At 44.4% G+C, this 59,549-nt stretch overlaps 4 protein-coding genes across 8 annotated transcripts; all 4 read left to right on the forward strand.

The window, feature by feature from the left end:
- The first annotated feature begins 1,691 nt into the window (after positions 1–1,691).
- LOC120815967 (angiopoietin-related protein 3) lies at positions 1,692–6,897 on the forward strand. Its single transcript, XM_040171107.2, has 7 exons — positions 1,692–3,712; positions 4,004–4,114; positions 4,901–5,012; positions 5,105–5,218; positions 5,334–5,429; positions 5,575–5,847; positions 5,969–6,897. Exons 1-7 carry the CDS (start codon positions 3,074–3,076, stop codon positions 6,187–6,189), a joined length of 1,566 nt encoding a protein of 521 aa, XP_040027041.2. The 5' UTR covers positions 1,692–3,073; the 3' UTR covers positions 6,190–6,897.
- A 904-nt stretch (positions 6,898–7,801) lies between these two features.
- Positions 7,802–13,153, forward strand: LOC120815966 (phosphoglucomutase-1). The gene is made up of 11 exons (XM_040171106.2): positions 7,802–8,150; positions 8,965–9,127; positions 9,270–9,416; positions 9,615–9,740; positions 10,395–10,585; positions 10,673–10,827; positions 10,972–11,087; positions 11,229–11,364; positions 11,941–12,124; positions 12,264–12,392; positions 12,916–13,153. The coding sequence occupies exons 1-11, from the start codon at positions 7,893–7,895 to the stop codon at positions 13,003–13,005; spliced, it is 1,695 nt and encodes a 564-aa protein (XP_040027040.2). The 5' UTR covers positions 7,802–7,892; the 3' UTR covers positions 13,006–13,153.
- Positions 13,154–14,065: 912 nt separating this feature from the next.
- LOC120815968 (leptin receptor gene-related protein) lies at positions 14,066–16,820 on the forward strand. The gene is made up of 4 exons (XM_040171109.2): positions 14,066–14,220; positions 14,555–14,630; positions 15,026–15,212; positions 15,328–16,820. Exons 1-4 carry the CDS (start codon positions 14,205–14,207, stop codon positions 15,442–15,444), a joined length of 396 nt encoding a protein of 131 aa, XP_040027043.1. The 5' UTR covers positions 14,066–14,204; the 3' UTR covers positions 15,445–16,820.
- A 2,303-nt stretch (positions 16,821–19,123) lies between these two features.
- On the forward strand, positions 19,124–58,207 carry LOC120815869 (3',5'-cyclic-AMP phosphodiesterase 4B). 5 transcript variants are annotated; one of them, XM_040170912.2, is made up of 18 exons: positions 19,124–19,262; positions 21,347–21,430; positions 28,776–28,961; positions 32,642–32,880; positions 37,704–37,898; positions 38,101–38,137; positions 39,380–39,450; positions 40,151–40,200; positions 46,140–46,252; positions 52,210–52,303; positions 53,501–53,718; positions 53,809–53,907; positions 54,275–54,439; positions 54,830–54,929; positions 55,141–55,295; positions 55,418–55,540; positions 55,644–55,826; positions 55,924–58,207. In XM_040170912.2, the coding sequence occupies exons 3-18, from the start codon at positions 28,920–28,922 to the stop codon at positions 56,290–56,292; spliced, it is 2,253 nt and encodes a 750-aa protein (XP_040026846.1). In that variant the 5' UTR covers positions 19,124–19,262; positions 21,347–21,430; positions 28,776–28,919; the 3' UTR covers positions 56,293–58,207. The 5 variants fall into 5 exon arrangements, with proteins under 5 accessions (XP_040026846.1, XP_040026847.1, XP_040026849.1 ...); XM_040170913.2 differs by lacking the exon at positions 19,124–19,262 and adding an exon at positions 19,514–19,775; XM_040170915.2 differs by lacking the exons at positions 19,124–19,262; positions 21,347–21,430 and adding an exon at positions 23,549–23,681.
- The last annotated feature ends 1,342 nt before the right edge of the window (positions 58,208–59,549 follow it).

A 59,549-nucleotide genomic window follows, 5' to 3' on the forward strand; every position in this document is an offset into this window, starting at 1 on the left:
AACTAGTGATTGAGACCATAAACTCATGTTTACAATGTTAACTGAGGGAATGAATCAAGGGAGCCTCTTTTTGTTTTGCAAGCAGAAGAGTTTCCCCCTGTGAACCATTAGAGAAAATGCTGATTGTGGGATTGGCACAAATACGTTGCTCAGATGTGCCACCACGCGGTTCACATGTGAGGTTGTATGTGTCCCAACAACTAGTAGATGGATTGCCGTGAAATTTGGTAAAATCATTAAGGATCGATTTAGCTTTTCCTTATGCCTTTTTGGATGCGTTAGTTAGCAACGACCGACACAGTGCCCCGCCATGGATGGAAAAGGATTTGGCGAGAATTAGCAAGAAATACTCCTTTTCCATAACCCAAGCAGACAACTGACTCCGAGAGGGCTTGTGGTTCGACTCGAGGGAGGGAGAGAGAAAAAAAAAGGTCTTTAGTGAACCAAAGGACCAACCACATACTGCAGAAAACTTTGCCTGCAAATCTCTTGGTCTGCTCAAGGTCTGTTTCCGAGAAAGATTTAGAGTTGCATCATATTTGATGGGGAAATATGAGGTGCAAATGTAAATGCTTTTTATATTGGCTTGAAAATAATCTTTCATTATTAACATACAAATAGACATTTAGGGCCCACAAAGCGATGAGGCACAACGCTTGCAATGAATTCATTTTCCTCTTATTACTTGTAATCGCTGCCTCACAGCAGAAGGAACAGCTGAAGTTTAGATAACACTGCCGATAGCCGCTTACTTGTTTTACTTTGAACCGTGAGACCTTTTTGAATGCTTTAAAAGTTTTCTGTTGAAGAAATGATCCTGAACGTTTTCTGATCTTGTTGGTCATTCTAAGTAATCCAACATCCACATAGATGCTGTTTTTATTTTTGTTGCTCAATGATTTCTTGAAGTCGGGCGTGTAAAGGACAGCTGATATAACAAAACATGAGACAGATGGAAAAGTTTAAAGTAAAGTTGAGTCCACCTAAAGGCCCATCAGCCTACTTCTCCCCCCTTGGGATGTGTGTTATGTAACTGTGGCTTGTGGTCAGGGGAGTTACTGGTTTTGCTGTAGCTGCATTGGCCAATTGAAACAGTAGTCATGTAACAGCAAACTATGAATCAGGAACGTCCTTTTGGCAACAGGGCCACAGACGCTTGACTGAGGGAAAAACAGAGGATTGTTTAGTCCTATAGTAAGTGAAGCAGCCGGAATTCATATGAATGTGGATGTCAGCCGCAGGCTGCAGTTCTCTCACATTATTGTTAAGGCTGTACACTTTCTTAAGAAGGAATATTGCATTGATTTTTATTCTCCGAAATTAGACGCAAATTACTTATATCTTAGTCCAAAGTGTGCTGTGTGAACAAAACACATTTGCAGTTTGCTTTTGAATGTTGCAGGAGACTTGAGGAGCCTCCAGCAGGCAGTAAGCAGTGTACAGCCTGATGGACGTTGGCAGAAAAACAGCCCCTAAGGTCGTTGTATGCAGGACCCCGAGGAGGAGGAGGAGGAGGGCGAGTGCTTTGAAGATTCTCTGTAGCAGCAACCACACGTTTTGGCTGATGATATCCAGCATCACTTGTGTTATAGTAAGACCACCGAACGGAGACTTCAGTGTACTGGCACCAATACAAGAACCATTGCAGGCCAACACCGAGCGAAAAACAAGACCAGTGCTGCGTGTTGGGTAGCCACATTTTATTACCAAAGATTGGTCTCAAACAGCTCTTTCTTCTGTTGTTTTTGGGGTAAATGTGAAAGTTGTGAGATGCTCGACAGCCGTTTGTAGTGTTGCTTGCATCCAACACAGGAGGTATTACAGTATTGCAAGTATTAATTTAATGATATTCCCACAACGGTGGTCTTTTCCGTCTTGTAATAAAATCCTGAATCCGCTTTGTCCAAGACCAAGTAAAAATGTGGTTGACTCCTTCAAAACGTTGCCATGATCCAGCCGGATCCTGAGTACCATCACCCTGATTTTAGAAAAATGAAAATAGGGTGAGATTTTGTGTGTATTCCATTTGGAGCACCTTGCATAACCCACGCTGAACATAGTGGATCTTACATAATACACATGGCAACTTGACAACTGTTCTTGTTCTCATTTTGGTCTCATTTTGGAACCCCAAAAAGTACATATTAAAATACTCAGTCGCAGTACAACATGGGCTGTGAATAAGTAGTTGGTTCTGACGATTAGTGTACAAATGGGTTTGAATGGGTTATAATATACAAGGACTAGTGAAATTAGTGTACAAATGGGTTTGAATGGGTTATAATATACAAGGACTAAACAATGATACTCAATATTCCACCTCAGACCCTTCCTTTGTTCATCCCAGAAGCCCCCTTTAGCCTCCACAAGGCCCCTTGACCGTGCACCTTTACTCTTTGAAGCTGGCCTGCGGCTTCTGTTTTTAGAAGTTTCATAAATGTGAGCCACTGTGCACTCGTGCATTTTACCATCAAGAGAACCGGACCCGTGCTGAAGTCAGGGTTGTGAAGTGTTTGCTGTGTACACACTGCCGGGGCCGGTGCAAACCTGCGCTCAAATTGATAGTTAATATTTAACAGAGGAGAATATGGGTCATCCCTCTTGAGTAGATTGGTGGTTATGTCTCACCTCATACACCCACTTTTTGCAATAGAGCCTGCGCAAAAAAAACCCTGTGTTTGTACAGGTTCACTCCAGGGAGATAAAGCTGATATTATCCCGAAGAGGTGCAGCATGCTGAATCAGGAAGCATTTTCTCTATCAATTTAATTACAAGCAATTCACGTTGCTTGTTTTCATTGTGTGCAACAGCCGTTTTTTATCCCTAGTGCCATTGCATGCATACTTTCAGTGCACTTCCATTCCATTGCTAGATATATCAGTTAAAAGATTCCAATAACATGAACTTAAAGTCATATTTTACAGAGCGCAAATATAGAGCGCAAATAAAAGCAGATCTAAAAAGAAGGGAATGCAACCTGAATTTCTTTTTTCAGATGATCAAGTTTGATTATTGACTCAACATTCAATAGTCCACTCAGGAAGAGGAAGCTGCATCATCCATGCTGATCAGATGAACAGCTTAATCATTGACCTGATTCAAGACAAAGTACATAAAGCCCAAGATCATCACCTGTCACACAGGAGAGCTGCCGGTTGTCCCCATAACATCACTAACACACAGCTGGAGAATCTGCATGAGAACATGAGAATCCCACTAATTCCCGTATTGTTGGTCGCGGCTGCCGCCTGTGTCCCTTCCTTGTCTGGCGAAGGGGGGCCGCCAGTCCTCGGGCCGGAGGCCCCCGCTGAGACCCGCTCCCGCTTTGCTGCCCTCGACGATGTGCGTCTCCTGGGGAACGGCCTCCTCCAGCTGGGCCAGAGCCTGAGGGAGTTTGTGCAGAAGACGAGGGGACAAATAAACGACATCTTCCAGAAGCTCAACATCTTTGACAACTCATTTTACCAGCTGTCAGTGCTTGCCAGCGAAATCAAAGAGGAGGAAGAGGAGCTGAAGAAGACCACGGTGGTGCTGAAGGCCAACAACGAAGAGATCAAAAACATGTCGGTTAAGATCGGCTCCAAAGTGGACAGCATCCTGCAGGAGAAGACCCAGTTGAAGAACAAGGTGGAAGGGCTGGAGGAGAAGCTGAGCAGCATGTCACACGGCCTGGTGACCAGCGAACAAGTGGCAGAGATCAACGGCCTCAGGGTGAGTCCCCTGCTGTACAAAAGGGATGTTCTTCTTAAAGATTTGTTTAATCCTGAAGGGAAGTTGACTCTGAAAGATCATTTACGTACAAAACTATAAAGCGCAACGTTTTCTTGGTGGGATGGCGACTTTCAGCCTTTGAGGACTGGAAAAAACTGGAAAGGGCCGACACTTCGGGGTGTGATTGTTCTCTCAATCTAAATACAGACTCCAAGTATTGTCTGTAACATTAACAATGAAACAAGAGCACTCCTTAACAGTTCCCATGATTCTTTCGCGGTCGCCCGTCAGGAAGTCATCCACAGCCAGGAGCGGAGCATCTCAGAGCTGCTGGAGGCTGTGAGGGAGCAGAGCGACCAGCTCAACCACCAGAGAGCGAAGATCAGGATTCTAGAGGAAAAGGTAGATAAAGAAGAGGATGGATGATGTCATTTTTCTTTCTGCTTAGGGTTAGTGGATTCTAACACAAACGTTTTTTACCCATTTTCTCCCCCATTAATTCCATGCGAGTTTTATTGTTGCAATCCAATCAGTTGCATCACATTCTAAGCTGCGTCCTTAAGAAGTTCACCAGCACTGCAGGTCTGTGGTCATGTGGCACAAGCTGCCTTACATATCAGCCTATAGCATTATCGGATCTAATTACTATCTTTCACTATCTTAGCAGCCACGTTTCCCTTTACAAAGTCATCGGTCTGTGGCCCTCGGCTTCCATCTACTTTGCTCTACGCAAACCCTCCCTGTCCGTCCTGTCGGTTGCATAATGTCTTTTCAAAATGAACTTGATTCACAGGAAGTCGGGCTCGGGGCAACAAAACTATTTATGGAGGTGAAAACAACGTGGTTGACTCTTGGTTTCAGCACTCCTTCACATCATCATTTATATGGTCCCTTATTCGGTCAGAATGCACAAGCTTTTCCACTCGGTTTGTTACTTTACTATCTAAATTAGTTTTTAAATCTTTGGAAGAGGCTGCAGACATAATAACACCGTTTTCCATAATTTTAATAATCTTAGCCTCAGTGCTATAATAAGCTTGCATTTTCATTGGTCCTTGAAGCCCAATATTATTATTGTTATATCAAAGACTTTTGCGGATTGATGATCCAAAGTTGGTTACGTGTGGAATTTCTATTTAATCTGCAGTGAGTCTGAGTATTATGTCTTTCCCTGACTATTTTTCTTAGTTTACACTAAACACATTGACACAAGAGACCATCGAGAAGATGCCTGACAGCTTCAGAAGTGAAGCACCAACACTCACCCCTTACCTGACCTCGAGCTCCACCAGCCCCACCAGTAAGACTGATAATAAAGCGTGATGAACTTTACAGTGTTATATTAGGATTTTCCACTGCTGCTGATTTGAATGTGTTGACCGTTTTAAATAGATCTGCCATCAGACTGCAGTGACCTGTTCAACAGAGGGGAGCGAGTCAGTGGCGTCTACGCCATCAGACCCAACGGAACGGAGCCCTTCATGGCCTTTTGTGACATGAGCAAAGGTAGACATCAAAGATCAGAATCGTTTATCCTCATGAAGTTCAACTGTCTATTGAATGAAATACATTTTGAGGATTATAACCTTTTTGTATTTGTTTTTTTATTCTTCTGTTTTAGATCACGGAGCAACAGTGATCCAGCGAAGGACGGATGGTTCGGTGAATTTTGATCAAAGCTGGGAGAAGTATGAAAATGGGTTTGGAGACTTTCAAGGTGAAAGACATTACTGTCTTCTTTTTCTAAAACTAAACTATTACAAATTCTAAAATCACTTAGGCTATATCATTGTTATGAAATGTCTAAATGGCGCTTGCCAAATCCTGTCGGCTGCGACGGCTCACTGGTGTCTCTCTCTCAGGGGACTTTTGGCTGGGTCTCAGGAGCCTCCACTCTCTAGTCACTCAGGGCAGCTCTGTCCTTCACATCCAGCTGGAAGATTGGAAGCAGAACAGGCGCTTCATTGAATACAGATTTAACCTTAATGGTCCTGAAAGCAACTACACCATTCACCTCACGCATCTGTCTGGAGATTTGCCGGACCCCATGATCAACCACACGGGCATGATGTTCTCCACCAAGGACAGGGACAATGACAAGCACCAGGAGTCTAACTGTGCCCACGACTACACAGGTACAGCAGCTGCACATGTGGGAGACATGATTATCCTCATGTGACGCTAAACGGGGGGGGATTAATGAATACTTGTCATCCAGTATCAGCTGAACAACGTGTCATTTCTGTCATCCGCCAGGTGGATGGTGGTACAACGCCTGCGGAGACACCAACCTGAACGGGAGGTATTTCCACGTGAGAGCCAAGGGGCGCTCAGATCGTAGGAGAGGGATTCAGTGGAAGCCGGGCCAAAAGGCGTATTACTCCCTGAAGTTTACCCAGATCTCTGTGCACCCCGCGGCTTCCCCCAGTACCAACCCCTCCTCGACTGCCTCCACTGAAACAGGTGTCTTTCTGTGATCCGGTGCCAGTGTTCTCAGTGAAAATGCTGTATTTAGCCTTGACAATGCTTCATATGGACAGCCATGGCTTAAGGCGGCTTGGGCTGAGGCGAAGACGTTTCTTCCCGAGTGCCAAGTTCAAGTAGATTGAGTCACAGAGGAAACTAAACAAGCGTTACATTTTGTGAGAGAGACGAACAAAGGGCCGCCTGTAGTGTGACATCTGGAAAATACCAAAACACAGTTAGCATACATGACCACATGTCCACGCTCTGTATCTTAAAGGTCAAAGGTTATGGAGGAGGAATTCAAACGTACAGTCGTGGGTGAGCAGTTTTGTATCGGGTCACGTTGACTCAACAACATACATCAGCGGTTTCCGACATGGCGGAGGCCAATGAGGAGGTCGCAAGATACATCTGCATCTACGTTTAGAGGGAATTAAAAGGATACAAAACTCTACTCTGTCATCTTTAAATGATTCAAATGAAGGGTTGCATCTGATGGGGATTTTTAATTACTGGATAAAAAAATGAAAATAGAAAAATGCTTCTGATCCAAAGATCTATTTATTATTAGAAAATACCAGAAATGAGTCGTCTGTGACGGCGATGTTGCAACTATTGGCATTATTAATTAGGAAAATGATTATCAGCACAATTACTTATCGTTAGATTGATTCATTTTTCTACTGCTTCAATTAAAATAAAAATGTAAATCATCTGCGCATCTGATTACACTGACGTCTTTACTGAGTGACGAGGCCATTTTAAGGTTGGAAACCCCAGCTAGATAACATTTATTTTGACTTCGGATAACATTTTTTGATCGTCACAAAAATCTATAATGTTCTGTTTGTTTGGTGATTCTAGCACAGAATGGTCTTTTTATGTTGACACACATTTGGTACAGATTCATTTCATCCTTGAACTCAAAAAAACAACTTCATTTTGAGGCCAAAGTCTTTTAAATGGATGACTCATGCGGGTTTGTGCTATGGGGTCAAAATGCTCCGGGTGGTCTGGGAACGCTTTTGTATTGTGCTGTTGGAGACAGTAACAAACACTAGAAGGCGGTGTTGCTCTGTAACTATTCAGATCCCCACGCTCTCATTTAAGTGCTGCACGTAAAATTAGATTGGACAAACTACTGTTTTTTACACGGATACTTCCTTAAAACCCCATCTATATACAGTATATGCCTCTAAAGACTTGCTCCTCTTATACTCTTCGTTCACACCCTCAGCATTCAAAAAGGGGAAATATCCCCTTCTAAAATAGTGCTGAGTGCCCTTTCCAATGAGAAATGTCACCTCTCATTGGTTCCCCGAGCAGAGCTGCAACCGTTTACAGATGGACGAATAGCTCCCATAACACCTCTGTACTTTCTTCATCCAGACACACACACACACACACACACACACACACACTTCTTTGTGACTGGGTCTGCAGCCCTGACAGTGATCTCCCTGCACATGTGTGAAGGAGCGTCTTCAGTTACTCCCCCTGCCTCTGAACACACATTGGTTCGAAAAGTTATTTTAGGCTTCAGAAGTTCCACTGTAACCCAGTACTTCCAGTGCAATGACGGGAGGAGTCCAGATTACGCCCCTGCTATTCCCCCCCCCGCCAACGGTTCCCCTCGTCCGGGGGGATCTCCCTCCAAACACCAGTCGTGGCCATCGCCGCTGTTGCAGGAGGTTGGATTCTCATTTTGAAAACAATGGCCGACGGTCTCCTGCAGGTGTTGACTGTGCCTACAGCGCCGTACCCGGACCAGAGACCCGGCACCGGCGGCCTGAGGAAAAAGGTCCACGTGTTCCAATCCAGGAGGAACTATCTACACAACTTCATCCAGAGTATCTTCTCCTCCATCGACCTACGGGACCGACAGGGATCAACGGTAGTGGTGGGGGGAGACGGACGCTTCTTCAACAGAACAGCTATTGGGGTCATTGTGCAGATGGCAGCTGCCAACGGGGTCAGTGTGTGCGTGTCTGTGTGTGTTTGTTTGTTTGTGTGTGTAAGGGCGGGTGTAAGCATCTAAGTCAGACCTTTATCATCCCTTTGTTGTCATTAGTTGGACCATCATGTTGTCTTCTAAGAATTCAGTTTCGGCGTTGGTTGGTGACATGGCTGTGTTCAGGGAAATAGTAATTAATTGAATAATAATACTAATAACAATAATAAAATTAATCTTAGATTAACATGTTATGGTGTAATATATTTAGCTATTAAAGTCATCCAAACGTAAACAAATTGTTCAAAGCGTTTAGTTTTCAGTTGTTTAATTAAACTAGCTACTACTACTAATCTTTATTTAAAAAAAAAGTATATTTCTAAATTTGGGTCATAATATTCCTAAAGGGTTTAATGCAACATAACAGCAGAATAATGTAACACTGAGAAATCAAGGGACAAATGTCGTCGTTCAATCTGTTATTTGCTGATTTCTTCAAAAAGGCCTACAACCTGTTTGGTTATCTACTCTCTTGCCAGCAGCAGTAATCAGCTCTCTGTGCTGCCAGGTCTAAAGTTACATAACCTTTGAGCTCCAGATGCTTTATTAAGATGGTTAGAGGGATTTAAATTACTCTTACACACAATATAACTTGCTCTTGATGTGCAATGACTGTGGTTGATGAAATGAAAGTAGCACTTACTTTGGCAAGAAGCATGAAGCACCAAACCTGATATCCAGCACTATTCTGTCCCCTCGCCTCCCCAGATAAATTAAGATATACCCTCATTCCCACCAACTCACACACACACAACCCTGCGTGACATTTCCTCAGGTGGGTCGTATGATCATTGGACACCACGGGATGATGTCCACACCCGCCATTTCCTGCGTAATCAGGAAATACAAAGCCATCGGTGGCATCATCCTCACTGCCAGCCACAACCGCGGTGGACCTGATGGAGACTTTGGCATTAAGTTCAATACTGCAAACGGAGGTATGATAACTGGAGAGGAGGAGGCACGCAGGGGCATCAGCCAAGTGAATAAATAGTGTTACCAGTGAGGTTAACAAGGCTTGGCCTGCCTCATTCAGACATATATTAAATGTAACATCGTGGGGTTTTCTACTGCATCCAGGCCCCTCCAAGGAGGCTGTCACAAACAAGATCTTTCAGATCAGCAGGACCATTGAGGAGTTCGCCATCTGTCCAGGACTGCATGTGGATTTGACCACGCAGGGAAAACAGATGTTTGATCTGGAAAACAAGTTCAAACCGTTCACAGGTGAACCACAGAGGATGGTGGATGAGTGAAAACGTTCCCCTGCATGATACAGAGGAGAATGTACGATCTGAGTCACTATGTGAATTGGTCACATGACACATGTCTGCCGTTCTCCAGCGATAGTTAATTGTAATGTTAATGATGGCTTGTGCGTTAATGTATTTAAATACAACTGTGTTTCTCATTTGTGGTGTCCAGTGGAAATTGTGGACTCTGTGGAATCCTACGCTAACATGTTGAGGAACATCTTCGACTTTGCTGCTCTGAAGGAGCTTCTGTCGGGTGAAAAGCACATCAACATAAGAATAGATGCCATGCATGGAGGTGAGACAAATAAGATAATAAGACAATAAGACAATCCTTTAGTAGTGCCGCTCTGAGGAAATTATCAGGATTTACAGCAGCAAAGATTAAAGCGAAATAAATGTTTGCTCAGGATGAAACGTGATAACCAGGTCAACATCTACACAGCTATTGCATTTTTCCATGTTTCACAAACTCATGAATTGTATAACAAATAATTTGGAAAAGTTTTAGAAGTATAAGTTTGTCAATATATAATTTAAAAACGGGAATAAACTATTTCCGTTGGAGGCTTTTAAACAATGCTGGAATTGGGTAGTATGAACTACTAATGATCAGTTTCAGCTTTAGTCCCCAAGTACTGAAACTGAAACTAATGGGTGAACACTTCATCACCCCTTCACAGAAAAGTCATTTCAAAACATTAAAATGTAATAACTCATTTAGGATTACAGTCCAATTTTGTTGTTGTCTGACAGCCTCGCTGTTTCAATCATCAATCTTCTCATTTTTCTGTAAATAAGTGTATTTCCCCCACGTTTAAAACACTGCTGTTATGTTCCTTGTTCTATTGTGTATTCAGAATACCATTACTGCAACACAATGTTTGAATTCAGCGGTTCATTGTCACTGAAGCGGTCTCCTGTCCTCGCCTCACCTCCGTTTGCCCCCCAGTGGTAGGACCATATGTACGGAGAATACTCTGTGAGGAGCTGGGCTGCCCCGTCAATTCTGCCGTCAATTGTGTTCCATTGGAGGATTTTGGGGGTCAACACCCAGATCCTAACCTCACCTACGCTGCAGATCTGGTTGACAGCATGAGAGACGGACAGTATGATTTCGGCGCAGCATTTGACGGCGACGGGGTCCGTGTCCTATGGCTCGCCTCTTCATCCCATTTTCTGAACAAGAATAAAATATCATCCTCATCCCCCGTTCGTCTGGCCTTCTAGGACCGTAACATGATCCTGGGCAAGCACGGCTTCTTCGTCACTCCACCTGACTCTGTGGCTGTGATTGCTGACAACATCTTCTGCATCCCATACTTCCAGCACACAGGGGTGAGAGGCTTCGCCCGCAGCATGCCCACAAGTGCAGCCTTAGACAGGTAAAAAATACGGCCCAGCCCAAACCAATGGCACAAATACTGTAGATAGGATCAAATCCTTGCATTTCACATTCAATGTACACTAGTAATAATAACGTTAATTTTGTTAAGGGTCAATGTACCTTTTGATTGTATTTCCTGCAGAGTAGCCAAAGCAAACAAAATAGAGTTATATGAAACGCCCACTGGTTGGAAATTCTTTGGGAACCTAATGGACGCAGGAAGACTGTCTTTGTGTGGGGAAGAAAGCTTCGGTACAGGTACTGTATGTCTTCAACAAGTTATACGGTCAAAATATTGTAACTTACTCATTAGGTTTGTGGTGGGGGGAGGGCTCTATTTTAATGATCATGCTTTTCTTTTTCTGCGCATGGTGAACCAAATGACGTATGCCCTTTCAGGTGGAGACCATATTCGTGAGAAGGACGGGCTCTGGGCCGTGCTGGCATGGCTTTCCATCCTGGCCACTAAAAAGCAGAATGTGGAGGATATCCTCAAGGATCATTGGCTAAAATACGGAAGAAACTACTTTACCAGGTGAGGAATCAACATTTCTGCATGTTTTTTGTTTGTGTGTATTTGGAGTACTCAACCATCAAATCCCCGAAACACGCGGAATCAGTGGTTATGTCTAAGTGGACATGATGTGCATTCTTGATTTGTTATAGATGGAGAGCGGACTGATTCTACAGATACAAGTTGAGAGTTTACAGACACAACATGACTGACATCTAGTGGACTATATGTGCCATTACATGTTCTCACAAGCCCTGAACTCTCAAGGCAACGTGGCGCTGATGTTACTATGTCATATTGTTATTTTGAATATATGAATATTTACTGTAACCAGACACATCATAAGCTTAAGCCTTATGATGTCTTCCAGTTGTACTAAAAATACAAATTCAACCATTATAGAATCTTAAAAGACATTTAGCATTACAAGGAAGGCATTTATACTGACAGTACTTACAAATTATTGGAAAACATCTGCATTCACCGATATTAAATGTATTTACTTAAAATAGAAACATTAGAACAATATTACAATATAAAAATGAAACATTCGTAATGCTTCACTCTTTTAATAATATATATGCTTTGTTTGTCCAGATACGACTATGACAACGTAGACATTGATACGGCCTGTGAGATGATGGAGGATTTGGAGATGATGATCGTCGACAAATCCTTTGTGAAGCAGAGATTTGCTGTGGAAGACAAAATCTACAAAGTGGAAAAAGCGGACAACTTTGAGTACACAGACCCGGTAGACAGCACCATCTCCAGGAACCAGGTACATGACACACTGAGTTACACAAAGGCAACGCTTTTGTGTAAACTGGATGTAACTAGTGCTCAGTGGGCACTGGGTGCTGGAGTGACTGATATCCAAAACATCTCTAATATACCGTGCTGGGCTGTTCTCCCTGCAGGGTCTGCGGATAATCTTCTCTGATGGTTCTCGAATCATCTACAGACTCAGTGGGACGGGTTGCGATGTGGCGACAGTTAGAATCTACATAGACAGCTATGAGAAGGAGCAAATCTTAGAAGACACACAGGTAAAAAAAAAATCTAATTAAAAAACAAAAGTTATATGATTGGAATACAACATGTTATATAAACAGAAAGCTCAACTCTACCACATCCGCTTCTAAATGACAGTCAAGTAATTGTGCACAACCATGATTTAGCCATTCTAATACGACTTAAAAGAGAACACATGACCGTAGTTGGAAAAGAAATATTTCTATGTAATATTACTGTAATTGAACACCCTTTCTTTTAATGCATTTGTCAAAAGATGAGAGAAGTTTGCCTTCAAGGCCTTTTGCCTCTCCGGCAGGATGCTTTAAAGGCAGTATAATAAAGGAGCATTTCTTTGCTATAAAAATATATTATTATAATTCTGTCTTTTCCTGTTGCTCTTCTAGTGTGAAGTATAATTGATATCTTTCAAAGCTATATGCTTTCACAGTAGCATCGGTCCTGCTTATCGTTAAATATTAACGTGGTAATGCATCAGTCAGCATATGACAGCCAGGCCCATGTGTCTCTAATCATGTAATTCATGTTTGGTAACAGGTGATGCTGGCGCCCCTGGCAACCATCGCCGTGAAGATTTCCCAGCTCCATCACAGGACGGGTCGAAGTGGCCCATCAGTAATCACATGATTCCATTTGTTACTCCATCTTTGCTGAACCAATGCCCTCTTTGTTTGTCTTTAGAGATTTTTGTATTCTGTAGCAGCAATTTGCATTTCAGGCTAAAATATATTCTGTGTATTTCTCTGTTCTACATTAAACTGCTTTTTATTTTTTAGGCCAACTGTGATCTTTGTGTACACATACGTTTTAATTTCACTTGGGTTATCAGTAAATTGTTTTAAACTTAATAATTAAATTAAATATGTCACTGGCAAAAAAGCAGCATGGTTTCAAAACTAGCCGTAGTGATAAAAAGAAGTACGCATGACATAATAGTGTCCTATTAAACACAGAATGTGGACGTCACTGCAGTTTCACATCCTTTGTGAAACTTAGTTAGATCATTGCATTTTCTGGTTTTGCATAACAGAGGAAATGAATACTACTGAAGACTATTCATTTTGAAAAAAATAAGAAAGTACACTTCCTCACAAGAATAACATTTCTACATGCTCCCATTGACATCGACACATTGACTGTTCTGATAATTACAAATAACACCAGAAAAGCAACAATAGAATATTGTGGTATTAAATGCAAACGGGGTTACCGTTGAAATCCTTGTGGTGTGTAGCTCATAGTTACTTTTACTGTCTCTTGAACTTCTTTTCTGCAGAAGACGTTTGATCTGTCATGGGAGACATTTTAAAAGAGAAGCATCCAGCTCGCCTGGCCACGTGACATCCATCTGGAGAGCATCAGCATCAGTCCGCTAACATCTGGTCCAACTCTGTGATCTCGAATGCCCTTTGAAGCACTGCACCTTTTTCTAGGTTTCATCTCCATTATAGACAAGAGATAGAGAGAGAGAGAGAGATGCTGAGTACTGATTCATCTCAGGTCTCTTTTTTTAATGCACCACTTCCCTAAAAATCAAGTCCTCAAAATTTCTCAACCTTTTTTTCAGTCAAATGTTGCATTTATTGACCTTAAAATACCACAATACGTATGCAAACATCGGACAGTGAATATCATCCACGATGCGATGTCAATGATGAGGAGTCTTTGATAAACCTACTGTCCCTTTAAGAAAGTCACCTGACCAAGTGGGAAAAGCCGTTGGAGGAAGCCGGAAGTTGGTCTACCGAGGAAGAGGAGAGGAGCACATAAACAAGACGACAAGAAGACGATCGAAAAAGACAGAAAGTTTGAACTAATTGATCGCCATGGCAGGAATTAAAGGTATTAACTTCTAGGCGTAATGTGTCAGTCGACGGCTGAGATTTGACGTTACGTCAGTTTAGTCACGCGGGCGTTAATGCCTCGCACACTCCAGCACGTCATTCTTGTGTTTCTTCGGAACAAGAAAAAGCTTTCAACACAACACACGCCGAAGGACATTCGGCGTTAACTTAGTTCAGGCATTAAACCCTCGACCTGTTTTTAAGTTCAACGCTTTTAAACGTGTCTTTTAAAACGTTATAACTTCACATTCAAGCGCATTCCGTGGCGAGCGTTACCGAGCCTGAAAGGACTGTTTGTAATTCGTGTTATTTGTGTAACTTCTGTGTTGCAGCGCTGGTCGGTTTGTCCTTCAGTGGTGCCATCGGACTGACGTTTCTCCTCCTCGGCTGCGCGTTGGAGCAGTACGGGTATGTGCTCTGCTGTCGTCAACATGCAACATCCGGACTTGTGTTGCTTTTTGTGAAAAGGCCGTTAAGATGAGGGATGTGAAGAAAACAAACAAAAAAACAGCCGTTAACAAAAACTAGACAAAAGTGCTTACGGTTTGTCTCAGAGAGCCACGGTGACCTCCGAATGCACACTCCTTTTAAAACTCCTTACTCTCAGTTCCAATGAAGGATTTAGGATTTTAAACCAAAGCTGAGATCACTTTAATGTCCTTAGAGCTATTTTGGGACATAGTCCCATTAGACAACCGTTTTTAAAGGCAGAGTAAACTGGGCTTTGTTTTCTCAATGCACATTTCTCAGTGATTGGCTTTGGCACAAGGTACCGTTTCACTGTTCCTCGTGTCTTTCTGTAGGGTCTACTGGCCGCTGTTTGTCCTGATTTTCTACATATTGAGCCCCGTCCCGACCTTCATATCCAGACGCCTCAGCGATGACACTGACTCCTCCAGCAACGCGTGCAGAGAGCTGGCCTATTTCTTAACAACAGGCATTGTGGTATCCTGTTTCGGACTTCCCATCATTCTAGCCCGCACCAGCACGGTGAGTTCTCTCTCTACGGCCGCCGAGTGCACAGGTGTACGCTTCATGCCAGCAGAGCATTGTGGAAACCAAATTTATTTTGGACTGATTCCTGATGAATTTCTTCCTCCCACAGATCCAGTGGGGTGCCTGTGGCCTGGTGATGACAGGAAACGCTGTCATCTTCCTCACCATCTTTGGCTTTTTTGTTGTGTTTGGTGGCGGGGACGACTTTAGCTGGGAGCAGTGGTAGGGAGCTTTCAGACCTTGGACGGACAGAAGGACGGATGGATGGGTAGATGGATAGCTGAGTGAATAGCCAGCAGACTGAGGGGTGTATGTGTCCTGCACCTAATAGTGGATGATGCTCCTGTACATTGTATGCTGCAAGAATGTCACATTTACCGGGCTTGTTTTCAGGCCACTTTATACATGAAAGGGTTTTGTAAACACCAATACGTACATTGATGTGCCTTACGTCTACGACCAGAAAGACACTAGTGCCTATTCACCTTAACCGGTTTATTTTAGCTTGTCTCACCTTTTATTTTAACAGCTTAAATCCCCTTGCTTATTGCAGCTGCCCGCTATTTCATTACGCTTCAGTTAATCAATATCCTATTCGGATCCTAAAAAGTGACATGTAATGTACACTTCAATGCTCACTGCATTATCTGTCCTCATTGTTCAATGCAGGATTGGCTACACTGACTTACGGTTTGCTTATTACGAGCACTGTCTGCTGTTTGAAGTGTAAAGCCAGGGAACGTTCTCTTAATCCACGCTACCCAGTTGTAGGGCTCCGTATCAGGTAAAGATATATTTGTACGGAAATTATGTGTGTGTGTGTGTGTGTGTGTGTGTTTATTTGCTGTTTTCATTTTGCTACAGAGCTGTAAAATCTTCCTTGTTGTTCTTGTGCAATTGTTTACAATCTCACCAAAGATCCTTTAGAGTGCAGAAATGTTCACTTTTGGAGTGTGGGTTTTGGTCTGGAAGCGGCGTACAGTGAATATCATACATCAAGTATTGCTTGAAGAAGCATCAATATTCATTTTATACTCCTGCAGATGAAAACGAAATTCATACAATTATGCCAATTCTTAGCATGATATTCATTTGTGAATTGATTTTTAATCATTCACAAAGTGTAGACGTTATAGACTGTGTATGTTTTGGGGGCAGTTGTTCTGAGGGAATCTGCTAGCTCATTTGTGAGTGCCTGCCATCAAGTTTATAAATAGATTTTTAGAGAAAAAAAATGTGATTTTGTTTGGAGTTAGACTTGGTTTCGTCATCAGGGGCCTTTTTGAAAATTTTAAATGTAAAATCAATAAAACATTCTCATGTTCCATGTGGTTGTTGCCAGTACCTGACTTTAAATTAGGTTCTGAAGTTTGTATGATTTGCCCACTGAAAATTTGAATTGGCGTCCTGTATAATTTCTGATTTGCTAATTCCTTAACTGCTTTCGGGGGAAATATTATGCTGTATGTCTCTGAACTGACATGTAAGAAAGCTTTCTATTGTCACTAACGAGTTCTGAAGAGCTCTTGAGTTTATTTTATAGCCTCTTGGTTACGTTTTGTTTTCTAACATTGAATAAAGCTTCCTGTATAATGAAACAAACTCTGTCTTGTTGTGTACTGCTGGTGGATTGAGCTCTTACATACATGCAAAGCTCGCCTGGGTAGTCGTGATGGATACATGTGCACTGTATTCCCCTTGCAGCAATGTTGAATGTAGCCAACCACGAGACACAGACTGAAAGATGGGGGCGAGTTGTGAGTTATTCTGTCAGCGTAGTCTCATCTACGAGCCTGGAATTCATGTGTAAGGATCTGCTAAATCATTGAGATCGTTTTGCAATATTCAACAAGAGGTGTGCAAAAAAGCTCATGTTTTTCCCGAGCAGCAACACTGTTTTCACTGAAAAACATCCGTCTGTTTTGATCTTTCCCAACTATAAAACATAGATATTGAATACATCATCCACAGCGGTGCAGTTGGGAGTAACCTGCGAAACAAAAGACTAATGGAAGCCATGATTCTCTATTCAGGGTTGAATGGCGTTTGATAGAAAACCACCGTGCAGCTGCATGCTACCTGAGCCGTTGGCTCTTTGTTGGCGTGCGTCCCTCACGAATTTGCACGTCAAGCAGAGTGCATTTCCTCTCTGTAACAAAGCAACGCTCTCTGTAAACGAATGATAATTTCTATAGAAAACCATCTGTTGTTGCTCCTAGTGATTAGAGCGAGCATGTTCGTACGAACCTCCCACCGAGAGGTTTGCTGCTGTATCGGTGCTGCGGGTTAAAAAGCACTTAAGAAGATTAAAAAAAAAAGTGTGTGTGTGTGCAGTACGTGTACTCCACACTGCGTAGAAATGCTTGGCTGTGTCAAGTTTAAGAAATGAGTTGACATACGGACGATTAGAGGATAACAGTTGGTCTGGAGGTAAATAAAAGAGTCACAGAAGAATATTTTCAACATGAAAATAACAGTAAAAAAAAAAAAAAAAAATCAGTAACCAACAAGAAAATGAAGTCTCGCTGGAAATATAGAAATGCTAATAGCATAGCCACAAGCTAGTCCAGAGGGGTTGCATTGCGCACATCTGGACTTGAAATCCCCCCATCGCTTCAAGGTGTGAACATGTGGCGTGCACTGAACAGCCTGGCAGAGTTGAAAATGGCTGCATGTTGGGAAAACTTAGTGACAGTATTTCAAGCAGTGTTACGCCAGAGTCTGCAACACCGACCCTCCTCCCCCCAGCAGGGACGCCTTGATGTGCCGCTGGAGGGTATTTATCTGAACTAGACAGAGATGCAGACCTTGGAGGACACTTGATGCACGTCTTGTCTATTTTTCATGATTTCGGAGACTAAGACCTTTTGACCTTGATGCATAACTTGTGTTTGTGTCATCTACACTAATTTGGCCTTTGACCTCCGAGCAGCAACTTCATTTTACAGATGATTATTTCATTTTAGAGTAAAGGTTACTCATAAATTATTGCCAGTTATCTACTATGAATTTGATGTTAAATCAGGTCGAGCGGAGTAAGGGAGAGACCTCATGTTGGTTCAAGATGAGCCTGTACATTTTTTTAAAGGAAAAGAATGTATTTGATCAACTGTGGCTGAGTTACTTATAAGAAATCCTTGTGCATAGTATATCCCAAAACCCATAACATGGCAAATTAATAACACACCTCTACCGACTATAACTGGCGTAGGTATAGCACTTTATTAGCACTTTATTATTATAGTAGTTTGGTTTTCTTTAAGAAATTGTTTGTTGTTGTTCTGGGTCTGTACCCATGGTTGAATGCACTTTTTATAAGATGCTTTGGATGAATGAATGAAAATGGAAAAATGTAAATTTATGTTGATATTGACTTTGATTATTGATATTGATTAAGAGTCAAACTTCTTATTTAATGTGAGATAGAGCGAGACATTGAGAAGAACCAAGGATGAATGTAAGAATGAAGAAAGCCCAGGGACACCTATTCATCACTATTTCAAGACAGCTGTTGCTTGGCAACAGCAAAGACATCAAAGACTACTCATTCTGGTCTTGAACCCTCACACATTGCGGCTCAGTTTAGAGGACCACAACCACATGCAACACATCACGTTGTGAAGCTGTGTAATACTGTGATGCTACAGATGGATACGTGCTATGTATGTAATATGCTACCACATCAAAACTTCTGACCATTCTTGGTTTAAAAGCTCGGACGCTGAGGCGGACACATCACCGCTTCCCTGCGCCTGGCCTTGGACGCAGGGCGGCCGGGGGGCGGGGCCGAGGGACGGACATGGGGGCGGGGCAGGGGGCGGGGCGGACCGGCAGCCATTGGTAAACGGAGGTATCTGCGTCGTCGGGGTCGAAGCCAATCGATGCGCTCTCGGGGGTCGGGAATGGGAACGAGCGCCAATAGCACAAAGGCAGCCGGAGAGAAGCGGGGGACCACGGTTCAATCTCCGCGAACGCATCAGCGCATGGGACAGCGGACACACACACACGCACACACACACACACACGCACACACCCTCTCCTCCGGTAAGTCTGCACGAAACCATCCTGCTGTGACGAAATCATGTTGCCACGAGCGAAACAGGGAGGTGTTAAATGTCAATTGTGCAAATATATATTTTTTTATCGTTCGGCATCGGGCAATAGTTGTTTGAATTTCAAAGTTGTGTCACATTTGCACCTTTTCCACCGAATGATGCCGGGGGACGCGTGGCGATGTTCGGGCGGCATGTTTCCGTCAGTTGGAGCCATTCTCATCTTAATTCCCTCTATATTTCCAACGCGGAGGCACTCAGACGTCTCGGGTTGCACACTGAAAGCTCTTGATTCAGTCCTTGTCACGCAGGCTCCGCGCGCGTGCACGCGCTGCCCGTCTCTCTCTCTCTCTGTCTCTCCCGCTCTCTCGCGTGCGGGCGTCTCTCCTCCGCCCCGCCGGCCGGTTCGTTCACTTTGACTCGGCGCGTCCTGTTTGAAACTCGCCTCGGGACGCTACTCTGGGAAACGGGCTGCACACGAACCGCTGGCCGGAGGTCAGACGAGGTAAAGGCGCGTCCCCGCTCCGTGTTTCCGCGCACTGTTTTTTTTTTTTTGATTGGCTTTGAAACTCACTTGAATTTGGGAAAATGAAGTTTTGGGGAGCGGGCGAGGACAAGTGAAGGCTTGTGTAAATATAGACATTGGAGAGGTTGCTGGAGTGGTCTGTTAAGTGCGTTGAATGCAATTATGCACCAATCAGGGTCCATTTAGCAATGACGTCAAGGTGAAGAGAGGTCCACTATTGACATGCACACAATGAATGGCTCTGGATGGGCCCTTTATTTCACCCAGGAGTGGAACTTGGCATTATATTTCTGTTGCAACTTAATGAGTCTGACTTGTTTCAATACAGAGAATCAATAGTGGCCTTTAGTGTGTGTTAAAGGGGAGACTGTGGCTGTAATTATGATTGTTTTTTATTCCCCATCTCCATGTTCCGAACAACAGACTAAAGGCGACCACAGGTGGTCATTTGGCGTCTGCTATCGCTATTAAGTGAGATAATGTTACGATAAAACCAAAATGTGCCCCACTGCTCAAATGCAAAAAAAGGTATTGGCAGTGCAGTCGAAACGGAATACATTTAAAAATGGCCGTGAAAATGTGTTAAAGAACATAAAAACTTTGATGTTTTTTCACACAGTTTAACTCGAGGAGCTGCGTGTAAATTGTGTGCAGCATAATGTCGTACAGCAGAACCATGAAGCTTTTCCCCCCGAAGGACGGAAGGAAGAAAGAAGCAATTATGAGTGTTGGTCACAGCACAGCAGTCGATCTCACGAACATCGACATCCGAATGTCTCCGCTGACCACAATGATATTCTAACCCTTCCTGAACATCGACTAAAATCCACTGGGATCTGAAAGCGCTGACCGTTTATCTTTCACAAATATTTTAGTTTTTACAGCTGTGAATCATCAGTTGTGTATCTCTTCCATTATGCCACCGTAGTAACCGTCCTGTGACACACGCGTGTTTCCTTCCTTCCTTTTAAACCCCAATTGGCAGCACTTCAGTACGTGCATGTGTCGCGTGACCTCACCGGGACGTCCTTTTATTCTCAGTCAGGGCAGAAACAACAGAGTACGTACTGAACATCCAGCTTCTTGTCCAAAGGGCTCCGGCTACCAGACTGGTGACTCACTTACGGGCAGGTTTGTGGCTTCACTGGTGTTACTGGAGCAGAACGCTGATGCTCCAGATGACAAATGGACGCGGTTCGGGCCTGCGGACTGCTCGAGAGTTTGTCATTGCAGGAACTGAGATTATTTCACTTCATTTTATTGTAAATACAGAAAGCAGTGTGTGATGGTTCAGTGCCCGTCAACACCCGGGATGCTAATCTGAACTGCGATAACACTCGTGCATTTACTGGAACAGGAGGAGCTCAACGGCATTTACAAGTCTCGGGGCTTTCACGGTTGTGGCTCCACGCTGTCAAGTGATTATATTCTTCTACCGTTCGTGAACACGTCCGTGTCTATTGCTTCTCACGGGGGAATATGGGGCCGTTTTTTGTTGTTGTTGTTGCTGTGATGTGAAATTGGTTATCCATACGTTGTTTGTCTTTCAGGTTGGACAGTCTGCTGACTTGAATACCCGCCGGTCCTCCCTGCTCTGGCTCGAGGAGAAGAAGAGGCACCGATAAGCCTCAGAAGTAAGCGATTTATTCATTGGTTTTCAAGCAGAATAAGTTAGATGGCTATGCATTATGGAGCTATTGGTTGCGTCAGTCTGCAGCACATCACGTTGCTCCGTATTAAATATCAACCTTTCCAGCATTTGTAAGATGAGCACCAGAATCCATAGAAATGTTTTTTTGAAGTTGGCTACTTCTGTGTCCACCCGACACGCTTCCATTCCATTATGTGTCAATCCGCCGACCCGTTAGGAGACCATTTCAGAAGATGGGGGCCAGGCTAGGGCCATATGGGATTTTAGGGGCACCAAATATATAACTGATTCCATTTTAGTGTGCTTCTTTTATCACTGTCCAGGACGAATTACAATTTCCTTTCTCGTGGTATCTAGTAGATATGGGGGAAATTGCTCCGTCAGGGGGGGGTGCAGGATTAATATTGAGGAACAGCCCAGCTCGGCTTACAACCAGCATTACTCTCACGGAGACGCCTCGGGTCTTTTTCACACTTCTGTTTTTGTCAGGTTTAGTGCGGTGCAATGACCGCTGCGTAAATCTCAATTGAATATCCTGCTTTATATGTCTATTGAACTCATTGACAGTATCACAGACTGCCTGCAAGCGCGTCTGTTTCACATCAGACAGATTCCACTAATTTGGCAGCACGTAGAAAGCTCCCGTCTAGCTCTCCTCTCGCCTTCGATGTAGTGGCGCATCAGGGGAAAATGACTGTGGGGCGCCATTTCTTTCTGATTTGTTGATTGAGTTTTTTGATGGCTTTTACTGGCAGGAACGCCTGCAGGCTGCAGCACATTAAAAATAAACCCGCTCGACATTATTATTCATGAATTTCCAATCCAATTTATTGGCTTTGTTTGTTACGGGCGCGCTTTAACCGTTGCATATTCGAATGAACGTTAATTGGAAGACTGTTCCTGCATCCCTGATTGATACAGATTGCCTGATTGATTTACTTCAACCTCAGCAATCTCTCAAAGCGCACTGGTTCATGTCTGTGTCAGCTACCATCAAAGGGGTTTGCTGCCATGTTGACATGGAGGTTGCCAACTGGTGACACTCACCAGAGTCCCCCTCTGCGGCCCGAATCCTGCAGACTCTGCCAAGCCTTCTGTTACCTCCTTACTCCCCCCAAAAGCTTGAATCCCTGCGGCGGCCAATGGCACCGTTTTGTGAAAGGATAAGTGATGAAGTGCTCTCGCGGGCAGCACTTCAAACACATCACCCCCAATAGACGTTGAGCCCTGTGATTCCAATTTGTTCTTTGTGTGTGTGTGGGAGTTTAAATATGACGGAATGAAACACCCCTTATAATTATTGGGCTGTTCAGCAACTCCATTCAAGTGGCTCATCCAGAGGACATGTGTCCTTGCCCACTAATTATTCTTGTTTCTTTCTTTTGTCTTTTAAATAGATTGGTAGGTCTTTGACGTCTAACAGGACTAGATCCGCATACTGAATGAAGCATTTCTTTCACCCTTTTTCATCTGATTATAAGAGAGGCAAGAGGATATTATCTGTGATGAATGATTATTATGACCAAAGGAGTACATGGTGTATTAACGAATCATTACCAAGCAACTAAACAATTCTCAGGGCAGATAACGGATAACATTTGGCGTCAGGGAGACGTCGTCCATCAACTTTTGACCATGTTTGAGCACCGAGTGAGGTTGGTGTAAACCGGGTCCGCCTCTTCTCCTTCCGCCGGAGTCCTGCGTTCTGTCCGCTGATCCGCCTGCCAAGTGCAGCTTGATGAACGACCACAAATGCTACAGAAATGAAACACGGGGGAAAAAAACCCATCAAAGCAGACCCACGGGGGCCGCTGGCAGCTCCCTGTTTCCTCTTGTGTCATGACCAAATAAGACAGTTTGTACTGTCACCTTGAAAGAGCATCTTTCTAATGACTCGACAGGGATGATGTTTGCTGCAGCAACAGGACAAACGGCAGATCAATCCTGTCTCGTGACACGTGACCCAGTGGAAACAGACTCTCTCTCTTTGTCCCTGTACAGTAGGGCAGTGGGTTCCCTGCATGTGGCCTCCTCGCTGACGTCATCTTTCAACTGCCACAGTTGTGTGTTGTTCCTCTTCCTCCTCAACAAACTCCTCTCAGCCTTCACCCATCTCAAAAGTTCCTTTCTACTTGCGCCGAGAGAACGCTGAATATTTCCGATGCATTCGCGCTTCACTTTGATTTAGGAAATGAATGTGTCTCGCCGCTCAATGGAGGAGTTCTGTTGAACTGGTACGTCTGTCCCTCTCTGGCTTATAGATGAACAGAACGTTTGCATTATTTTAAGAAGGTTTTTATTGCGAGCCTGACGGCTGCAAAAAGTGCATCAGCTGCTTTGTGTGTCGAACATTCCCACACAAACAGTGTGGGACGGAGGCATGAGAAAAGAGTATTGACTTAAAACTCATTGCTGCCGAAATATTGATTTTTATAATATGTATGAGTCCTATTTCAATGGTATCTTAAGCTCTGCACATGGGACCGAAGAGACTTGACTTGAATAGCAATCAGAACTAATGTGTATTAGTCTTTAAGTGCCACTTGCTTATACAGTGTAGTAGCAACATAGCAGCTCAGTTTATACATGGTGTTTGTTTCTCGATCAGGTCAATAATCCATGTAGTTTCATTCCAGAAATCCGAAAAAATACCACTTTCACTGATGTGTCTGTTCACCTCCTTTGGTTGCAACATCAAATCATCTTGGTAATCTAATCAATTTGTCACACAGCTTCGGCCACTGGATAGTCAGTAAGTGATCCGGTGAGGTTGCAGATGGGATTTGTGTTGTAGACAAAAGAAAAAACAGTGCAAACATGATATCAAAAACCAAAGAAATTGAAGTCTGCACACAGCAGTGTTACGGTGACTGGATTAATGTGGTTTTACTGTTTTAATGTGTTGTAATATCAATATTTGCGACTGGCGGATGAAAATACTCTAGTTTGCAGACTGTAACTAGGGGCCAAAAGAGACGAGGTTTACCGCATGCTTCTTTTTCTTCTATTTGCTTTTGTCAACAGTGGTTCTCTTAACCTTCAGCCACATTTCTGAAAGATTACAAATCGCATAGAAACAGCAATGCGACGTGTTGCCAGTAAAGAGAATCCAGTGAGATGTAAACCTCGCACTCAAATATGAGGTGAAATGTGAGCAAGTTCAGAAAAGTGAGTTTCAGTCCTTTTGAAAGGACCACAGCATTTCTTTACAAGGTCGGAAAGAAATCGCTATTTGACTCTCAGATGTATTTCTGTGATGATTGAACAAGATTGCACAATCTCTTTTATTTGATCTTTTATCTGACTTGGGCGCGGAGGTGTATAAGAGATATCGGGACACTGAACATCAGAGCCAAAAAAGCCATTTTAAAATGGGTTTGGACAAATGAGGCCATCAGCAGTGCCTTCAGTGGACATCGGTGTTCGCGTCAGTAGAGTGCTCCAGAAAATTGCCTGAAGAAAAAATCCAATGGGATTATCAAATGGCTTTTTGGATTTTAATTGGATTATTAAGTTTGACAACCCTCCCAAATTAACAGCACTTTTATGCTATTTTAAAAAGGTATCGCTGGACGTCAAACTCAAAGTTATCACACAACAAGGCCTGAAAAGTTGGATTAATCTGCATTGTTTAAGGTCCCAAAAAACATTGCACTCTCGAGCAAGTGGATAAAAAAAGAGAAATTTTGAAAACAAATAAAAGTTTCAAACTTTGGGTGTGTGAAGTGTGACAGACCTCATTTCAAGCACCAAAAAGCCGTTTCAAAAACCCTTTGACTTCAGCAAAAGGCAGCTGTAAGTGCACAAACGCTAACTTATCCTCAGGCGTGAGGATTCCTGCACCGCTCTTTTTAAGCTCATGTGCTGATGTTTTACATTACTGTTTGTGGGCCGGCTCAACAGACAAAGAGCGTCTGCTGCCGCCGTCAACGGCTGTCGTGTCTTGTGACCAACGCTGCCAACTTCTCCATTTTGGTACTCGCAAGTTTTCACAAAACCTGAGTGTTAACAAATCCATTACCTTTGAGCCTCTGAGTCGTATCTCCTGGGTAAGTAAAGTCGATTCGCTTAATACGCGCCTGGTACTGCATGTTCCTTTTAGTTTGTTCTCAATGTTTCCTTCCCAACAGTAAATCTGACTTTGAACGACCACTGAACGGTTGATTCATGGAGGTTGTTGCAAATGGCTTTGAACGCTCAAACCCCTCATGATTTCTTGAGTCTTCAGTGAGTCAGAAGTTGTTTAACACGACGTTCTCCAATCAGCGAGAATTGACTGACTCTTAAATGTTCATTCTTGCCGCTGGCCCTTTGGAACCAGTATGTCGCGTACGTTCAGAGGAGGTGGAGTGAAGCTTCACCTCGAGACAAAGCACGTTTCCTTTTAAGCAAACGCAGCCACTCGCACCCGAAATGTAGACAAAGAAGCTTCAACGAGCCCAATATGATCAGAATCAGAACGCATTCATTCACTGCCCAACCAGGATGTGGACCGAGGACAACAGAGCTGAACGGTTTTAATTACTGCAGATAGGAACCCTGCACACAAATGTCTGTTCTATGTTTTGAGAAGATGAGAGAACAATGACATCAGGGCTGTTTGGGGTGTCATCAATTCACACCTAAATTAAGTTGATTAAAAGCTGTGAAAAGACAATTTTTAAGTACATAATTTTATGGTTTAACTTCAAGGTTTTAAGGTATTTGTTTTAAAATCCAATCCTGATTTTACTTGTAATTAAAGAAGATCATGCCATGTGTAATTCTCTCCAACTGGACCTCGCTGAATGTTAATTGAGCACCGCTGGCTTTAGACAATACATCCGCTGTGTTTCATTCCTTTTCTCTCAATTCCTGTTTTCTGTCCAGCTATCTGCCGTTCGTTTGGGAAGACGATGCGAAAAAAAATGTGCTCCTTCCTCTCAACCGCGCCCATAGAACAAAACACCAGACTCATGCATATTTTAACGTTAACTTCAAGCAGCCATGTCTGATGAATGGAAACGATTGGCTTCAAAGTAAAGTTTGTCCCTGGCCTTCGCTTCGTAAATCAGGCACGACGGCACAATCAACCCCGGAGTGCTCCCCCCCCCCGAGCCGAATCCTCCCGGCCTTTTCATCTGGAGTGCTGCCGTGCGCCCCGCTGCCCGCTTCGCATTAACGATGGCGTATTGGTGGAGGTACAGACGGCCACAATGGGGATTACCAATTGCGTGGGCTGGCAGAGATGAGAGGTTACTTGAAGCTTGTTTTCTCGGAGAGCATTTTCCATCCGCGGGTTGTTTTGTCCATTGACCTCCTTTTTGATTGAGAGGTGGGGGGGGGTTCAGGTTTAAATGCTCTTCAGTGTCTCCGGATCCAGCCGTGACCTTTTCACAGGAGGGCTGTAGGGGAAAGAGCTTTGGAACAAACATTTACCGTGATTACTTTTAATAGGCTTCGGGGAGATTTCTTTTTCTTTTCTTGGAAAAGGTTTTTTTTGGGAGATGATTATCACAATAACTGATCACTGACTTCATGATCTATTCCAAACATTGTGTTTGAAGGGTACTAATTAAACACGGGAGATTATTCCAAACAAGGCCAATGACTGACAAAAGATCTTAAATAAATGAAAGGGCCAGTGAGATCCCTGCTGCAACGTGCAGAGCCAAACTGTTATAAAATGTGTACGTTGACAGGCAATGATGGGAATTCATTTGATAACAAGAACACCCCAAACTCGCTTATTCCAACTATCTGAAACACAATCATTTCTATTTCTATTATCAAGTTAATATTGACTGTCACCTTGAGCTCTGAGAAAGTCTCATGGTCATTTCATTTCACTGTTTTTAATTCATTCAGTCAAAAAATGATTTGCAAGCCTACAAGATGGCAAATGGATTGTATATCTTTGGGGTAAATCCTTGTAGGAGACAAATCATTTGAAAAAAACTTGCATGTGGATTTGTTTCTTTTCAAAGTTGAAATTTGAAAGACTTTGAAATAGTGTTTTGTGGTTTTACCTGGAAATGTGATGTTCGAGTCCTTGGAGGTGAAAATAAATAAAAATAACTTTTGAAGCACAGAAACAACCAATTAAACGCGTTATATAACCTGAATTTATTATAAGGGACAACTCGGCTTATTATAAGGTATAATGCATTGATATATTAATGATTTCCACTAAGAAGATAAAAGCCTTTTTGATTGCCAGAAAGTTAATTTCTTGTAAAGTACTTTCTAAAACAATTGTGTTTGAGTTTGAGACATATTTTATGCACTTCATTGACAAAAACAATGTCAATTCAAGCTTCAGAAGAAATCAGGAATTAATTCAGAAATTAATGGCACTAAACTGGACTACCGAAACTCTGAGACAAAAATGAATTGTGCATTGCCTCATTTACATTCCGGTTATCGTTATGGTCACAATAACCACCTCATTCCAAATATCTACTTGAAACCTCTCAATCATAAAGCATGAATAATTTAAATTGTGTCTTTGAGAAACCCATAATGGACACGTTTCTTCAAACTCCTCCATTATTAACAACTTTGCTCTCCTTCTCGTATCGGAACCAGCTGCTGAATATCAGATGCTCAAAAATCAAATCCCTTTGCTGTCTGCTGTCATTTTAATTTCTTGTCTCTTCTTTTCACAACGTCAGAATACGCGTACATAAAGTACAGGTGCATTCGATTATTGATGAGTGTATAGTATAGAATTATACGCAATAATGCATACCGGTGTGAAAGGAGCATTACTTTAGTCTTTCTTAGACAAATTGAGTACTTTTTAGAACACTGCTATCCACAAAGTGTCCAAAAACTCGGATTGTTCAGTGTTGCAAACTGGTGTTAAATGTCTGAGATCGAGGTCATTTACTTATTAATTTTATTTTAAAGTTTTTCGCACTGCTGTTTTTGGTTTGACAACAACGTATGTAAAAAGTTTGTAGTTTTTGAGCGGCTCCACGCTATCGAATTATGAGGAATAATCATTACCACCTATTTCCAAATATTACAATGATACTCTAATATAAACTTGATTATATGCCTTTTAAATTATCACACACATTTTACCTTTTTTTTTCAACAATTGCTGTTGTTTTAAATCAGATTTTTTTCATAATAATTAGTCCAAGATTAGTGAAATGCCGTTAGTGTCGGCATGATATCATCATCATCATGCTAACATGTCCCCCTACCGTCGAAACCATATTATTGTTTTCATATCTTTACTGGGTTTTATGTACCTTCACATTTGCATTCAATGCATTCAACTTTTGGAAGTGGAGACTTTCTGATTGCCCCTCCCCGTCCTCTCTGCCTCCCGAGTGCAGGCGTGCTGGGGAAGCTGCCCGAAGCAAACAGAGCAGAAAAGGCTTCGATTTCAGAGAACGGATAAGACCCAAAGGGAGACAAGAGGAAGAGGGAGAGAAAGAGAGAGACAGAGCGAGAGAGCATCTGGCTGAACATCCCTGAGGATGAAGAAAAGCAACAGTGCCCATGGGGTTCTACCGGGTGATGTAAGTACTGATTTTCCCAACTATTCTTTTTTTGCATCCCTCCATCCATCCGTTACAAAGCCACTTGTTATTATCATTTTTTTACTCTGAATCCTCTAATCTCGCCTCGCAAGTTTCCATCTTAATTCCGCTTGCCGTTTGCACAGTTGTTGTTGTTGTTGTTGTGTTTGAGTGTTTGCCTTCGCTCTCAGTGTTTCCACCTGAGCGAAGATGCACTGAGCTCTAGAGGGACGACACTGAGGCAACAAGGTGCCGTGTGTCGGTGACTCATAAACAGATGACTGTACTGCACACGACAGATCGCCATCCAGCAGGACACGCTGCAGAGAGCGACGTTGGTGTGTCATAAAAAAAAAAAAAGGAGGGGGGTTTGGGGGGGGGGCAGTTTGTTTTCGTGACTGAGAGTGAGATTTAGGAAGATCGTAGAGGCGGAGAGTGATGCAGAGTTTAGGAGGAGGCAGACCGGTAGGAGGAGGAAAAGGTGTTGGAGGACAGCTCATACCAGTGGAAACAAGAGGAGGAAGCACGCAGACCGAGAGGCCCATCTGCTTCCCTTCTATGCCGCCGGTGTTTATGACTCGCAGACAGATCATTCACGTTGATGTTGTCCAAACGGGGGCGCAGAGGTCAAGCTGCATCCTGCGTGATGAAAGTTTTTCCTGCTGGGACCCGACCTTCATCCCCGTCCAACCGCCCGTTAATGAGGGATCGTGATAATGCAAAAATATAGTTATTTTCTACTTTTAAAAGAAGAAATGTATAGATTATTTCAGCATAATTCTAAGATATTTACGTCATGATGGGCGAATGCAGATTTTTACTTTGAAAACCCCTAAAATGACCTACTGTCAGGAATGCTGGCTCAGGCAGGTTTTTAAATATGCCTCCTTCACTCTATTTAAACAGATAGTAGTATTTTCATCAGCTAACAAGTCACTCAATACTACAGAAAGATGTATGTGAGGCATTGAAATAGCACCAGTCATCATTGTATTTATTATTTTTTCTTATTGACCACATTGTTATACAATGCATCAGACTTTGTTTGAAATCCAAAAATGTATTTCTGGACATATTTCTATTAATTCAGGCGAAACGTCAAGCCATGCCAGGCTGTCACTGCTGGAGCCGTCTCATTTGTAACACCTTCCTCAAAAGGCCTTCTGGAAGCATCCCAGAGAACACTGTTGTTGTTCAAGAGAGAGGCCTTTCATCTTCATGGAGAAACACCCCCCCTCCCATCTCCTTTCCTGTCCTTTTAGGACCATGTTCCGCTACATCTGATGAATCCAAGTTTCTAAATTGGCTCAAGGCTCTGAATTCTAAAATGATCCCTGTCCTTATTCTACTGGCAAATATACAGGCGTTCACTCCGAGCGAACCAGCAGCATTTCCTCTGCAGTTCTATTTGGCACGCGGCCAAGGGATCGATGAGGAACTAGAATTGCGTGTCCAGATGTCAAAGGTGCAATCAATACACAATTGATGGATCATTTGATAGGAAAATGTAGAGCGAGTTCACTGTAATGTATTGACAAGAGACAATTCAGGTCACTGATTATAAAGTGGGTTTGGCATTAATGATCGTGTGAGAAGAAGTGGCTCCCTGAACACATCGTTGTCGTCGTTGGAGTTGTGTTTCGCCAGATTTCATTTTCACCCTGTTTCCCTGGGACAGGAGGAATCTGTCTCTAACGGAAGTGAACAATAAATCAGACAAATTGCATTTCCTAGAAGGGGACGGTGGAGTCAGCAGAGCTGTGTTTACAGACAATCAGAAAGGAGGAGAGAGTCCTGCCTCTTTATGTTCCTTCCGTCTTCCCCTCTCTCGTTCACAAACCGCTCCAAATTAAGCGGCGGGTCAAAGTGATTACTGTCACGTCCACCGTTAAGAGGAGGTGGGATGTCCTCTTCTTTCTGGCTGCTGTTTGTTTTTTCATTTCTCGTGTTATTTTAACTCCGAAAAGCAAATTTGGACAAGATACACTGTACTTGTGCTTTAATGGGAGTCATTGATAGTGTTGGAAGCCTCTTCAAAATGTGGAACTTTGGATGCATCAACTCAACACAGATGTGCTTTCGAATGGGAGCTTTTGACTTTTTACCAATCTTTGTTAGATGCTACTTGTCCTACTTTATTAGGGTTAGTTGCGGAAATTTTTATTTACTTTATGAACCTGTAAAAAACATTTTTTTTACTCCACTCTTAAATGTAAACCTGTGACTTTGGATAGTAAATTAAGTATCTGTGGGATTTCGACTTTAGAAGATTTATAATTACTGCTGTCTATGTCGGCTAATAATTAATAAGGGAAGGCAGTAGGGAAATGCCATCATCATAACGTTGTGTCCACAATATAGTGCACTGTTTTTCTGAACGTAAAAATGTCCTAATTTGTTGGAAAAAAACTGAAGTGAATCTGCTGAAATGGATTTAAATGGTCTGAGTACCAACAACTACTGTTAGTAGTCAGACCATGCGCGAGCTCGGTCCCGGCAGGTTATGATTAGCTGTCACTTTCTTACGTCCACCCCTTCCTCTTGCACCCTCGTCCTCCTCTTTGTTTAGTCTGCGCCCCGGCACACAGAATGTATTGATATTTTGTTTACGTTCACTAAAGCCGCGTTCCAGGAATTCCTCAAGCCTCCATCCCCCCCCCCCCCTACCTCTGGGCATCAACGTGCCTCCCCATCTCCCCTTTTCATTTGAAGCCTGTCGGCAGGTTTCATTTACACGCGCGTGCAGAGAACATAAAGTGGGGAGTGATGTATACGAGATGAGCTCCGGCAGGCCGCCTCTGTTTACAACCTGGCAGCACAGCGAAGCACCCGGGGCTCCTCAGCGAAACCCTCACACTCCACCAGCCGCATTAACCACACAATTTATATTCAGCAGGGCTAAATAAATAAGTCAATTGGCCTGAAATCAAGCGGTTAGATTTTCTCTTTGTAACAGAGAACATTAAGACATGAACGCATGTGATGCTCTGAAAATCACTAGTAGAGTTTGATTTAAAACACGCCTGTTCAGATGCGTGCTCATACAAACAACCCATAAGAAATATGAATGTCCGGTGGATGGTTCTCACTGTGTAATAGAAAACATTGTACCACTACATTTACCTGACAGAGATGTTACTGCTCACATTGACGATTCAGATTTGACTGAAATTAAATTTGAAGCCCGTGACAGATCAGGGTGGGCTTTAATTCTACTCACTAAAAGTATTTTCAATAATTAAAATGGGTTACAACATTTTTAAAAAGCGACAAATTTGAATATCTATAAGTTTAAAATAGTCTTCACAATCTTCACTATCTCTGGTTGATGGAATGGACAGCTGCCACAATACCCTGTTATTCATGAAACTATCTAGCATCATTGATTTAAAAGCTTCGCCTTGAACAGACTGAAGCACGTAGACTAAATGTGCTGGACATGCAGACTGCTGGAGATTAAACATCTGTAGAGCTGCTCAATGGGTTCGTAAAGCTCGCTGTACATTCGTCCCCTAAGCCTTTTTATTATTCACTCATTCCAATATTTCATTTTAAAGTATCTATTTTCTTGGAAAACTGTGTCACTAGCACACAAAACAAACATTTCCCTTCATATTTTATTTGAATCATCCAAGGAAACTGCATAGACATCTTACTCATGCCATCTTGTTTTCAACAAGGAGCCTTCCGTTGGACAACTTTCCACCGGCAGCACGCTCGGGGTAGATGTGTGCAAGGTCCACAGGCGGTTCTCCGGCAACCTGCAGCTGCCTCCGTTGTCATGGCGACAGTTGGAAAAGGATAGGGACAAGGTCAGGTCGCTAACACCTGAAGAGGATCCAGTGACCTGGACCAGACCTACAAGTCTGCCCATCTCCTCTCTGCCCCGGATCGACATCACGCAGGCGGAACCCGACGGGTGAGTCTCCACAAAACAACGGATGAGCATCACTCAGATGTGTGCGGCGCTCTTTGCGAGCGGAAAGTGATGACACAATATCGCACATCATTTATCATACACCGTGTATTTATTCGGTCATGGTCATTTGCTTTTATTTTATTTTTTTTAGAATTGTTTTTCTAAAAAGTTGTGTGTTTAGTGATCTACCTGCATCATTAGATTTGCAAATGAGCAGCAAAGTTGGCACTTCCGTCTTTCTTTTGGTTCATCTCGGTGTTTTCAACACCTTCTTTTCTTACTTTAAGTTTTTTTTTTTTTTTGTCATAACTGTAACCGTGTGCATCCAGAGAAGAACACAAATGCTAATTTCGAAGGCACCAAATGGTACAAAATAATGTGGCAGTGATTTAACTGAATACACTGTTGTTTTTGTTGTTGTTGTTGGGTTCCTCTCTGAGGCAGAATACACAGGGCTGCTTTTAGAAGGTAGAGTTAAACCAAGCAAAATGTTTTTATGATGGCTTCAATTTGACCCATAAACCCTTTTTCTGAACCTTTGGGACTCTTCCACTAAACCACAGATAATTATGGGCTCCCTCCGGTGATGGAGTGTCCGCTGCTTTCATCTCTACAGCGCTCATACTCTGCTCTACTGCCTTTTTGGGAGCATGGGTTGCATTTATCTGGATTGAAGGTCAGGCGCTGGAAAACTGTTTACTGCACTTCGCTGTGAACTCTCCGTGACTTTTAGTGTTCTTTTTCCAGCTGTTATTGATCAGCCAATAGGCTTGTTGATGGTGTTGTTCACTGCAGTAAAAGGGGCACCCCAAAATATTTTTACCAATCAGGTTTATGAAAAGAGTCATATTCCTCCAACTATATTTGGGAATATTTATGAGCACAGCACAACAACTCCTCTGGTTCAGTTTCACAGCGTTATTTCTTTATGAGGCGGTAGCTTTCAAACCAAAGGAAATCCCCTTTGCACAAGACTTGGGTCACATCGCAGCTGCAGTAATGGAAGTCGGCGGAGAGAAGCTCGGGTCGGACCAGGCGAACTCACGCCGCTCTCACGCCGTTACGCCGGCCCCGTTGCCCGGCTCGCCTCAGGGCTTTCGCAAGCAGGCGGTAAACAAGCATCTCCGTCGATACCGGCGCTTCACAGTAGCCAATACCTGGTAGGAATCTGGTCGCTGTTGGGTCACTCTGTTTTCTGTGTTTGTCCATTGTTTTTATTTATTGTGTTGTTTTTAGAGAACTAGAGCAGGCGCATGGTTATTGACATTTATTTATTAATCCACACGTAGCCTTATTAGCACCAGTTTATTCCAAGTAGCCACAGATGTTCCTGCTGTAGGGTGAGTTGGAGTTCAGGAGAGTCATTTATCAAAGAGATGAATTGCCATGTAAGCTCTGGTAATGGATGTTGCATCTAACCTGTGGAGAGTTGTGTGCAGCTGGCTGTATTTTTTAAGTCAAGTCCTGTTAAGTGTATTTACAGACCCAATAACCATGTTTATCTCAGAGTCATTTATCATCCAAACAATTTACAACTTAATCCATTTTCAAAACCTTCAGATAATGAACTTTCATTACAAAACAAAAGGAAATTGTTAAAAAAACAAAACTATTTTTTCCAGGTTGAACAGATATACAATCGATGATATAATGTTCACAGGAGCAGCAGCAGGAGTAGATTTAAAATAGAAATTCTAAAAAAACAAAGAACAAATCTCATGCAGGATATTGTGCTGCTTTCGAGGCACACTGCGTTACATTTGGTTTCTTCACGGGTGGAGATGTGTGAGAAAATGTTTCCATTGTTAGAATATTGAAAAGCACAAGCTGATTGCAGCGGGTTTTCCTCTGGGATGAGCTTTACATGAAAAATGCCCTTTTAACCCTTTACAATATATTTGTAGTTGATATCAAAATCCAATCACTTTTTCTCCCCTTTTTAAACAAAATATAAAGTGGATTTACATAAGCTGGTATCAACCCAATAATATGATGACAATCAATCCACTTTCAGTGTGTGTGGAGCCACAGTTCTCCGTCACCTTGCATCACGCTATATCCCAAGCACGCTTTATTCCCAGAATCTGCTGTGTTGCCGTCCAGAGGTTTTTAAACATTTACTGTTGCAGTTTTTCCCCCTTTTTCGGCTGTCGGCGCAAAGATGACAAAGGGGGCTCTGGTTCTTCTCTTCCAAATATCCCCCATCTCAGTCACACTCACACTCACCTCTCGACATGAACTCACTCAACTGATACAGTGGAAATACAATATACAAGCTAACACGGTGTTAAATGAACACTGATCTAATTACTGCCTGAACCACAACTTTATGTTATTCAGCAAAGTTTATGAGGATGGCAGCCATGTTGGAATGTTTTGCGTCTCGACAACATCTTGGAAACTTGCCCCGTATACGCCTCAACAATACTGGAGCCAGTCTCGCTATATTCTCTTGTCGTCCTAATATCACGGTTTTAATTCTTAATTAAAGAAAAAAACTGTTTTTGTGATCATTTTTTTAAAGCACCAAAAAGAGGCGAAAGGAAAATGTGTTGTCTGAAATTGGGACGATTGTGTTTTTAAGTGGATATGACCTGAAAGCCAAAGGTTATGCAAACAGATTATTATATTCCTGGGCAAATGTCAATATAACTGAATTCATTCTTATCAGTATGTACACACTCCAATGACCATTCCAAATTTGACAAATAGATTAAAATCAAGATTTTCCGCTTTCAAACATCCCTTTTCATCGTCAACTTAAGTGCATATGCTTTCACGTGACATCATAACCAATCGCTGAATGATGAACTCGCTGACTAATCTGCAGTGGCTTAATATAGAGAGGAAAAGGACAGGCGGTCGGATAAACAGAGCCTCTGCGACTGTTCCAGCCCAGATCTGCCTCCGTTAGCGTCTGCCAAGCCTGCGTTATTCCAGCGCGGGGCCTGTTACTGCACAGAAACGGAGACCTGTGTGTGTGTGTGTGTGTGAGCAAGCAGCCACGGCATCGCTGCTTTTTTGTCGCCTGGCAAAATCGGAGGTGTAAAGAGAGAAAAGGATGCCGCGGAGGTCCCCGAGGTGCAGGGTGGGGCACTTTGACTTCAGTGAGGAAGTGGTCAGTGGAGCACACCTCTCGGCTCCCAGGTGACGTGTTCGTCTTTGTATTCTTCTGTCTTTCCGTCTCTAACTGAGCTCAACTCTTCCACGTGCCGTCTTTGCGAGTGTCCTGAGCCGGTCGGATCCGTCCCCCGGCTCTCCAACGGCGTCTTAAGTGTTCGAGAGTGATTTGATTTGTGGATCGCAAAGGTGAATTTTAATTTTACGGCACTTCGCCAAAGGAGTTTTATTCCAATTCACCGGATCATTGCTGTGCGTTAACGGTATCTAGGATGAGGATCTGCTGAAATAACGTGTCGCTGTGAAATGCTGTGGTTTACTTTCCTGCTTGTGTCAGATGAATGACGCAAATGGCGACAGGGATGACGTTTATCGCTCTGTGTAGCCGGTGTTTTTGACATTTCACTTTAATCTGAGCTTTACTGGCAGAGGTGTGGAGTGAGAGCGCCTCAGTGGGACTCGAGCCCGTTTAATCCCACATGTCGCATGAAATGTGGGGCAAATGGCTAAGTGATCTTTGGGACAGTTGGTCCATTACGAAATGGATTTTTAGAGAAGTTGACGGCGTGGATACATGAAAGCAAAAGAATGTGTGGTTCTTGTTTTCTTTCTTGCGGACACCTTTCTGCTTCAGGGAGGTTGATGGATCATTTGTGGTATCTGTTCCCGCGGGGCGTTGATGCTTTGACCTTTCACCCTAGACATCCGACCTGATCCTCTGGTTACGCAATAGCTTGTCCTCTCCTCCTGCATCCAGACCAGGAGGGCAAACCGATTATATCGCCGCTGCATCTGTGGAGGTTTCTCTGTGGCGTCAGCAAACATGCCGACCAGAAGGCATTATGTTTACACAAAACATGTCGACTTTGTGTTAAACCGACTGGGGGGACTTTCTTGTGCTGGTGAGGATTTCGTCGTGTATTGATCAGTTCACAGTTAGATAAAAGTTTTTTTCAAGGTCAGGAGCAAACATGGAAAACCAGCGTAGGCTTTATACTATTTGATGAGATGCTGCCTGAAATACCTTGTGTTTGTATTTAATGTATCCTGATTTGATTAACTCGTCAAGGACCATCATGTAGAGAACAAACGTTGGTCTGAGAGCAGATGCTTATTTCAGACTAAACTGCTGTACTTATCTAACCCTCTGGGCTCCCTGAGCACATAGACACACACACACACACACACACACACACTACAAACAACAAAAAAAGTAGATGAAATAGGATTTGGTGTAGTGTTTATGTCTGTAAAAACACACAGAGCTTGAATTAAAAAACATATTAGAATACATCCGCATAAGGAGGTAATCCGTGCCTCTGCGTGTTGCGTGGGGGGCCTGAGCGGAGCTGTCATGGACAGATGGTGTCCCAGTGAGATGCAGAGCAGCCGTTTACTATCAAACAACCCGTCCCGGCACGGACCAGCAAAGCATACTTATTTAATGAGCAAAACTGTTTGGATTTTAGGCCGTAAATGGATTGCTGAGTAATCTTTGTTGGGTTTATGCAACCGTCTCTTTCCTGGATGGGATTTGCGAAACGTGTTGCGCAAGTCACTACTTAGTGGCAGCTTATTAGAAGCACACAGCACATCCCGATGATTATGATTTGATTGATGATCAATTTGATGTATTCTCTCAGCTTGCCCCTCCTCTCTTTTCATCTTACTGACTGCTGTCGTTTCCCTCTGTCTCCTCTTAGCTTTGAAGGGGAAAATGGTCCGTCGTTGTGCTGCAGTCCCTCTGAGCTGCAGGCGTCGCCGGGTTCAGGTCTGGTTCTCCATCCCAACCAGGCGGGCCACGGCCAGCGCCGCGAGTCCTTCCTCTACCGCTCTGACAGCGACTACGAACTGTCGCCCAAGTCCTTGTCTCGAAACTCTTCCATTGTTGGAGAACTGTGAGTAGAGATGTGTCCTCTGTCCTGACACACATCGCGATGTAGCGTGTTTTCTGCCAGTTCAATAAGTATTCTTCATGAAAGGTCCACTTCTATTCAAAATTGCCAAGCCGCATGTAGATATAATCATTGCAAAATGATTTTTGTTTCGCTAAAAACAGTGTATTTGTCGGCCTTTAATAGTTTTCACATCATATTTCAGGCATGGGGAGGACTTGATTGTGACTCCATTTGCTCAGGTAAGACCTGGTGATAAATAAATCTGCTCCTATAACATCAGTCATTAATGATGTTGTGAATGGTTACATTTCTTTGCAATCTCATTTTTTTTCTCTTTGGATTTGAAACGCCTTATGAATTCAGAAAGCACCACACACAGAGACACACACACACACACACACACTCAGGCGTCATTAACCTCTCTGTCGCCTGTTAGCCTAAAGTAGGCATGGCGAGGTTGTTAAGACTGAACAGCTTGTGCGTTTAACGTCCTGCTTGCTGATAGTTGGGAATGGAAATGTTAGATAGTAGATGCTGTGTGCTGCTGGTCAGGAGGTTCCTTATTTCAGATAGATGCCTGACAAAAACAATGGGGTATTGTTTCATGCCTTGTTATAACACAATCAAGAGAAAATCCAACTTTATGAACATGCTGTCATCAACCGACTACTACTACTACTAATAATAATAATGCCTAAAGGTTGCGAATTGTGTCGATGTGACGACTACAAAGACGAAAACAAAAGTCACAGCTAATCAACACGTTGGAGTTACCCAGATACAAATAATGAGTCACTCTGAATAATAAGCTACATTTTGTGCAAAATGAATAATAAATAAAGTAATCTGTAATGTAAAAACTTCTTCAACTTTTTCATGCTGATTTGAAATAATCCAACCCGGCCTTTTCCACCAGTGGGCTTCTGCTTCTTTTCAATCATTTTATTTTCAGTTTACATACACACACAACAAAGGAACTCAATGAACACTGCAAACTCAACTCTTTGGGAGACTGTAGGAACCCCGGACCTCATCCATCCCGCCCAAATACATACAACATGACACAAACAGTCCGCTGTGCCGAAGAAAAAAGGCAAAAACAGAGAAAGCTCGGTATAGAACGTTATGTGTCCCCATAAAACCACACAATCCTTCCATATCAATCAAATGATAAAACATAATGTGAACTCTCCCCTTCACTGGGTCACTCGGATCCCAGCGTTGCAAAACCTCTTGGTATGATTTTGGGATAGTCTCCAATAAAACGGAATAAAACAAGGATCCAAACAGAAAAAGGAACGCCTCCGCGTTTCCTCGGGAGCAGTAGGACTTTGTGAAGCCAATTTTAAACCGACGGCTTTTGCGCCTTCTAGCCATCGTTGTAAGATGGACAGCCGTGCACAGCCCCATAGGAGGCTGAGGGTTCTCTTGGGCTTGTTCTTCTCTTTCCTCATGTTATTTTCTCTTTCTTTGTTCTTTAGGTTCTGGCAAGCCTTCGCACTGTCAGAAACAACTTCACCACCTTGACGAATGTACAGTGTGCCTCCAATAAGTAAGTCGTATGTCATGTCTTTGTAGTATCGGCTGGTGTTTTACTACGTGCTGAAGAATGTCTTCAAATACCCAATCAAGGTTTTTGTCTTGAGGCCTCTTTGTAATTGCTGAGCTGATACAAAACCTTTGAAAAAGTCTACAGCATTTTTTTCTTTTAGGAAATAGTCATGCAGATTTTTAGCCTTCATGAATATTGTTTAGTTGCTAGGATTCAAAATGCCAACATGCCTCACTTGGGGGCGCCAGTGCATCAGAAACATTTGTAACGCTATTGTCTCACCAATGAAGCACGCTAGTTAAACCAAGTACAGATTCACACATACAGAGAGATCTGTTCTTTTGATGCAAAAGCTGGTTTGGAGCAGCATTTTATTAATTTTTTTGCGATTTCCCCCCGTCTCATATTTGCATGAAGGGTCAGTGGCAGCGGTTTCATGAGGTTTGCATGAGTCCAGTCACCCAGAGGAGTGAGGTCACTACGAGGCAAAACTCAATCAATTACAAAAATGTTCCATAGAAGAAAAACTGACTTACATAAAGTTCAGAGAACTGAGGGAGCATCTGTTGTGTGTCTGTGCTGTGGCAACAAGGCCTGCTGCTTCAACCACATCGCACTACGCAAAAAGTGACGCAAACCTTTGCTGAGCATCGGGGCACCGGATTTTAACGGTTTCTGGCATGTTTCTCCCCGGTTGCAGGAGGTCTCCTGCTACCAATCAGCCCACTCTCACCAAAGTCTGTCTGTCAGGTGAGTCCTGTCCCAAGCGTTGCATAAGCATTGCATTGTTTTTATGTAATAGTTTTATACATTTTAAGAAATCAAAAGTAAAGTCTTGCTTTTGAAGGATTCGAAAGATGCTGAAGAATGAGTGTCGACGCGCTGATGTGAATCCTTAAAGGTGCAGTTTCATGCATTAAAGCCAGAGATACAAATGTATCTGAATAGTAAATGCACAGTTGACATCAATTCATAATTGAAAAAGAAGCTCAAACAATGAATAGGGTCAGCAAATTCCTACAGTTTCATTAGACTGAGATAGAATGTGCGTTTTACAAACATAGTCCTCTGCATGCAAATACTTAGTTGGTGGAGATTCATTTGGGGAGAGACGCCATTGCTTATGAACACAACCGTGTCAACAGTACTAGTGCAGTTTACAGCGCCGGCACAAAGTGCGTTATCTACTTTCAGCCTTTTCACACGTGCAAGCTGTGATCTTTCGGGTTATTGATTAGGGAAAATGTGACTTGACAAAAAATTCCCATGCACCTTCTCTGCAGAAGACAGGGTGAGAATCACGGAAGGAGTTTGAATGCTTGTGATTCAGATGAGGTAGGTGTGAAGTTCAGAAAGGGAGGGGGGGGGGCATTAGTTCCTGTTGCACTGGTTCTTCAAGCCTGATTGACGTCAGCGCGGCGTGCACGCGCTTGATCTCCACTTCCTATCAGCGCAGATGGGCTGAAAGAAGGAAAGAATACAAGTCTTATTGTCCTTCCTCCTCCACACTTCTCGCAAACCTTGCCCTTTGCGGAGTAATCTCTGACGTGCAAAAACCCATCTTGTTGTTGGCGTGGAAAAGATGTAATGAGAAAAACAAGTATGAACAAGCCAATTTTAAATGAGTGTGAAACATCTTACACACAATACTCTTGTGTTTTTGATTCAGCGTCCTACTCACGTTTCACCATGGAATGTCACCAGTCATCTCCTCCTGAGAATACAGAGAACATCCAGCACACCTGACACTACGGGACATAATAGCAATTGTTTAGGGGGAGACTACAACAATTAACAATATTCCAAAGAAAGACGTCCTCGTATTCGTATCCTGTGATGTAATGGTTTCTGTATCGTATTCGTCAACTCTTTGACCGGAAAAGCGGAGCAGATTTTTTCCTGTTTTGCATCTGTGTTTAGTGAGGTGATACCCCCCCCACCAGTTGTGGAAAGGATGTTGTAACTGCGTCTGAGTGGGCAGGAGCTGGCTAATCTGGAGCTCTGTGAAACATTGATTATCTGCTGCGAAGGGATCTCAGATGGTCAATAGATTTTAAAAAAGTGAAAAGTGAAGAGTGTGTTGCGTGCCAAGTGAAGAGTGTGTTGCGTGCCACCTTGGCGGGAGACGGTGAGGTAAGATGGGAATGTCGCTCTACAGACAGCAAAAGGAAATGCATTGAAATTCAGAGAGAGATTTCACACAGGAGATATTACCGGCGGAATAAAAGGTCTGATTGCAAGAATAAACAAAAAGAGTTTTGGGAATAGGCCCCATCACTTTTATACCAGCGAGCTCCCTGATTGTCAGCTCCGCTCTTTATTGCTCATAATAAATAGCACTTTCGAGAAAATTTGCTTAATGGTGACGTCTTTGACCTCAAAGGGCCGGCGATGAGTCTGTAACGCTTGTCATCGCTAGCATTTAATGAAACATTGTCCCAGATGGAGGAGTCCAGGGTCCACGGTTAGTCATTCAGAAATGAATATCTAACGTTGTATTGTGTGGATTTTGTGGAACTAATACAAATGCGACGGCCCAATACTTTTACCGCTCTATCCAATCAAAACGTGGCTTACACAAGATTTTCCGACTTTGCACGTACGCTGCTGAGTGTCAGGCCCCAGATAACAGGTATTACTCATCCACCTTTTTGTGTAAACATGTTCTGAAGGAGAAGTCATTGTGACGATCACAAACAGGTCCCTCTGATAGAAGACAGAGGAAGAACAGCACGTGTCAATCAACTGTAATGTGTGGGATTTTTTTTTGCCTAACATGAATAACAAGGTGTTACCTGTGAATTAGGGCAGGGCCTTTTGCATGTTGCGTTGAATGCGCAGAATGACAAGTAGAACCCATTTGTAGGCCTAATAAACTGTGTCAAATATTTAAAACGACAGATTTTAGTTTGTCATTCTCTGCAGCATTGTTTTATGGTTGTAATGAAAGTGGTTAAAGTTGTTTGTTGTGGAGGCCAATGCTGTTTTTGCTTGAGACCGCTTGAGTTTTACGTATCATTACTGACGAAGAAGTGCACTCCTTTACGTTTAATAGAATGAACAAACAGATTTGAGTAGACACCCGGACAGCAGACCACGAACTGACAGCCAGAACGAACTTGACCTGAAGTCTCTGCGGTCCGCTCCGCTCGCCGGTCGTCACTCTGTCCCACAGCGGGAATCCATTTCGGGTTTTCCAGGCTCACAGCCAGAGGAGGGGATCTGGAGGCCTGCAGGCGTGCAGCCTGGTTAAGCATTTGAATTATGTCATTGACGTCAGCACAGTCATAAACCTTGCCGCGGCCCATCCCGCAAACGGGGCCCCTGCCAGCGCCGCTCCATGGTGCATTGTGAAGGAGCTGCCAAACAGGCCTTGATGAGCCGTGCGGTGAAGCCTTTTGTTCTGACAGGTGAGGAGGTCATGGCCCATTTGTAAACTATGAGGATACACAATCGTTTGAAGTTGTTTGTGAGAGAAGACAGTGGGATGGTGTGGTTTCGGGGGCTGGACCTTTTACAAATGTCCACCCCTTATTTTTAGGATTATTGTTATCACAGCAGTGAGAAGTGAAACACAAACTGCGCTGTGTACGGGCACGTACCTGTTTCAGAGTGTGTTTTCGCTTTCATGACATGCGGCGGTCTAGATGAGCACTGTGTGTTTGCTCACATGAACGAACATGCATTGCTATAATAGCATCATTGCATTAAATAAAAACGATGACCTTCCACTTCCAGTGCATTTTATTTTGATACCTTGATACATTTTTCTGATCCTTTTCTAATTTTACTTAAATGTTTGAATGCAAACGTATTCAAGTATTTAATAACTATTTCATTCGGTGCACAGTAAATGAATGAGGTAAAAGATGTTATCAGCAAGGGGTGGAAATGGATCATGCAGTTCAGCTCTGCACACCAAACTCCAGCCAGACAGCAAAGGAAGCTGGGGTTTTTTTTGGGGGGGGGGTTGAGAGCACAGAGAGGGGCAGTGTGAGGTGGAAGTGAGCGGAAGGTGTTTCACGCGGGAACGGAGCGGGGGGGGGGGGCGCTTGAGCGTAGCCGCGCTCGTCGGTGCAGTTGATGGCTCTCACAGAGGCCGGTTTGTGGCCCCCACAGGGGAGAGAGTCGGAGGGGGAGGGAGAGAGGGGAGGCAGACGGGGTCTGTCTGCACACTGAGGCCTGTTGTCCTCTAGGCCGCCTCGAGCATATGGCCGAAGCATTAGGACTCATCGTAGAAGAGAAAAAAAAGAGAGACTCACTGAAAAAAAAGAAAAAGGCTGGAAAAGTACCTCGCGCTCTGTCTGGGAGCAGGTTTTTCAGACTGAGCGTGCGTCACGCCACCTTTGACTGGTGACATTGTGAAATGTCTGTCAGCCCATTTAGCGCTGTATTTATGATCAACCACAACGCAGTGATGGATTCAGCAGCCCCCTCTGCTCCTCCTCCCTAATGAGGATCATAAGATGTCCAGTTGTGTCCTCCAGCTGACGGACACGTCAAGCTCCGCTTTAGTTGTTGTTGCGTTGAGCATTTGGTATGAAGCCAAACACCAAAACCAGCACATTTTTTAAGGTTTTTACTGACGTCACACTGTGAGTTGTGTGTGTGTGTGTGTGTGTGTGTGTGTGTATGAATCAGTCACCAGCTTTAAAATGACCTGCGTCCTGGTCATACAGGCAGCGGTGATGAGCCAAGACTTTGATGAATCACGACTTCTTTGCTGAACTCCCCAATGTGCCCAAATGCTCTCATTGGAGGAAATAAGGGGGGGGGGGCAGGATGTGGTCAAGGAGGTGTTCTTGACAACATCTCGCCAGCTTATGGCCCAACTGACTGCCACACGTTGGTCTGCACCCCATTTCAACAGCTCTCCACCTCGCGCGTGAGCTGGTTTCAGGCCGAGCTTCCTGCCGCGCGCGTCACTGACTTTTACGCGCGCGGCTCGGATGCCCGTGGTTCCTGTGAAGGGTTTGAACTGTGAGGCTCTGGCGTCCGGCGGTGTTCTGTAACCACGGGGTTCTTTGTATTCCCCAACCTGGAGCTCAAGTCAAAGGGAAATCGGCCTGACCCGAGGAGTGAGGCCAGTGCTGTGAGGAACCGCTGGCATGATTCCTAATAGTCGCGATTGAAACTGCAGTTGAAACTCTAAACTTTGACATTCAAAACAGTCGCTGTCGTCATGTTGTTCTGATACCGTTCTACGCTGGGGGGGGGGGAGTTCCCGAGCTGCACGTATTTTGACTGAGATTTCATTGAAGTTCTTTGTGAGCGTCTGCACACCGGCTCTGCTGTTTGAAGAGCTTTGATCTACTACGCGCTGACGTAAATCGGGCAGCAGCACGCTGGCTGTCCCGTTTTCACTAAGCATATGGGGTAAATGTCTTCCATGTGTGAAGCCCTATGAAGTAGAGATCAGTCTTTCCCATAGAAAAAGGAAGTTGGGAGGGGGGGGGGGATCCAGATGTGCTCAGCGTTTACTCTCTGCGGGCGGATATTTGTTGAAGCAACATTTTATCAGGGAATTGATCGTAATTTGTTCCTTCGCGTTTTATCATCTGCACACATTTTAGTTTTTCATAACCCCCCCCCCCCCCCCCCCCCCCTTTTCCCCTCTGAAGTTTGCGACCGGAACACGTGTGTGAGGCGTAGCGGGCAACGACGCGGCGCTTTAACCGGATGACCGCTTGGACGGTCGCTCCACCTTTTCAGTAGCTCCGCTCCATGTTTTGCGTGAGTTCCGTGCCAAAGAGGAAGCGCTTTAGTTTCTTTTGGCACGCGAGTCAGAGTTTGCCTCTCGTGTTGCTCCACAGAGTTTGGTGTTTGAAATAAATATGTTTTTTTTCCCTCCCTCGGACAGGAGAGAGCCGGATTGTTGATTATGGGGGAGTGTGTGATGCTCCCGCTGCAGTTGAGCAGTGTGAAGACTACAAGTGGGCTGCATGTTTCAGAGAGGACGTTTCCTGGAATGGAGCCTCTTGGAGCATTTTGCTTTGCAGAAATAACAACGTGCATTCAATAAATTCATGTAGCCTCTTTCTCTTTTACTCCCTTTTGTCTCAATACTTAAGAATAGTTGATGCAGATATTAATAAGAGATTCAACATCATTAAGGGAGTATAAGAAGCCAAATTGTTCTCCCCCCCCCCCCCCCCCCCCGCAGCCCCACTGCAGACTGTGTATACAAATCACTTTTTAATGGGAGGGGGGGTTACGGACAGCAGGAGGCTGCAGGAGGTTTTCACACCACTTTTTCAGCAGCCAGAGTGACCCTAGGAGGGGGGGGGGGATAAGCGAAAGGAGGGAGATCTGAGAGTGGGTGGGTGGGCGGGGAGGACCAGGCCGGGTGGGAGGGAGTTTGGGGAGCGCACCAGAGACGAGGGAACGGGGGGGTTCATGGAGAGAAAGAGGCTACAGAGAGAGTCTGCAAACAGCAACTCTGGCCCCGAGTTTGTCCGAAGTCTGTGAAGTGGTGGAGCAGAGTAATAAGATGAAGGAGCTGTGTGTACACACCTCCCCTCCTTCCTCCGCGTCTGCCGGATGCCCCGCGGGCCAGTCCTCCGTCCGGTCAAGCCACACTCGGCCCATCGGACCGCCGCCACCACCACCGTCGCGCGTGGTGTCGGAGGGCCCCGCCGTGGACATGGATCCTCTTGGGCCTGAATACGTGTCCATGTGTCTGTTGGCAGATGACTCCTACCAGAAGCTGGCTATGGAGACCATGGAGGAGCTGGACTGGTGTCTGGACCAGCTGGAGACCATCCAGACCTACCGCTCCGTCAGTGACATGGCCTCCAACAAGGTAGGACCATTCCGCCCCCACGGATTACTGCATGTGCAGACGGCGCGTTGTGATGTCTAATGAGGGGACTTTTAAAATTCTATTAGCTAATTCTCACGTCCATTTAAAAAGGTCACACAATTTTTGCAACTGCCATAAGGGAGATTTCAATTTTCAAATTGCATGTTTAAAAGTTGACTACTATGTTGACTATATATATATATATATATATGCTCATATGCTCTAAATGACAGGATATTTGTGATTGTGTATTTAAGGGCAACTTAAAATTGTGATATATGTTTAACTGTCATTGCCTGGTCCATCCACTGTGACAACGATGCACACAGCACACCCGCTCTGCACAGCGCTGTCTAAAATTGATAGACTAGAATTCAGAGGAAAGGCGCTCGTCCAACTGCTGTTCAATGTTTCAGAATCATCATTTACACAGTATGCGTTCTGTAGTTCACTTTCAACAATGAGCTTGGTACGGGGGCCTCACTGTCTTGTACGCGGCTGTAGAATTGTTGCAGTGTGGTGGCCAATTTGCGCAGCGGGTGCAAAATGTAAATAGCTTTTTGCCACATTGACGCACTTGCAAAGTAGTAACCTCTCTGTAGTTGTGTGTGAACTGTATTGTTTTGCATAAATAACTACTGATTTCCTGTTAAAATAGTGAAACCATGTTCTTATATTATTCAAATTATAATAGATAGTAGGTGTGGCAATTGAACACTCTTTATTAAGCTGAATATTCTTCTTCTATCCATGACGTGGGGCGTATTCATGATGAATACGTACAAGGATGTAGTATTGAAATAATGTCCCGTTTGTGTCCGATCAAACATTTCTGCGTTGCTTACAAATGTGTTAATGCAAAACTCTGTTCCGTGTGTCACCGTGCTAATATTGGCCAACGAGCAATTAGTACATCTGAGCCTGATGGAAATGTCGGAAAGCTACGGCATCATATAGATGATGATACATGATGATGATGATGATGATGGAGTAATCAATAGTCATTGGAACATCTTCTGGGAACCAGAAAAATATCTGTGCAAAACACTTGAAGAATAGACTTTGCCATCCCTGCTAGTGTGCCTGAAAAGATCACTCATATGTTCTTATTAATAGTCATTGAAACTTGACGTTTTGAATGTAAGTGTAGTAACCGGGTTGGAGGTAATCTAAATAGACACACTGTGGGGTTTCATGACTGCACAAAGCAGCTATTTGGATCTCATTACTTCTCTTTCATTTTTTCGTGTGTATTTTGTCTGTGCGGAGCTCAACCAAAATAAGTGTAGAGTGCGCAGCATAACTCAACCCCCACGCCGCCAGAGGAGACTCTGTGGCGGCGGCAAATTATAAACACCCAGGGTGGTGTTGTCCGTATCCGTTTGTATTCCAGCCTGTGGTCGGAGGGCGGATTGGGACGGGGAGGGGGGGTGTTGTTGTCAGCGGTAACTGGTGACCGTGACACCGGTTTCCTGTCTCTCTTTATTTCCCGTGACCCCTCCCCCACTGCCCCTTCTCCTCTGCTCCCTTGTTAGCCAGTCTTGGCGCATAAGCGCGTCACCGGGGGCCGTCGAGACAATGAGCCCGAGGCCCTGCGGACGCACGCCAGCGCAGCCACCCGGTCAGGCAGGCCGAGGACATTGTTTACCCTGAGTCAGAGTCCTCCCAGGGTGACCCAGCACCCCCACCAAGCATTGTTGGTGCTTTTCCAAGGGTTCAACTAGTCACGGTGTCACAGTCGAGATTCGTCAGTGTTCTAGTTTTTAATTAAAAAAACAAAAATCGATAAGAAAAATGTATTAATGCAGCAACTGTAGACTTTTGTTGCTCTCCAACATTTAAATGATGCGACGTTCGACAAAGAGCCTGTTTCTCTTCAGCAGCCCATGGATGTAATTGAGCCCACGTCTGAGAAGCCAGGGCGTCCGTCTCTTTATTCTGGGTCCAAGGGCACAGGTGTGTCCGGGCCGACGGGGACCACACACCCGGCTGACCGCCAGCCTGGGCGGCTGTGACCTCACAGCCGGGAGCGGCTCCCCCTGCCCCTCACTGTCATTAGCCCACGCCGCACTTCCACGCTGATGCCGGTGGAGGCCTTGCACAAACACCGCCATCTGAATCCAGTTAGGGGAGCTTAGCGCTTTGCGGGCTAGCGTGCGAGCGAGCCCCCCAAGCGAAGCGCGAGCGAGTAGGAAACTTCGACTCACGTGTGGTCATTTCGACTTTGAAGCGCCGCCGTCTTCAGAGGGAGGGGGGGAAAAAAAATGACAAAATGATTGAAACAGATGTAGCGGTGGGTCCGTAGCTGCAGCGCGGGGTAATGGACGTTAAATTACAGCGTAGTGATTCCGTTTGACTGAAAGGCTGCTGGAGCGGATCAGACAAGCTGCAGCAGTGATTTCTGTGCTTAATTGTTATTGAAACGCTCTACGTCTGGCTTATTTTCTATCGCATCAGCAGATTTCTGACACCGAGGAGGTGAATATGAAACTATGCTTTTTTCTGCAACCCGATGCTTAAGTAGGCTTTATCAACACTTTCTAGGAATATCTATCCTGTGTTAAACTAAACCCGCATGGTGTCAACCGCTGTGTGTTGACACTGCAAACGTCCACGCGGAGGACAGACGCAGCGTTGGACCCCCCCGTGTGGACTTTGTCATATTGCACAGCAGAGGCATTGCAATATTCGGTCGAATACTCTCAGTCAAGGTCGAAGATTAGTGTAAGAACTGAGCTTGGAAACTTTTTCGTTTGACTTTGTGCCGCCGGGCTGATGATGCTGATCATGCTGAACATGTTTTCTGGGACTTTTCAGTGATGAACTTAGGTATGTTAATTGTTTGGTGCCTGAGGACATTGTAAGAGTCGGTCCCTTTACTGGCAGACAACCCGCTTCCTATCAAGTTTAGAGGAAGTAGGTGGGGACACATGTTCCGCCCCGTGTCTGAGGGAGGTGCTAGCAACCTTTTGTTAAAGCGTATATGCCAGTCAGTCAAGTCAGCTTTACCACTATAAGTTTCCTGCCTTACTTCAGCACCAAGGGAGGAAGCAGGCAGAGCCTCAGACGAACACACAAGTTATTTCTTGTGACACAGGATTTCTTTCGGCTCGTGCTTGTGCTCATTTTCTCGTTGAGTGACGATGGGACTATGTTCTGAAAAGCAGATGAAAAACTTTAGCGTTCTCACAAGTTTGAAAAAGGTGAGTTATTTTGCATTGTTCTGTGAGTTTGGTCCCTCATATGGAGGTTGTTATTTATACATTGGTGCATTTATAAAAATGTGTTCATTATGAATTAGTTTGATCAGAGGGCATTTCTTTGGAGAAGATGATCAAATATTGAATTGTATTTTGCTTTCTCTGCTTGCTCGTTTGGATTCAGTCCAGAGGAACTAAACACTGGTCCGGTGGCACATTTGGCTGAAACAGAAACTTTTGACACATTTTGTGTTCATGTGTAGTTGTTCGAACTTTGTTTCAACCTGCATTCAAACATGTACTTTGCATTGCGGAATTTGCGAAACAATGACTTCAATGTGCACCTGTTTTGAATATTCAAAATTTATGAGCCATCCGCTCATCTTCTGAGAACTAACCACAGTTTTTTTTCTTGGGTTAATGAAACTCCTGGAGGTTACCTAAGATCAGGGTTTTGTTTTTTTCCCCCTGAGTGTGGGCCCTCTTGACTAACTTAAAAGGATGCATGAGATTAGGCCATGCATTGAGTCATCTTTTGTCCTGAACACTCACAGACTGGTCACCATGCCGCGTTGCATTTGCTGCACTTCTGACTCAAAGCGACTGAAATGTATCTCGGTGCGCGATTACTTTCTTAGAGGTCAAACAAATCCATGCTGCTCCACTGCTTTGAAGAATCAATTACTAACTCCCTTCTGAAGGGAATAAAGCCTTCTGATTCCAAGCTCACATTTTTTTTGTCCTTAAGAGCTGTCTTTGATTTTTATGGAGTACCTCTGGCAGTTTGGGCTTTAGAAGCAGCCCCTGCTTTGAAAGGGGTATTGAATCTGCACTGTCAAGTTGATGTTCGCAGTCTGCTTGATAGTTCATGCCTGTTAAGCTTCTGCGAAGAAAAGACCCCATTGTAAAATCCAAAAAGTAAAAAGTAAAATGCCTATAAAAAGGCATGATTAGCTTGTAATTTTCAGACATTATTAATACAGGAAATGGAACCACAATTCCAGAAAGGGGATTTGTTGCACCATTATCCCATTGCATTCCTTGTAAAGAATGTGTTAAGATTGTTGCACGAGAAAAGCTATTTTGTATCAGAATCTGCCTTCTTGAAGCCGCGTCCTGGATTTTTTGTCTAGCCTAGTTGTGTCAATCCAGCTCATCTCTGCCACAGATTGTGCATTGTGCGGCTTGTGTGTGATGTGATGCGATGTGTTTTAGAGTGGGGAACACCGTGAGAGCAATGGCATGAGCCACGTGACTCTGTTGCCATGGCGCTCAGGTTGACGTGCAATTGGTGGTGCTCTGGTGGGCGGCGGACTGAAGAAACTCTCATCCGTTTGTCTCAATCGAGAGCAAGGACGGGTCTTTAAAATGCACTGGAATGAATGTCAGCTGGAACGTGCACAGCAATTCCTGCCACGGAGGAAAAATAAAGACTGAACCCCAATCTGGTAAATTCATACCCAGCGTCTCCTCAGCCGTGGGACGGATGCGTCGGTGCTTTGAAGCCTCACATTGCGCAGTGTGCGTTGGATCTGTTCTGCATTACTGAGCAAGGAGAGCCAATCGGGAAGGGCGAGAGTCCAAGTTTGGGAGGGGTGAAAGAGAGACGGTGGGAGGGGGGGATTGCAGAGAGCTTAGGAGTGAGGGAGAAAGAGAGAGAGCGAGAGAAACATGTGGGGGGGATCCTCCAAACTCCGATTATCTGCAGTGCCGTGCATGGCTCAGTGTTTTGCGAGGGTGGGAGGCAAAGAGAGAGAATCCATCAGTCTGCCACAGGGGGCTCTACGGCTGGAGCCCACCCCCCCCCCACCACCCGCCCCCGCCTCCTTCTCTCTGTCTCTGTCCCATATTTCCTTTCTCCCTCAGCCTGCCCTTCCTCCCAGCCTGGCTCCATATGAGCTTGGGAAAGCTGGATTTCCCCCCCGGATGACGTTTAGATGGTGGCAGGAGGAGAAAAGGGGGTTTAAAGACACGGACAGAGGCAGTGACAACCGAAAAGCAAGCCGAGGAAATACAGGGGAGTGGTGGTGGTGGGGGGGGTGGGGGGATTCCATCACTCTCGGCCAGCGATCCTGGGAAACGGTGGGCGACGCGATGAGGAGGCGCAATCGGATGCGGGGATCCGCCGCAGCCCGTCTCTAGACACTTCAACCGGGGCATTTTTCCCTGCAGTCGACCGCTGGAAGGCGAGGATTCGGTGGCGCTCTGTGCTCCAGGTTGTGGGGCTGAGCTCAGCCTTGGGGGTCCACTCAGAGAGGAGCATACAGGGCTTCTGCTGGGGAGCGCCAGGGGCTCAGCACAGCTCCGCACCATGCCTGAGGCCAACTACCTGTTCTCTGTGTCCTGGGGATACATCAAGGTGTGTCTCAGAGGAGTGCTGTCACAGACGGGGCTACTGGATATTCGTGTGTTTTCCCCATGCAGCCGGAATTGCCACATTGATTTTGTTGTGTTTTGATTGCACACTTGGATGTGTGTGTGTGTGTGTGTGATTCCCTGATTTTGCATGCTATGCGCTGTTGTTGTGTTTGTTGAAATGCTCGGCAGTCAGTTGTCTTGGGGGCTAATTCAAACCAGGACCAAGGAGCCATAAACACTGACCTTATATGGTGCATTAAAAAACCACGTCCGTCCTCTCAAGGGAAAGGGGAACATAACAGGAAGTGCTTTGTTGAAACTGCAGAAAAACTAATATATACTTTTGTGTAAAGACAATTTGACCTCATCTTGTTGTTTTTCCTTTTTCTATCCCTCCAGTTCAAGAGGATGCTGAACCGGGAGCTAAGCCACCTGTCTGAGATGAGCCGCTCAGGCAACCAAGTTTCCGAGTACATCTCCAACACCTTCCTAGGTGAGCACTGCAGCACTGATCCAGACTCTAATATTACTTGCATAGGTGCAACATACTTAAACGTGCCGTTCTCCTTCAGAGATGACAGAGGTTACCCAGAGCGTGTGGCAAGTAGCGGAGAAAATCCTAGTTCGTCTGCTCCACTGCTCTCAAACCAGTCTGATCTGGTATGGGGGAGGGCAGAGAGTCCCCTCGCTCTAACTGCAGAGAGATGTGGAGATGTGGAGAGAGAGTGTGTGTGGGGGGGGGGTTATGCTCAGGGAAGGCTTCCCTCTGGAGGGCAGTGGGTGGGGAAAATGGGAGCTTGTTTGTGGGCACACGGGGCCGTCACGCATTATTCATCAGGAGGACAGCCGTGTCTCCCCCCGTCCACCTTCCCATCCACCTCAGCGCCTTCACACGCTCAGACCGGCCAGCTTGTCTGGGCCGCGTGCAGACCGATGTTCTGCTCCGGCTTGTAAACACGCCGCCATCTTCTCGCCTCCAAACAGTGACACCTACAAGGGGAACAGGGCTGGATGCATTGTAGCGCTAACGCTCACCGTGATGGAGGAGAGACAAACACCAGAGCGCAGAGAGAAGCTTATCTTTGAAGCTTAGTGGTTTTGTTGTCGTCTTTATTCCAGCCAACAGCTGTCCGTTGTATTGAGACCGTTTTCTTCCTGTGCTTTGTGGATCCTGCAGCACAGATATTTGTGTGTGTGTGTGTGTGTGTGTGTGTGGTGCACATATTCAGGCCGAGCCACTGACACACACACACACACACTGTGTGCCCGCATGGCGACTGAATGACACAAACCGAAACACACCTGCATGCTCACAAAGAATACAATATGACATAAACATTTCGGCCTAGTCTGAGCCAGCAGCTATGGTTCTGTGTATTGTTATTATCAGGGTTTCTCAGAATTGTCATCATAACAGTTAGGTAGCAGCCTTTTTGAAATGTTTTTGTTTTTGCTTTTTGTCTTTTTCTAGCAAAGTTAACTGAAGGATTGTTTCCTAATGAAACAACTCTGTGCAGCCTTTTCTGTCACGTAGGTGTGAGAGGTCAACTATCTGCCTGTGTTAACTTTGTTTACTCGGTACAAGCCGGGAGGCTTACGCAACAGCCCCAAGCTTATTCTACTGTCTTTGGAGTAAACGAGAAGCACCTTTTTAAAAAAAACTATATTGTGTGTCTTCTTTCCTCTGCAGAGAAGCAAAATGAGTTGGAGCTTCCGTGTCCAGTTCCTAAGTCCAGGGAAAGGAAGAGGAGACAAAAGCAGCAACTGCAGCAGCAGCAACAGCAGCAGCAGAGTGGGATGATGACTCAGATCAGCGGGGTGAGGAAGGTCAGCCACACACCAAGCATCTGTGCAAGCACGAACAATCGCTTTGGGGTGAAGACCGACCAGGAGGAGCTGCTGTCGAAGGTAAGTGATTGACAGGTCGACGTTTGTCCGTATATAACGTGAAAGTCGTGCAGTCGTCTGAAAGTCTTTGTCTGGTCTGTTCTCCTACAGGACCTGGAGGGCATTAACAAATGGGGCTTAAATATCTTCCAAGTGGCCGAGCACTCCCGCAATCGCCCGCTTACATCCATCATGTACTCCATCTTCCAGGTTAGTGTGTATGATGTGAAAAAACAACAACAACAACATCATTCATGAACACATGCTGGAATAGAGGGCGTAAGGCACGGCACACGTTGGTGTGTGTAGTATGTTCAGCTGTCAGTATCCCTACAGGGACATCTGCTAGAGGGACATTAGCACTTGAAATGATTTTCTAGCTGTGAATCATCATGGCGGGAGGGCGAACTGTTTTCATATTCGCCTTTTCAGTAATGTATGACTCACAATTTGCCAACCTGATTTTAAAGTCGGCCCACCAGTACAGTACGCGGGTAAAAAGCTCAAAACGAGATCTCACACAGTGTAACGTCCTCATTGAGAAATCTCACTTCTTTTTTCTTCTTCCTCTACGCAGGAGCGAGACCTGATGAGGACGTTCAAGATTCCAACGGACACCTTTGTGACGTTCATGCTGACCTTAGAGGACCACTATCACTCCGACGTGGCTTACCACAACAGCCTGCACGCGGCTGACGTAGCCCAGTCCACACACATCCTCCTGTCCACTCCTGCACTGGATGTAAGTCACTTTCACTTATAGGGATCACGCCTCCGGTCACTGTTGTTTTGTAAGAAAGTAAATTTGAAAAATGGCTGCATTTTGCATGTCTTTGCTTTTTGTTTTTGCCAAATTTACACGTAGTCACAATCTGGTATCTTATACATTTGACAGCCGACACCATTAAAGTGTCATTCATCGGCTGCACCTATTTCTCAAGCTCTTTGTTTTGGTTTAATAAAATGAATGGCATTGTCGTCACAAATGCTGGCATGCCCGAGAAACTGCATGCATGAAACGATGACGCACGGAAGGCTCGGCCTCAAACAATTGTCTGATACCTTACCTTGTTCGGTCAGGTTACTGTAAAGCTCATTGACCTGTATTGTTCTCCCTACTCCTCTAACACAGGAGGTGTTCACAGATCTGGAGATCTTGGCGGCCATTTTTGCTGCAGCCATTCATGACGTGGACCACCCAGGAGTGTCTAACCAGTTCCTCATCAACACCAGTAAGTCCTCTCTACTGTGAAAAAAGCGATAACACTGAATATATTTGCATGGTTTAATGGGATCCTGCAACAACAAGGCAAACATGTGGGCTTTTAGGGACAGTGCATGGTTACCATAGTTACCTGACCTGAGTTTATAAAGCAAGAGCTCCCAATGTAACGTCTTTCTTCCTGTCACTTTCCCCCCCCCCCCTCCCTCCTCTGCCTTTAGACTCCGAGCTGGCTCTGATGTACAACGATGAGTCAGTGCTGGAGAACCACCACCTGGCTGTGGGCTTCAAACTGCTGCAGGGGGATAACTGCGACATCTTCCAAAACCTCACCAAGAAGCAGAAGCAGACGCTGCGGCGGATGGTCATCGACATGGTGAGGGAACGTCTGCACATCTGTCGGACTCCTGCTTCAGCCTTCGGCGTAATGTCTTGACTGCTTTATTGCTTACTTCCTACATTATTCTTACATCATCCTCTGTCCTTCTCTCCTTCCAGGTGCTGGCAACCGACATGTCCAAACACATGAGCCTGCTGGCTAATCTGAAGACGATGGTGGAAACCAAGAAGGTGACCAGCTCTGGAGTTCTGCTGCTGGACAACTACACAGACAGGATGCAGGTGAGGGGCCTGCTCGCACACCCGCGTGATGCTGACAGCCTGGCACACGGGAAGGAGGGACGCGACATTAATTGTCGTTGTTGGTTTTATTTTTTTTTGGCAGGTTTTGCGTAACATGGTTCACTGTGCGGACCTGAGTAACCCGACCAAGCCCCTGGATCTGTACCGGCAGTGGACAGACAGGATCATGGAGGAGTTCTTCCACCAGGGAGACCGGGAGAGAGACAGGGGAATGGAGATCAGCCCAATGTGCGACAAACACACAGCTTCGGTGGAGAGAACACAGGTGGGGAAGAAGCACCTTTAGCTCCTGAAATAGAAAATGTTGTTTTTTGTTCATTTTCATTTGACTGATATCATCCCTTTTTTAAATCTTTCTCCAGGTTGGCTTCATTGATTACATTGTCCACCCTCTGTGGGAGACGTGGGCAGACCTGGTCCACCCCGACGCCCAGGACATCCTGGACACACTGGAGGACAACAGGAACTGGTACCAACGCATGATCCCCCAGAGTCCCTCCCCTCCGTTCTACACCAGCGACGGGGAAAGCGGCCAACCCGGGGAGTTGGAGGGGGGCCCCGTGGCGAGTAAATTCCAGTTTGAGCTGACACTGGATGACCAGGATGAACGGGACGCAGGCGGCGAGAACGCCGTGATGGAGACGGCTGGCGGCGTGATACTTGAACAACACGCCTGTGACGGGGACAGGGTGGAAATGACGACGTGCGACATCTCGCCTGCGGAAACATAGCCAGACTGACGGTGTTCTAAGAGGCCGGCAAGTTTTGCTGGTTCGGCTGAATTCATTTAATTGCAGTAGAGCAATCCTGCAATGTCGCTCTTTGGAGCTGCCCGGCAAAAGAGGGCCCGAATGAATGGGGGGGCCACCCGTGAAAAGGAGGCTTGGAAACCCCTTCGGCAGTTTGTTTTGAGCCCCCCCCTCGGAAGGGAGCCGGAAGAGGCGTGTTGCTTAAAGAAGGGACTGCTGTCAGACTGCTGAGGCAGGACTGAATCTCACAGACACAGAAGGTGTTTGTTTCTGTGTACTGGGACTAGTAAAAAATCCAAATTTGCACTTCAGGACGTTTTTTTATTATGTTCATTTTAATTATTCATATTGTGTCTGGACGGGATGCCACCTGGTGAAATGCCCAACCAAAAATGACTATTCGGCAAGTTTTTATTTTTAACGTTTTTGTTTTTTTACGCTCGAGTTGTGTGCCTTTTTTCTTTTCTTATTTTTTTTCAACAATCGTTTGTCTTTGTAAGTCTTTTTATAATTTATTGAACACATTTGTGTAGCTGTAAAAGGTGTCAACTTTTCTACAATAAGGATGCGTTTCTCTCACACAGTCTTCCTCGTGTTCTGGGAGTATGAGCTTGTTCTGTGGATGTATTTCTAAAATCAGACAACTTCCCAGCACAATCTGCACTTTGTGGCATAGGACAAGGAGACCTCAGAAAGCATGAGTAACATTACATTTATGTAAACATGTAAAACATGTTTTCTTCAATAATTCACTTTTCACAAGCAATTTCCCTCTTTGATGAAAATGATATTTTGTATTTCGAGTCCAAAAACTAAACCAACTCCAAAGATCCTGTCAAGAAAGCACTTTGATGATTTCACTGCCACCTCTAAAGAGTGTGAACCCGTGCTTGAAGAGTCAGTAGTGAAGAAAATCAAACCTGTGACCGGAAGGGAAATTGATCCCCGACGCTGCCATTTAACTGGGTGACGAGTTCAGTCAAATGAAAGGTTAAAACTCTCTGCAAGAGTTCTGTCTCTGCCTTGTAATCCCCCTGGTTCATCCGCTCACATGGATAGGCTTCACGTCCTGGATCATTCTGAGCTACGGACGACTGTGCACATTTAAAAAGACACCTGTTAGTAATATAATAATTGTATTGTAGTTTCTATTCCAGCACTTTGAATCTGTCGACAGTCTTCAGCACGTTGCTGATCTGTCCAACACTACCTTAAAGGTACCACAATGTAAGGTGCAAACTTCCGAATAAACGGTGGGGGGTCCCGATATCGGGTCATTACCCGATACCTTCCGGCGTGTCTGGGTGCGTGAAAGTGTGTGTGTGTGTGTGCGTGTGTAAACCGAGTCGCACAATCTTGTTGCACCGAGCTGTGTTGTGCCAACACTGTATTTATTATCCTCCTCCTTGTATATGATAATATTGATTGTTAATATTTCCTGTATATTTGTTATTATTTATATGCACTACCCCGTATCGAATCGGTTTGACTGAACTTGTCTGGTGGTTCTGTCTTACTGTTTTTTGTCAGCTGTTTTGCTATACAACCGTAACATGAAGTTATGCAGCTCGATTTTGATAATTTGGGACGTTTGTTTTTAAAATTCCAGCCATGAAATGGTGGACAGTCGGAACCAGCCACACGTTGTGTGGTGCAGAAGAGGTTCTGCATTTGTTTTTGTCTTTTTTCCCGGTGGATTATGAAGGCTGGATTACTGCAGTATTTTGTGTACGGTGACTGGTCATTGTACAGCTATTGGAATATTTGCTGAAATATACTGCATTGTTTCAAATATATTTTTTCAGTGTTTTTCCTCACAATATATGGTAAAATTGTGTATGTAGTGCTCAAGAAATGTTTTCTATCAGATGAATAAAATGGGCATGTACTACAGAAATGTGTTGTCTGGATATTATTGGATCAAATTCGCAAGCAAAGCATATTTACGTACACAGTATAGCCTTCACCTTTTAACATAGTGCTTGGGATTTCTATATGTATATCAAGACTAAACGACAGCCACTTGTCAATGTCTCCCTTAGCTATTGTAAAACAGCAAGGTAATAGTACATAATGTAATACATTAAACCCATGAACAGTTTTGTATAGTTTTTAAGTTGGTAGAAATAATAAAACCAACACATTCCAAAGCAGCAAAAAGACATTTCAGAATGAACTTTGTTCTTTCTTTGTTCCAGTCAAAACTCTAGGAAGGCATTTTTTTTTACATGATAAAAGATTGGATCATTTACCAGAATTTCGTGGGATAGAGAAGATTCTAAGCTAGTAAAAGCCGCCCTCTGCAGCAAAACTGATTGGTTGGGCTGGCGACAGCTGGGAGGCTCAAACGTGATTAACTTGTTCTTTGTCTTCCTAGAGAAGCCAGAATGACACAACTAAAGTGAATCGTCAGCAGTTCAAATAACTAAGAATGATGTGTTTTTTGTCAACGTCACAATTCCAGTTTTTCAACTTTGAGGGAAAAAACCTGGTAGAAGAGACGACCGCTTCCCTGCAGAGACGCCACTGACACGTCTCCCCTCTGATCTGAGTTCAGTAACTTCCGGCCGGCCAGCCGGCAATGTAAACAGGAAGGGCAGAGATAGTGATGCTTATGTGCTGGGCCTTCAGGGCCATTCACTCTCCCATGACTCAAGACGATAAGCATCTGGAATACGTGATCAACAGGAGGTAAAAATGGTACGTGGCCATAGATGACGTTTAAAGATTTGGTTTTCTGCGTAAGCTCAACAAAGCAGGAGGGAGGAAAGACATCTCATCTTCACTGCTCACATTATGGAGAAGCGACAGCTCGCTTGATAATGTGGTACAAGTTTTTGCAGCTATTTAGATTTTCTCTCTCCAGGCAGACTATTAAAAAATAATTCTAGTAGTTATATTCTAATAGTTCTATTTGTAATTAGCTCTTAGCTCAGTTCCTCAAACAGTAGAGCACTGCTTGTCAGACAGGTTTTTATTGCGTTCACCTGGTTACAAAAATGTAAAGGTTGTCATTACTTAGCTATGAAAATTAGCTGGTAGGCGAGAAAACTGGCGCGCCAACAGGATATCCACACACAGCGCAAAATATACTGACCTACATAATGGTCTGCAAATGAGTATTAATTAGTAAACCACAGTTCAAGTTTTGCAGAGTTAGTTTACTTTGGATTTTGTGTCTGGATGACGTCCAGAAACCTGAACCTTCCCGACTCCTCCTCTGGATTTCTGCGAAATCG

This window comes from Gasterosteus aculeatus, chromosome 3 (assembly GCF_964276395.1).
Source record: "Gasterosteus aculeatus chromosome 3, fGasAcu3.hap1.1, whole genome shotgun sequence".
NCBI lineage: Eukaryota > Metazoa > Chordata > Actinopteri > Perciformes > Gasterosteidae > Gasterosteus > Gasterosteus aculeatus.

Bases quoted from the DNA above. Each gene is read 5' to 3' on its own strand.
- LOC120815968 (XM_040171109.2), top strand. The intron at 14,631-15,025 runs GTATGTGCTCTG...GTCTTTCTGTAG, and splicing joins TGCGCGTTGGAGCAGTACGG to GGTCTACTGGCCGCTGTTTG. The intron at 15,213-15,327 runs GTGAGTTCTCTC...TTCCTCCCACAG, and splicing joins TTCTAGCCCGCACCAGCACG to ATCCAGTGGGGTGCCTGTGG.
- LOC120815966 (XM_040171106.2), top strand. From the start codon at position 7,893: ATGGCCGACGGTCTCCTGCAGGTGTTGACTGTGCCTACAGCGCCGTAC. The intron at 10,586-10,672 runs GTCCGTGTCCTA...CTGGCCTTCTAG, and splicing joins CAGCATTTGACGGCGACGGG to GACCGTAACATGATCCTGGG. The intron at 12,393-12,915 runs GTAAAAAAAAAA...GTTTGGTAACAG, and splicing joins AAATCTTAGAAGACACACAG to GTGATGCTGGCGCCCCTGGC.
- LOC120815869 (XM_040170912.2), top strand. From the start codon at position 28,920: ATGAAGAAAAGCAACAGTGCCCATGGGGTTCTACCGGGTGAT. The intron at 39,451-40,150 runs GTAAGTCGTATG...CCCCGGTTGCAG, and splicing joins GTACAGTGTGCCTCCAATAA to GAGGTCTCCTGCTACCAATC. The intron at 46,253-52,209 runs GTAGGACCATTC...CTATCCCTCCAG, and splicing joins GTGACATGGCCTCCAACAAG to TTCAAGAGGATGCTGAACCG.
- LOC120815967 (XM_040171107.2), top strand. From the start codon at position 3,074: ATGAACAGCTTAATCATTGACCTGATTCAAGACAAAGTACATAAAGCC. The intron at 3,713-4,003 runs GTGAGTCCCCTG...GTCGCCCGTCAG, and splicing joins CAGAGATCAACGGCCTCAGG to GAAGTCATCCACAGCCAGGA. The intron at 5,219-5,333 runs GTAGACATCAAA...CTTCTGTTTTAG, and splicing joins CTTTTGTGACATGAGCAAAG to ATCACGGAGCAACAGTGATC.